Source organism: Arvicanthis niloticus, chromosome 5, assembly GCF_011762505.2.
Source record: "Arvicanthis niloticus isolate mArvNil1 chromosome 5, mArvNil1.pat.X, whole genome shotgun sequence".
Lineage (NCBI taxonomy): Eukaryota > Metazoa > Chordata > Mammalia > Rodentia > Muridae > Arvicanthis > Arvicanthis niloticus.
Window position 1 is genome coordinate 21,438,831 of NC_047662.1, and position 67,406 is coordinate 21,506,236.

The 67,406-nt window shown below is 46.6% G+C and overlaps 1 protein-coding gene across 3 annotated transcripts; it reads left to right on the top strand.

Moving 5' to 3' along the window:
- The first annotated feature begins 7,426 nt into the window (after positions 1-7,426).
- Positions 7,427-54,329, top strand: Wdtc1 (WD and tetratricopeptide repeats 1). Of its 3 annotated transcripts, none has more exons than XM_076934032.1 (16): positions 7,427-7,822; positions 25,584-25,730; positions 27,014-27,097; positions 35,204-35,250; positions 35,630-35,741; positions 38,976-39,163; positions 41,381-41,563; positions 42,967-43,061; positions 43,531-43,646; positions 45,193-45,265; positions 45,798-45,906; positions 46,195-46,368; positions 49,432-49,667; positions 50,231-50,405; positions 51,358-51,550; positions 52,451-54,329. In XM_076934032.1, the coding sequence occupies exons 2-16, from the start codon at positions 25,683-25,685 to the stop codon at positions 52,646-52,648; spliced, it is 2,031 nt and encodes a 676-aa protein (XP_076790147.1). In that variant the 5' UTR covers positions 7,427-7,822; positions 25,584-25,682; the 3' UTR covers positions 52,649-54,329. The 3 variants fall into 3 exon arrangements, with proteins under 3 accessions (XP_076790147.1, XP_034358172.1, XP_076790148.1); XM_034502281.2 differs by lacking the exon at positions 7,427-7,822 and adding an exon at positions 7,983-8,310; XM_076934033.1 differs by lacking the exon at positions 7,427-7,822 and adding an exon at positions 8,166-8,310 and having other exon boundaries at positions 45,801-45,906; positions 52,451-52,865.
- Positions 54,330-67,406: the final 13,077 nt, after the last annotated feature.

Consider the following 67,406-nt stretch of genomic DNA (forward strand, 5'->3'; position numbering starts at 1 on the left):
TTGGTTCTGGTGTTTGTTAGGCAATAGAAATCCTAACCAAGACACCTTAGATTCTAGATTGTTACCAAGCAAATAACTAGGTGATAAATGTGATTAGAGCCAAAGTCATTTATTATTTATTGATCTTTGGTTTTTTCTTTAAAATTTTTATTATCATTTTTATTAGTTTACATTTTATTTTTAAATTTATTTTATTTATATGGCACACCAGAAGAGGGCATTGGATTCCATTACAGATGGTTGTGAGCCACCATGTGGTTTCTGGGAATTGAACTCAGGACCTCTGGAAGAGCAGCCAGTGCTCTTAACAGCTGAGCCATCTCTCCAGCCCCTAGTTTACATTTCAAATGATATCCGCCTTCCTGGTTACCCATCTACCAACTTCTCTATCCCATCCTCCCCTTATTGATATTTATTATGCACTAAGTATTTTTTACATATATTATTTCTAATTAACTTGACTAAGATGCGTATTTCCTCCTCCCCTTTTATGACAGGGATTCTCTGTGTAGCTCTAACTGTCCTGGGATTCACTCTGTAGACCAGGCTGGCCTCAAACTCAGAGATCTGCCTGCCTCTGCCTCCCAAGTGCTAGGCATGAGTCGTAATGCCCAGCCTAGAGATGGATATGGGTATTTTTATCTTCATTGTGCAACCTGAGGTTTATAAAATTAGCGTTCTCTGAACTGTTTTGGACCCTGGAAGCAGGAACTTTGGAGATCTACCTGCTGACACTTTCAGTAGAAAACCAAATCAAACTAGGAGCCTAATAAAGGAGGAATCCATCAAGGCACAGGCCAGATTTAAGAACAAGAGACTTTTGGAGACTCTTGAAATGAAAGTTAATGGTTCCACTCAGCGCTGCCACAAAGCCCTGATTTTATGGATGCAAAAGATGAGAGATGATTGGTCAGGAAACACCCTAGAACATTTTCTAGAAGAGTCACCACTAAAGTATTGCCCACATCTTTTTGGTTTTTCAAGACAGGGTTTCTCTGTGTAGCCCTGGCTATCCTGGAACTCACTCTGTAGACCAGGCTGGCCTCGAACTCAGAAATCCGCCTGCCTCTGCCTCCCAAGTGCTGGGATTAAAGGCGTGCGCCACCATCGCCCGGCTATTGCCCACATCTTGTGTGGGGAAAGTGTATGTGTGTTCGAGGGCTGGGGTAGGGACGAATCTAATCGCTTTGGTACCTCCTTGTCCGAGAGGAGATGCAGTGTTCATAATCAACCACTAGGTGGCACTGTGAAAGGCGGACACACTGATTACCCTATTAGAACCTACCAATTAGAAGGGATTTCGGATCAAGAAGTGTAACTGTGTTTTTTGTGTTTTGCTTGCTTTTGGAGAGGGGTTTTGTTTGTTTGTTTGTTTGTTTGTTGAGATACGGTCCTGCTCGGAAAATTCATAGCAATTTTCCTGCCTCAGTCCCCTAAGTGATAAGATTGCCAACATGTGCCTTCATACCTGTGTTAAAAACTCTTTGTTTTATAGAAGAGACATTAAGTCCAGAGAAGTTATCCACACCACCCATTTGAGATGTCAAGAAGGTCATGTAAGCCACAAGGGGGCCATCCTAATGTAAATTAATTAAAGTTCTTTGTAATTTAAAATTCTGTTCTCAGCCACATTTCCGTAGCTCAGCAGATAACTGTGGGCAGTAACTACTATACTACCCAGCAAAGGCAGGACATTTCCTGCATTGAGGGGTTGTATCCGCTTTGAAGGTGCATCCAGTATTATCCTGTGTGTTCCTGGGTGCCATGAGATGGGGGGTTTGGGGGGAATATTAAATACATGAGGATGTCTCTCTCTCAACCTGAGTTCCTTTCTGAGATAGGGTCTCCTGTATCTTAGGCTGACCTTGAATCTGATCTGTAGGCAATCGTGACTCTAAGCTTCTGTCTTTGTTCCTTTCCCTCCCAAGTGCTGGGATTACAGATGTGCACCAGCCTCTGTTTAAACTCTTATTCCACCAGCTTCCTCTAACAGCACCCTTTCTATCTCTGTATTATATTAAGAGTCTTTATCTGTGATTGTCTGGGTTAATCCTGATGAGTCCTCACCCCAAGTCCCCAGCTGGACTCGGGCTTCTTCAGTACCCTAGCACTGAGCCACACCTTCCCACATCTCCTTTCCTGGTTTGTGCAGATATTAGAGTTGGAGGTCTACAGGTTTGGGGTGCAGCACAGTCTTTCCTTTACTCTCATGAAGCATAGCCCATGTTGTACAGATGGCGGCTCCCAGTGCTGTAGCTTCCTTCAGTTAGTGTCAATCATCAGGACTTAAGGCAGCATTGGGTGAGTGGCAGGTGACCATCAGTTTATCGAGCCAGTGCCAATACTTATTGTTTTGAGAACAGAAGTAGAAAACGTGTCTCACTGTGACAGATGAGAACAGTGTACTGACCTGAGAAATGGGTTCAGTTACAGCTTGCATGTATATTCTAATACCAACCACGTTTTAGCGTGGGGTTCCTCCTGGGTCGGATACCTGTCAGGGAGTAACCTGAGTGGAAGCCCCAGAACCATGTTGAGGCAGAAGGATAGAACTGACTTTAAAAGCTGTCTTCTGATCCACAAAGGTGCACCATGCCATTGCCATGAACCCTCATCACACACACACACACACACACAAATAATAACTAATAATAATGATTTCTTTTTTTAAAAGCCAACCATGGGGTCTGGAGAGATGGCTCATCGGTTAAGAACACTAACTGTTCTTCTAGAGGTACTGAGTTCAATTCCCAGCAACCACATGGTAGCTCACAACCATCTATAATGGGATCTGATGCCCTCTTTTGGTGTGTCTGAAGACAGATACATACAATAAACAAATAAATTAAAAAAATAAAACCCCACCATGGTGAGGTCTGGGAGCCATATAAATATACATATTAAATACTTACTATGTACACCTGATGGCCTCAGTTGGACCCCTAGAACCCACACAAAAAGCCAGATGTGGGAGTGGTACACACATCTGTCCCACTCCTATTGTGGGATGGAAGCCAGAGACTGGAGTTAGTCGGGAGCTTGGAGGTCAGCTTGCCTGACCAACCTTAGAATAAGGGAGAAGAAAAGAACTGGCTCCCAAAAAGTTATTATCTGACCTCTACATGTCCCCCCATGAAATAATACAGAATTAATTTTAATACAGACAGTTTTCTCCTGGGTCAAATTAGGGGACTAGCAGAGAGGGTCTCAAACCTGGATTTACTCTTCAGAGGCCTTGTAACCAGAAGTCTTTTTTTTTTTTTTTTTTTTTTTTTTTTAAAGATAGGGTTTCCCTGTATAGCCGTGGCTGTCCTGTAACTTATTATATAAACCAGGCTGGACTTGAACTCAGAATTTGGAGATCCACCTGCCTTTGCCTCCTGAGTTCTGGGATTAATGGTGTGTACCACCACCCTGGCAATAACCTGAAGTCTTAAAAGAGAGAGTATCTAATTTATTATTATCTGAAAACTAATTTTTTTCTTTTTTTTTCTCCTCACAACAAGGTTTCTCTGTGTAGCCCTGGCTGTCCCAGAACAAACAAACATACATACATACATACATACATACATACATACATATACATACACATACACATATATATATTTGCTACTGGTTTTTTGGTGGTACTGAGGATTGAACCCAGGACCTGGTATGTGCCAGAACACTGAGCAATACATCTCAGCCCCAGGCTATAGAACTTCAGCTGCAGGTGGATCTAGTGTCTAGGTCAAGATGGATGGATTTTCTTTTCTCTCATTTAATAAAAAAACATTTGATAGGTGAGTCAGGTGGCTCAGAGTAGAGGTGCTTGTCACCAACCCTGCCACCCGAGCTTGATTCCCCAGGACCATTGTGGTCCCCCCACATGTGTGCTGTGCTCATGCATACCTAAACATAAACACACACAACTGTGGCAAAATATTTAGAAAAATGTGAATGTTTAATTAGAAACTATTTGAAAAACTATTTGAAACATTCAGTAAAATCCAGATAATAATAAAGTTGAGAGCAGGGTGTGGTGGCACAGGCCTTCAGTTTTAGCATTTGGGAGCCAAAGGCAGGAGCATGGCACAAGTTCCAGGCTAGCCTGGGCTTACATGATGAATTCCAGGGCACACAGACCTTTTCTCAAACAACAATAAAACACAGTCTAAAAAGAAATGCTGGCCCAGCAGTGGTGGCGCATGCCTTTAATCCCCAGCACTTGGGAGGCAGAGGCAGGCGGATTTCTGAGTTCAAGGCCAGCCTGGTCTACAGCGTTTGTTCCAGGACAGCCAGGACTACACAGAGAAACCCTGTCTCAGAAAAACAAAACATACAAACAAAAATAAAAAGCTGAGGAAACCGCTCCGTGGTGGAGGACTTACCCAATCTGTACTCTAGGTCTCCAGGATTGGAAGAAGTACGGATAACGATGTAACCACAAGACAAAAGTAATATTTATAATCTTCCTCTGTTTAATTCCATGGCACTCTCTCTGGTTTGTTAGTTTTTTTTCTTTCTCTTCTCCTCCTCCTCTTCCTTTTGTTTTTTTTTGTTTTTGTTTGTTTTTTTTTTTTGACATAGGTTTTTTGTTTGTTTCTTTGTTTGTCTTACACAGCCCTAGCTACAGAATAGTTAGGTTCTTAGGACATCTTTTGTTATTACAGTGGAGGTGGGAGGAGCATCCTTGTCTGTCTCTGTCTCCTTCTGCCCACAAATAATAGTTCTGTGGTGTTAGAATTGCCAGGTTGTTGCTGGACACACATTTAATCTCAGTGGTCAGGAGGCAGAAGCAGACAGATTCCTGAGAGTTCAGGACCAACTTAGTCTACATATTGGGTTCCAGGCTAATGGCTGATAAGGGCTACACAGTCTCAAAGAATTGCCAGGTTGTTGCTGGACACACATTTAATCTCAGTGGTCAGGAGGCAGAAGCAGACAGATTCCTGAGAGTTCAGGACCAACTTAGTCTACATATTGGGTTCCAGGCCAATGGCTGATAAGGGCTACACAGTCTCAACTCTGGGACCTGTTGAGATTAGAGGAAGTATTCAAGTCCAGGAAGTACAGTTATGTTTCTAAGACACTCTAGACCCAATTAAGGGAGATCAATTCCAATAATCTCTGATTTTTTTTTTTTGGAACGAAAAAATTTTTTCAAATTTATGGTAATGAATATAGCTGTTTTTTTCTTCCCCAAGAACATCAAAGGATGTCCCAATTGATGGCTACCTTTGCAGAGATAGTTACTGTATTGCTTTCATCTTACTAGACTCCTGAACAGACGAAACAAAAGTTAACCTGTCAATCTGTCAACCTGAAACTGAAGATCTCATATTAATCTCAATTCCTCTTTCCTTCATTCTTTCTTTTCTTGCTTGCTTGTTTTTCTTCCTGTCTCTCTCTCTCCCTCCCCCCCCTCTCTCTCTAAGGCCCACAATATGGTGGGCCATCCTGGGCCCTATCAAATCAATTATTAATCAAAAAATGTCTCAGGCTGGAGAGATGGTTCAGTGGCTAACTGCTCTTCCAGAGATCCTGAGTTCAATTCCCACCAACCACATGGTGGCTCACAACCATATGTAATGGGATCCAATGCCCTCTTCTGGTGTGTCTGATGACAGCTATAGTGTACTCATACATAAAATAAATAAATAAGTAAATAAATAAATAAACAATTATTTTTTAAAAAATGTCACACAGGCCAAGCTGGTAGGAGGATTGCCCCTCCACAATGACTCTGGCTTGTATGAACTTGGCAAAATACTGGTCAGCACAGAATAAGAATAAAATATGTGTCCTTTCTAAAGTAAGTCTGATAAATTAGTGTTTGTCAAAGTATATGTGTATACATACATACAAATACACATGTATGAGCTATATAGAGAGAGACATGTGACCAAGCTTGAGGGCTCCAGTGAATACCAGCCAGAAAATAAGCAAGTGACTGTGGTTATTATTACTTCTGGTTATCCTTTGCCAGCAAACATTCATTCTGACCGTAGATATACACTGTCACAGAAACACAATCCACTCCTCTTTCTTGTCATTTCTGCAGCTTTGTCACCTAGAATAATTCCCTGTTAAAATAATGGGGGAGGGCTGGAGAGATGGTTCAGAAGTTAAGAGCACTGGTTACTCTTCCAGACATCCTGACTTCAATTTCCAGCAACCACATGGTGGCTCACAATCATCTATAATGGAATCTGATACCCTTTTCTAACATGCAGGTGTAAAGGAAGACAGAATACTCATATACATAAATAAATGTTTTAAGAAAATAATAATTATTATTAATGGATTAGAAATATCTAGGTTTTGATGCTAAATCCTACCATTTGTTAGCTGTCTGATAGTGGGAATATTGTTTAATCCATTGGAAACACTTATCTCTTGAGAAAGATGTAGGATAAATATTAGCTACATTGTAGCTTTATTGACCCAGTCTCCCTAAAGAGGACTGCAGGCTTAAAGCTAGGACCTCTGGATACATGATGTCAAGGCCTTCTTCAAGTCTTAATGTCTGTAGGTTTTTGTTTGTTTGAAACAGGGTTTCACGTTGTAGCCCCAGCAGGGCTGGAACTCACTAGCCTCAAGTAATGCAGGTCCACTTATCTCTGCTTCCCACATACTGGTTTAAAAGTTTGTGCCACTACACACTACACCCAGCTGAGTCTCTCTCTCTCTCTCTCTCTCTCTCTCTCTCTCTCTCTCTCTCTCTCTCTCTCTCTCTGTCTCTCTCTCTCTCTCTCTCTCTCCCTCCCTCTCTCTCTCCTTAAAGCTAAGTAGGAAAGGTCAGGAGGCATGCCCCACAACCTTTCTAAGGGATGAAGACCTGAATTCACAAGGGTAGGACGTTCTCCAAAGAGAAAGAAATCAGTTTGGACTAATTCACACAAGTGATTTTCAAACAGAACTGAGCAAAGACACTTACGGGAAGATAAACTTGGGACCAGCACTCTTAAGTGCTAAATATTTGTACTTAGTCCTTGAGCACTGCCTGGTTTCAATCCTTGTTTTCTGACCAGCCGTGTGACCCTGGGCTAACAGCTATTTTATGCTTGTTTGCTCTTTTGTAAAACCTAGAAACAATTGTACCTATCAAAGAGAGCATGTCCAATACAGTGAAAATAACAGTGTTATCACTTGGACATTGGCATACTGTGTACCTAGCACTCTAAGTTGCGTTATCTTCTCAGAAGGTGATGGCAATGTTTTTGAGTTAAAGCTCCTGGTCTTTCTACCTTAAGTTATTCTTAGTGCCGCCTTTGTCACCTTGGAACTTCCTTAGAGAGGAGGGTGTCTCCGTTCTGACCTGGAGCTCGAAAGTCAGATCAGCAGTTACTCGACTAGTATCAGATAGACATTGTTTGCCATCAATCTGGGCTCCTAGAGCTCCCAGTCCACCCAACATTTCCTCCAAGCGCCTGAAGATTCGAGTATGGAACGTGTTACTTCAGCAGCCCCCTAGAGCAAGAAGGAGTAGGCTGAGGCTCTGGGAGGACTCGGTTTTAGCCTTAGGTGTTCCCTAATTTACAGGATCAGAGGCAGTTTTGACGAGCTCTTAGTCCTTAGAGGGGCTGTACTAGACCCTGGGAGAATATGTGGAATTGGGACCCAGAAAAGGCATAGTGGGATGGGAGGTGCGTCCAGGTAACTAATGGTAACCGGGCGGGGCAAGCCCACGCCGCAGGACCTCCGCGATGGCGAAAAACTACGACTCCCATGATACTCGAGCTGAGTCCGGCTTTCGCGACCGCCCACTGGCTGCCGTTCCCGCGAGCGGTGAAGCCGATTGGCCCCGGCGGAGCGGGGGGGGGGGCTCTCCCGCTAGCAGGTTAGTGGGCGCCACCGGCAGCAGACGTTGACCGGGCGCGCGATGGAGGGGTAGGGAGGACTAGGGCCCGCGCCCACTATTCAGGAAACTGCCGGGCGCCATCGCCGTAGCGTAGCCGGGGACCGCGAGGCGCGGGGCAGGCGCGGAGACAGCGTGGCGCAGGCGCAGTGCGGAATTTCTCCTGGGTCCCCAGACAGCTGGAGGAGATAAACAGAGGAGGAGGGAGGGGAGTGCGTGTGTGAGAGCGCGCGAGGGAGTGTGAGTGTGTGTGAGCGCGGGTGTGAGGCGGTGCGCAGGGGCGGGCGGAGGCGCTGTCCGGCCCCGGCCAGGCGCCGGGCGGGGAGCATGGGAAGAGGCTAGAGCTGCCCGGGTCCCCAGCCCCCTTCCCGGGATCCGCACCCCTGCTCCCGGGAGAGGGGCCGGGCCCCCCGGACCGACATGGGCTCCTGAAGTTGCTCCGCTGCTGGTCCTGGGAAGAGACCTGACAGGTACGGGACGCCGCCGCCCCATCCCTGCCGCAGACGCCGAGTCGGGGACGGGCTCCGACAGCCCCAGATCTCGGGCCGCCCGCTCTGGGCCGGCTCCCTGCTGGGGGCCTGAGCCCGACCGCCTCGGGACTCCGGGGTGTCCCGAGAAGGGATCAGGCCTCGGCGGCGAGGAAGGGCAGAAAGGGCCAGGGAGGGGAGACTAGCAGAGAGGACTGGCTGGGAGGTAGCGGGGAAGGCTATAGGAGTCCCGGAGGTTCCACCGGGGCAGAGGTAGAAGTCATCCGATCACGGGACTTTTATTTATTTATTTATTTTTGCGAAGTTTTTGACATCTGATCTGGCGCTGATCGCACTCAGGAGGAAAGGGGCAGGTGGAAGTTTCAAGAGGTCAATGACCTGATCTGCTCTTTCCGCCTCTCCCTCTCTCGCTCTCTGTTTGTCTTCCCCATACTCCTTCCCCTTTTCTTTCTCTCCTTCTTCTCCTCCTCCTCCTCCTCCTTTCTTCTTCTTCCTTCTTCTTCTTCTTCCTTCTTCTTCTTCTTCTTGTTCTTCTTCTTCTTCCTTCTTCTTCTTCTTCTTCTTCTTCTTCTTCTTCTTCTTCTTCCTACTTCATCTTCTTCTTCTTCATCTACTTCTTCTTCTTACTTCTTCTTCTTCTTCTTCTTCTTCTTATATTCTTCTTATTCTTATTCTTCTTATTCTTCTTCTTCTTCCTCTCTCTCTCTCTCTCTCTCTCTCTCTCTCTCTCTCTCTCTCTCTCTCTCTGTGTGTGTGTGTGTGTGTGTGTGTGTTTAGGCTTCTGGCAGCCGCAGATGCCTTCAGTGGCTCATCCTGGCACCAAACTGAACTTTGCCAAGGTGTTTGCATCATCCACTGTAGTGTTAAGTACAAAGGGTCTCTGTTTGAGAGTGGGCTATTAGTACCCACTTCAAAGGGTAAATAAGAACCATAGAGAGATGAACTGCAAAGCGGCAGGATTTCTTTCTGTAAAGCTTTAGTGGCGTGTCCCATCCCCGCCCCCTACTCCCCCCCCCACCCCAGCCCGGTGGTTGGAGTTTCTTGGCTGCGACTTGCTCTCCACTGCAGGTGCATTACCAGGACTAATAGAAAAACAGGTATGAAGGGTTAGTAATACGGACGATTTATCTTAGCAGCTGAATGTGACTCATTTCTTGTGAAAGTCTCTGGTTTCCTTAAATCTTTTGAGGTAATGTTTTGGTGGAACAACTTGAAAGTTTTGCTCAAGTTTGAGTTTAGAAGCTGAGTGCCATGACTGTAGCTCTTTCCCACTCCTTCCAAGGCTGGTGTGGATGATTGGGATAAAGTGTCAAGATAAGCATTCTTTTCATGTGTAGGTTTTAAAATACAGCCTCATGTAGCCCAGGCAGGCCTTGAAATCATCATGTAGTTCATGCTAGCTCTCAACTCTATATTTTTCTGCCTCCAGGACCTAAGTACAGGGATTAAATGGTATAATGTCATTACCCTTGGCCCACTGTTCCTTTTTGTTTTGCTTTTTGGAGGAATGGTTTCTCTGTGTAGTGTTGGCTGTCCTTCCATTCACTCTGTAGACCAGGCTGGCCTCAAACTCTAGAGATCTGCCTGCCTCTGTCTCCCGAGTGCTGGGATTAAAGGCATGTGACACCACTCCTCCTGGCTCCAGGTGTTTCTTTTTATGTCTTTTGTGTGTGTGTGTGTGTGTGTGTGTGTGTGTGTGTGTGTGTCTTGTTTTGTTTGTTTTGTTTTTCGAGACAGGGTTTCTCTGTGTAGCTCTGGCTGTCCTAGAACTCATTCTGTAGACCAGGCTGTCCTGGAACTCAGAAATCCACCTGCCTCTGCCTCCCAAGTGCTGGGATTAAAGGTGTGTGCCACCACTGCCTGGCAGGTGTTTCTTTTTACACAAAACTTGCCAGATCTCTCGTGAGTCTGAGGCTAGCCTAGTCTACCTAGTGAGACCCAGTCTCAAAACCCAAGTATAAATAAATAAGTAAAGCCTGAAACTGTTTTGAAAAGAAAATCATTCTAGGGTATCTTCTGAGGCAATGGTGTTACAGTATCTACCTAGGGCACAGGTATGCTCACTTAAGTTGTGAGTGGTCAGGCTCTGCTCAATGAGTGAACACCCTTGGACTATTTCTGGTTCGAACTCTGTATTTTTTTTTTTCTTGTAAGCCTTGTATCTTTAAGAATTGGATTTTTGCTGCTGAGTATAATACCCAAGTATTTTTTTTAAAAAAGGCCTGTTTTTATTTTGCATGTATGTGTCTTTTGCCTGTGTGTATATATGTATGTATGCATGTATATACACATACCACATGTGTGCGGTGCCCACGGAATCCAAAATAAGGTAACAGGTTCCCTGGAACTGAAGCTACAGATGGTTGTGAGCTGCCATGTGGGTACTGGGAATTGACCCCAGTTTTCTGCAAGAGCAGCCAATGCTTTTCATCACTGAACCATATCTCCAGCAACCCCAAATCTTCTAAAACAGATGAGGGAGTAATTAGCAGGGTTGAATCTGAGGCTAACAGTTGATTTCTTCATTGTTAAGTTGTATTTCATTTTTCTCTTCTTTTGAGACAGGGTCTTTGTAGTGCAACTGAAGCTTGCCTGGAACTCAAGGCAGATCCTCCTGCCTCCGTCTCCTGAGTGCTGGGGTTACAGGTGTGAGTCTGTCTGGCATAGGTAGTTGGAGTTCTTTTCTTTTAGTCTATTAAATAATTATTTAAATTATCTTTACCTTATATGCGTTGGTGTTTTGCCTACATGTATGTTGGTGTGAAGGCATCGGGATCTTGGAGTTGCAGACAGTCGTGAGCTGCCATGTGGGTGCTGGGAATTAAACTCAGGTCCTCTGCAAGAGCGGCCACCTCTCCATCCCCTGAAAGAATGCTTTCCATATAGATTTTAAGCATGACCATTAAGAGAAGGAAAGAGGTGCTTGGGAAAAACATGCCTCAGCATGGATGTATGCTTCTCTGAGAAAATTGCCTCTTCTGTTCTTTTATGTCTTGGTTTGGTTTTGGCAGCACTGGGGATTAAACCCAAGGCCTTGAGCTTGCTAGGTAAGCTCTGTGTACCATGGAACTGGATTACCAGTTCTTTTCTTACTTTCTTTCTTCTTTGTACTTCGGCTGTTTTAAATTTAAAAATATATATTTGAGACAACTTTTTTTTTTTTTTTTTTGGTTTTTCGAGACAGGGTTTCTCTGTATAGCCTTGGCTGTCCTGGAACTCACTCTGTAGACCAGGCTGGCCTCGAACTCAGAAATCTGCCTGCCTCTGCCTCCCAAGTGCCGGGATTAAAGGCGAGTGCCACCACTGCCCGGCATTTGAGACAGTTCTATCCTTCATCCCGTGGGCTCTGGGGATTGAGCTCAGCTTCTCAGGCTTGAGCAAGTGCTCACTGAGTCACATGGCTGGCCCTTTATAAGTTTTTGAGATAGGCTTTTCATAAGTTACTCATACTCAACTTAATCTGTGCAGGCCCTGAACTTGTCTCGTGGTCTCCTAGCCTCAGGTTCCTGAGCAACACTGAAGTTAGAGGCTTGCTTCTTTGGCTCAGCAAGTCGCTGTAGTTCATTGGTGCACTGGAGATAGCCTTTTCTGTCATAGTTTGGATTAAACTGCTGATAAATGTGGGTTCTTTTGTCTTCCCATCTCTTTTGGAGCCCTTGCTTTCAAGTCATGTCTTATACAGGGAGTTCTACCTTGGGCATCATTTGGCAGAAGAGTTGACCAACAGCCTTTATTTCTGACTGGGACTCCTTCCCTGGGAGTTGCTGAAGGAAAGAGACTAGATGGTACAATGCTCACACTGACAAGTTAACAGTTAGTTGGCCAACTTTTGGAATTGTCACAAGTTGGCTTTTTTTTTTTTTTTTTTTCTTTTAAAAAAGAAAGCTTTATTTTGGCTGTCGGATTCAGGGTGTCAGTCCATGGCTGCTTGGCTCCCTGGTGGCAAGAGGAAGTGACAAAGAGGCAAAGAGGAAACAGAAAAAGGAGGGTACTGAGACCAGGCATAACCTTCAAAGGCATGTGTGCTTCCAGTGAGCTCTCTGGTTGTGCCCTACCCACTAAAGTTTTTCAGCCTCCCAAAATAGTGCCAGCAGCCAGGGAGGAAGCATTTGATATATGAGCCTGAGGGGCCTGGCCTTAAACTCTCCAGGATCCGCCTGCCTCTGCTGTGCACCGCCCCCCCAAGTGCTCGGATTAAAGGCCTATGCCACTAGTGCCTGGCTTGGGGTGGGGTGGGGTGGCTAGGCCATTTCTTACAGGATTTTACCTACACAGGCTTATGGCCATTTTGAAATGCAAAGTACGTTTGATCCATCTTGAAGTATTCTCCAAACTCTCAACATGGATCAAAATTCCAAATTTGGACCAGTGAGATGGTTGGCTGGTAAAGGTGGTCACCATACAAGCCTGACAGCCTGACCTCAGTCCTCAGATCTCAGAGTAGAAGTTGCCCTCTGACCTCTACACACAACACAGTAACAAAAATAAAACTTAGTTTTGTTTTTTTTTTTTTTTTTCTTTTTTCTGAAGTTCCAAGGCTTTTCTGAGACTCAAGGTAGACTTTTAAGTGTGAGCCCTTACAGATGGAAGAGTAGAGCAACTGGTGATTGCTGAATTGGAAAGAATTCCATATGGACACATTGAGCATCCTGTGTGGAGTTTTCAGGACATAGGAGGACACAACTGAAGAGGCATTTTTCAAGACAGTCACACTGGAGCCCATGCTGTGCTGGGACTCGAGGTGTAGCTCATGTGCCGAAGATTCATCGCCGTCTTCCTGTCTTCGTCTCTTCAGTGCCAGAATTACAGGCATACACTGCCACTCCCAGCAGGGACTGCTCATTAGATGCTTTATTTTTCTCTCTTTAAACTTGAACACATGTGCTACGTATACAGTTGTGAATCTGAGACAGCCCTGGACAAGTGTAATCTAGTGATACTTGGCTCTTCTTTGGGACAGTGGTTTAATGCTTTATCCTGTGTCTTCTTTCATTCCTACCTTTGCAGAGTCTCCATTACATCTTTGGGCTGCTGGTGTAGATGGCTAGACCCACAGAACTGGTGAACTGTGCTTTCTTCTTAGCTGTCATGTCTTAAGAAAATCACCACCAGAAACCTGTACCTAATTGTTACATGTAATTCTGATTAACCTGTTTTGACAGATACTTTAACCTTTGGGGCTGTCTTGTAAGATGACAATTATTTTCTCTTACTATGTACATTAAGTCACAATTTGTGCAATATAAGAAACTTACTGAAGCAGGACAGTGGTGGCGCATGCCTTAATCTCAGCACTCAGGAGGCAAAGGCAGGCAGATCTCTGTGGGTTCAAGGCCAGACTTGTCTACAGAGTGAATTCTAGAACAGCCAGGGCTACACAGAGAAACCCTGTATTAAAAGAAGAAAAGAAAAGAAAGGAAATAAGAAAAAAAAAAAAAAAAAAAAGAAAGAAACTTGCTTAAGTAAACCCAGCTAGTGCTCTGGGATGCTGTGCTCTGGGATGCTGTGCTCTGGGATGCTGTGCTTCCTCTGTAACTGTGGTCTAGGAGCAGAAGCTGTGAAAAAGATGGGGAACATGATGCTTGTCCTCACCTGAGGATTGTTATGAGGAGAGGGGACTGGACTTCGCAGGATTCTAGAAGACAATATGAGGATTAAAGAACAGAAATCTCATGAGTTAGCTTTGGTTTGATAGGAGAAATTTTGGCTCTGTTGGGGCAGGGGGCAAAGTCTCATGTAACCCTGGCAGGCCGCGATCCTCCTATCTAATCTCAGTACTCAGAGATTCACTTGCCTCTGGTTCTGGGATTAAAGGCAAGAGCTGTCCCTCAAGCATGTGACAAAGGGTTAAAACTTTAAGTAATTGAACTAAACAATCTTTTGGTGTCTTAAACTGTTATCCTGTGAAAATATCCAACTGCTTTCTCTTTGATCCGTAAAAAGGTGACATGTATTGATTTTCTGCTTTATCCTGGGCACTTGCCAGGCAGTTTGTCTAAAATACCTCACTTAATCTTATCAGAACTCCTTCCCCCACAAGGCAGACAGGATTATTATTCCCTCCTGAAGAAACAGACTCCACAAAGTCAAGAAATATGTAGAGGTTGCACAGCTTGGAGTGGCAGGGCTGCCATCTGAAGTAGTTATGAGCATAGATCACAGGTCCTGTCTGAGCTACAGACGCATCTTTTAACCCCTAGAGCGAGCTTGTGAGGGTACCAATGGGATGATGAGGACCAAAACAGTATGTGTTTTTCCCTGGAGCTCCTTGGTTTCCTGGGAGCCAGGCTTGGACTTAGAGCAGTTTATTGGCTTCCTTAGGGTGAGTTCAGGCCTAAATAGGGGAACCCTGAAAGCCCTGGGCTAATTCTTTGTACTATTAGTAATAGCTTCAGACTCAGAGCTTCATGGCATTACTGAGTAACACCTAAAACCTTGAAACCTGAGTAAGGGAAGGAGGTAGCCAGCAGGTCAGAGCAGAAGAGGGTCTGGTCTCAAGGAAACTTGTCTGCCAGGCAGGCCTGGTAGTACAGGCCTTCTGTTCCAGCTGCTTGGGAGGCTGATCTGGGAGGATTGGAAATTTAAGGCCTGCTTAGGCTCCAGAGTGAGTTCAAAGCCAGCCATTTCAAAATTGGGTGGGGATGGAGGTCAGCGGTAGAACATCTGAAGTAGGTCCTGGCCAGGCCTCGGTAAAGGAGGGGAAGAATAGAAATGTCCAGACATTCTTAAGTGCGGGTCAGGGGTCACTGTTTACATGTTTATATTAAGTACTTTCATTTAGGATAAACAAGCTCACAATGGTTAGAGCAGTGCCAGCGCTGGGTGCCAAGAATAATGACCCTTAATCCTCCTGTGGCCATCAAGGGAGGGATTAACCCCATTTTCTTAGAGTGGGGGTAGGACTACAGAGTAGGACCTTGCCCAGGGTGTTACCCAGTGACTCTCAGGTAGTGTTAGGATCAGAATCTAGTAAACTTTTATTTACAACCCCAGGTTCTATTTTCAAGCAGAATAAAACTGCTTATTCTTGAATGGTAACCAGGCTGTTGAGGCTGCTCCTTCAGTCAGAGCACACGTGTCTGGGTGCTGGCGGCTCTTCAGTCACATCTGTATGTTGTGTAGCTACTGTAAAGGACTTCTTTTTTTTTTTTTTTAAAGATTTATTTATTTATTTTATGTATATGAGTACACCATTGCTCTCTTCAGACACCAGAAGATGTCATCAGATCCCATTGCAGATGGCTATGAGCCACCATGTGGCTGCTGGGGATTGAACTCAGGACCTCTGGAAGAGCAGTCAGTGCTCTTAACCGCTGAGCCATCTCTCCAGCCCCCTACTGTAAAGGACTTCTAACCTTCCTTTCTCTTGGCCTTTCAGGAGACCTGAGTTAGAAGGTGGAGCTTCAGGGGCTTCCCTGCAGCAGGTAGGAAACTGGCAGGATTTGGTAAGGCACACATTAAAGATCAAATCCAAGACAGAGTTTGCTCATAAACCTTGAGCAAGGATGGCATTATCAGAATATACTTTGTTTTGCCTGTTTGCTCTCTTCTGTTGTTTTATGCTACATATGCTTCGGGCCCAATAGAAGGCAGTCTGGCTACCTACAGAGAGCAGTGCTCTGAAAACTCAGGAAAAATGTTCACACAGCCCAAACGTCATTAGAAATCTCATTCAGGCAGAGCGGATGTCAGGGTGAGTTTTTGCTCAATGCTTCCCACAAAGTGAAGCATTTCTTTGGATAGACCTCCACAGAAAAAAACTTGTGTCAGACTCCCATGGGATCCTGGGATTCAGGAGACTCAGCAGTGTTTCCAGAGATGCTCTGGGCTGAGAGGACTAGTCTACAACCCCTCTTCTCTCTAAAACTGTCCTTGTAGTAAGTTAGTCCACGACTGTGAAGTTTTGTGCATTCTGACCCTCTCCCCTTTTATTTGAGACAGGAGGTTTCTATAGAAGCCAATGTCTCCTCAAATGCTGTCTTTCTGCCTCCATGACCTAAATGTTGGGGCTACAAGCCTACCCCGCTATGGGCCTGCATTGCTGTGCCAGATTTTTGTTTGCTTTGGAGGCAGCATTTCACTAGGTAGCTTCTGCTGCCTTCAAGCTTATGATCCTCCTGCCTCAGCCTTTCTGAGTGCTGGAGGAACAAGCATGGGCTGATACTTCAGTCTGAAGCAGCACTCTTGAATTTTATTATTTGTTTGGTTTTGGAAACAAGGCTTCTCTGTGTAGCTCTGGCTATCCTGGAGCTTGCTCTGTAGACCAGGCTGCCCTTGAACTCAGAGATTCCCCTGCCTCAGCCTTGAGTGCCAGGATTAAAGGCATGTGCCACCGCTACCTGTATAAATTTGTGTTTAAGGCTAGCAAAGCCAATTTTTTTTCCTATGAGTGTTGGTACTGGGGTTGAACCAGTGCGCCACACATTGTTAAACAGATTCTTCACTGGTAAGCCACACCCCCAGCCATGGTAATTCTGCCTCCTTGCTTAGCTCTGAAGAATGGTAAGAGATTGAATTTGTCTTAGGCAACTGTTTGGACATGGTTTGATTAAAGGTCAGAAATCGTTTTTTGTGGCCAGTAGCCTCTGGGGTCTGGTGTGAGGCTAGGTTGACTCCCCACTTAATAACTTTATGGCTGTGATAAATTAACTTTTCCTGTGTCTCAGATCCTGCATCTGGGATAAGAATAACATGGTCTCATGGGATTGCTCTAGGGGTCTGCAGTAACTCGTGTAAACTGCTTAGAATACTGAGCAGATCTCATTCAGCAGCTCAGTCCCAAGCCTTTGCTCCTGTGCTTTCCCGTCATTGTACCTGCACAGGAGCATAGGACCCGGTTAGGAGACCGGGGCTTAGAAAGCTGTGCAGAGAGTGGACAGTAGAGAGAGCTGGGTCTGTTGTAGAGAGATTTGGGTCTGTTGGATTCCACATTGGCTTTCCTTCATACAGTGTTCCCTTTCCCTCTGTAGATTGCTCTAGCAGAGATACCATTGCAAGCAGAAGAAAAGGAGACTAACATACATCTTTGCACAATGCAGAATGTTGGAAGGAGTCAGTAGTTAGTTGAGCTGAAGGTACCTTCGCATTGTGGGTAACGGGTATCCAGAGGGCTTGGGAGGACATGTGCTTGAGGTTCCAGCTAAATAGCAGTGTCTCCTTAGAATCCAGTTGGTGGAAGTGGTTTTGTAGCTCATCTCCAAGTCTGCCTCTTATTTGTGTGTGTGTATACACGTACATGTGTGGAAGTTAGTCCTATCCTTTGAACTTGTGGGTACCAGATATAAAACCCTTACCCATTGAGCCATCTTGCTAACCATTCTTTGAGATGGTTTGAATGAGAATGGACCCCAGAAGGCTCATATATGTGAATGCTTGGTCCCCAGTTGGTAGAATTGTTTGGGAAGGATAAGGAAACATGGCCCTATTGGAGGAGCTGGGTCACTGGGGGTGGACTTTAGCTCATGCCATTTCCAGTTGGCTCTCCCACCTGTGGATCAAGATATAAACTCTCAGCCGGGCAGTGGTGGTGCATGCCTTTAATCCCAGCACTTGGGAGATGGAGGCAGGTGGATTTCTGAGTTTGAGGCCAGCCTGGTCTACAGAGTGAGTTCCAGGACAGCCAGGGCTACACAGAGAAACCCTGTCTCAAAACAAAAACAAAAACAAAAACAAAACAAAAAAGATATAAACTCTCAGCTACTGCTCCAGCACTATGCCTTCTCGCCAGCCGCCATGCTGATGTATCTCATGTAGCCCAGGCTAGCTTCTAGCTGACTCTTACTGAGGCTAGCCTGATCTCTGCCTTCCTCCCAAATAATGGCATTACCGGTGTGCACCACCACTCCCAATTTGTACCTCTCATTCTATGGATGGAACAAAAGTCCAACAGAGTGTAGTGTCTCTTTAAGTTCATGTCAGTTAAGGCAGAGGCTGGTCCGGAGCATAGGATCCCAGCCCAATGGTTTTTGCTCAGCACTACAAAGTATGCTTCAGTCCTCCGTAAGCGGGATGATAATGTATGTAATAGCTGTGTGGCTCCCTCGTGGGATTGTTGGGAAGCACATTGAAAGCCTGAACAGAGGCTCTCTGGTAGACACACCGAGTCATGTGTACACAGGAAGCCACACCGTTAATTCAGCAGCAGCTATTGGCATCTGCTCAGTCACAGTCAGACTTGGAAACATTAGGAGATGAAGCCGGTGAAGGGCTGGCCTGGAGAGAACAGAAGCTGCAAAAGTTCAAGTAGGAGACAGGACAGGTTAAGGACCAGCTTTTCAGTTGAGTTGTGAATTTGAATTAGAAAGGAAGAGAGTTTGAGAATGCCAGAAATGAACTGACATAAAAGTTACAGCTCAGCATTTTTTGGCTTATATTTTTAAATTATTTCAGTTATGTGTATATGTCTGTGGGCATGTAAGAAGCCCAGAGGTATCTGATTCTCCTAGGTCTAGAGCTGTAGGCGGATGCTGGGAGCTGAACTCTCAGGTCCTCTGCAAGAGCAGTGCACACCCTTAACCTGCTGAGCTAGGTTCCCAGTCCCACTCTGGGGTTTATGCCCTCCCTCCCACCTAGTGTCACCATAAATGTCACAGACCTGATTGTTTAACTGTATATCCCACATTTTGAAAATTCTTATATCTAGAAAGTTTATATTCTCATTTTATTTATTTACTTACTTATTTATTTTTGAGGAAGGCGTCTCTACTGTCCTAGACCTATGCTGTCCAGGCTAGCCTGTGGATCTGCCTCCCCCTGCCTTGCAGGTGCTAGACTTGAAGGTGCCCACTATACCCTGCCATATCAGTAAAGCCTTTACTCATTCTTTTCATGTTGGAGATCAGACCCAGGGCTTTAAGCATGGTGAAAGTGTGCTCTGCCCCAGAACGACACTGATATCTTAAAGACTATCACTTAGTTATTTTTGAGGCAAGGTCTCTTGTAGTCCCATCTACCCTTGAGTTTATTATGCAATAATCCTGAGGAAGGAGGTTTGGTTTGGTTGATTTTTAGGTTTGAAACGGTGTGGTGGAGCCCTGATTGGTCTGGGACTTGCTGTGTTGCTGAGCATGGCCTCAGTCACCCTGCCTGTGCCTACAGAGCTTGATTTCAGGGATTACAGGGTGCACCACATTCCTACACAACACTTTTTAAATTTTTATGTACATATGTATGTATGTATGTATGTATGCATACATGTATGTATGCATGCATGCATTTATTTAGAGAAAAGGTTTCAGTATGTAAAACCAGTTGGCCTCCAACTCAGAGATCTCACTGCTTTTGCCCATTAAATGTGGGATTAAATGTGTGTCACCACACCAGACCCTGGAGAGAGAAAGTTAAAGTTCTTATGAAGAACGCCAGTCCTTGTACATGCTAGGAAAATGTTCTACCCTGAGCTACATCCTCAGCCAGGGGCTTTCTTACAGATGCCCCTGTTCACAGCTCTGTTGACACCAGCGAGTGGAAAAACACAGTGTACATCAGTGGCTTGGAATACGAAGTAGTGGTAGCACAGAATGGAAGGATCTCAAATAAAATTGTGATAATTGGGAAAAGTCAGCTACAGAGACCGTATGTTGTTAGTGAATCATCTGGAGTAGGTAGATGCGTTGAGACAGAGTGGAGGCTGGTGCTTGCCAGGTGCTGGGAACAGGGGAAATAGGAACTGTATATTTGCTGGGTGTGGGGTAATGGAATGTTCTAGAATAAGCTAGAGGTGGTGGCTGCACAACACTGAGTGTCCTGGACACTGCTGAATTGTTCTGCAAAACCCATCTCCTTTAGCCAATTCTGCCGTCTCTTCCAACCTAAGCAACTGTTAACCTGTTCTCCGTTTCCAAGTTCTAAATACTTTATATTAAAAGGATTCTATCATATAACATCATCTGTCATTTAGATGGTTTCAGAGTTTATTCTTTCATTCATGAGTTGGCGTGTGCACATGTGTGTTTTGGGTATGTGTGAGCGTGTTTTTGAGTTATGTATGAAGGCAAGAGGTCAACCTCAGGTGTGCATGTGTATGTGTGGCCACTATTTGTGTGTGTGTGTGTATATATATGTGTGTGGTTACAATCATGCCAGGATGTGTGTGTCAGAGGACAACTCATGAGAGTTCTCTCCTTTTACTTGGGTTTCTGGGTTAAACTCAGGTCGTCAGGCTTGCATGCCAAGCACTTTTACCTGCTAAGTTATCTCTCCCCACCCCCAACACACACACACTTTTTGAGATACAGTCTAGGCCAGCTGGCTAGGAAGCCCCTGGAATCCCCCTGCTTCCCACCTCCCAGTGCTGGGATTACAAGCATAATGCTGCCAGACCTTGTTTTATGTGAGCTCTGGGAGTTGAACTTATTAGCAAGTTATCACCCGAGCCCCACCCCCTTTTCTGAGTCTTTGTAGCCCAGGTAACCTTGAGCTTACGGTGCTCCTGCTGCGACCTCTCAAGCTTCCAGGCATATACCACCAAGCCCGACCTTTTCATTGCTTTTTCTGGTCAAATGACAATCTGTACATTATGTTTATCTGCTAAGGCATTGAGTTGTTTGTCTTTTTGTCTAACTCTTCCATAAACACCTCTGCATAAGGTTTTATGTGGAGTGTCCTTTTAGAAATAAAGTTTGTTTAAGTTGAACTCCCAACATAAAGCTAGCAGTAAGGACATGTTGCTGTGTGTCACCTTCCAGTCCTGTGATGGACCTCCAATGTCAGCTTCATTCTTGATAGAGAAATGTGGGAGACATGTAACCTGTGCTGCTGGACATGCCTAACAGGACTGAGCAAGTTTTAGAGTTCACACCGCCTGGCTTGCTGACCCTCTGCTGGGTTCCGGGCAGGGTAAGGGATGTTCATATTGGTTTTATTATCTGTTCCTCACAGCTGCCCCGAGGGAGGTCTACCAGCCCCGCTTCCCTTTTACAGATGTGCAAACTGAAATTCAATACGAAGTGTCCTGCCTTCCTGGCATATGGAGGGCTAGAACTCATGCCCAGTATGTGTATGTTTGTACACATGGGTGTGCACATACCATGGTGTGTAGGAAGGTCAGAGGACACATTGGTTTTCTCCTTCCACGTTACACATGGGTTCTGGGAGTCAAATTTAATTAAGTTCATTAGTTTCTTATCCTTGTAGAAGAAAGTTTCCTAGTAGTCCAAACTAAAAACTTGTGGTCAGGATAGGGTTAAAAATGCCAAGCTAGCCATTTTAGGCCCGAGGGAGAATACCTTCAGAGAGGTATAACATCTGCACAGAAGCTCAGCTCATATTTCTGTTAGAACATTATGTCATGTGTTTTCCTCTGTGCCACTGGTATTACAGGATTCACTTTCTCCTCCTCTCATGGGCGGCTGTCAGGGCTGGCCTTTGTAGCATCCTAATTACAGTTCTTACCCTGCCAACCTTTGTCCTCTAGCTAAAGAAAGTCTTTATTGAGCTTTCATTTTCTATGAACAAATGAACAAATTAGCTCTCAATGTTCTTCCAGTGCTGAGTGTAAGTCAGGGTGTGGCATTCACCATCCTGCCTCCAAGTGAAGAGTCCATGTTCTCCTCTCTAGTGACTGCATGCTGGCACGTCCTTCCCTGTGGTTAATGTCCTGCTGTCTTCTGTGATTTCTTCTAAAATGTATGAATAAATTAGTATAACTAAGATTCAATTAGTCCCTTCCAAGTCCAGCTCATTAAAATTTTTTATAAAATTCTTGAAATTATTAATTCCAGCCATTATGTAATTTGCATATTGCACCTAACATATAATTCCCATTAGTGGTGTCTTCTCCAGTGTTTGATGCTGTGTGTCACTGCAGCGTGCCAACTTCAGGTCCCTCATTCCTAAGCTTCTGTGTATGACTTGTTGACTATTTCAAGAATGCTCACTGAAGTAACACAGAAGTTACAGAGAAGTAACACTCTAAAAGTTGGCCACGACTTCATCTTCTCACTATAAAATAGGTTTTATTGATCCAATTCTTTATGTTTGAGAAATGTTTGTTTTGTTTTTGTTCTTTGAGACAGCAAAGTTTCTCAGTGTAACCAGCCCTGACTATCCTGGACTCCATTTGTAGGCCAGGCTGGCCTCAAGTTCATTGAGATCCACCTGACTTTGTCTCCCAACTGCTGGGATTAAAGGTGTGCGCCACCATGCCGATCATGTTTGACAGGCTTTTGGATGGGACTAAGCAGTCTGATTTAAATCTATTTGTATTTTACCTCTTGACTGACTTGGTTCCTGTGTGCCTGATGTCCTCCTTTGTTTCTTTCTGTATTTCCAAGCCACACATCAATCTTAGCTAACACCACTTATCCTTAACCCTGAGCCTTCTTGGTGTAGGTACTGTGTCTTTTATTCTGTATTCTCCATTCTAACAGTGCTTCGTACTTGATAAACACTTGCAGCCGCTCCAAGAAAACTCATGAATAAGTGCTTCTGATTTTGTTGGCTCTTTGGATCCTCACTGTGGCATTACCCTGTAAAAGAACAGAACATAGATTAATAACATGGGCTTTGGAGTCACATAGGCTTGGGTTCCGGGTCTCTTGACTGCTCCTGTTTATTGTTCATATGACACTGTGAAATTGTTACACATCCGTGAGTCTGTTTGTTTCTGTTTAAAATGGTAACAGAAGTAGCATGTCTGAAGCAGCTGTTTTCCATGCTGAAAGCTGGGACCAGAGCCTTGGGCATGCTCTACCCGACCCACAGTGCCAGCCTGGCAGCCCCTACCCCCCCCCCCCCCCCCCCATTTTTTGAACCAGTATCACTAAATTACTTAGGCTGGGTTTGAACTTACTCTGTAGCCTTGGGCAGGCACTGACTTCAGTCTTACAGCAGCCTCCAAGGTAGCTGTAATAACAGACCTGTATCATCAACCTGGATCCAGTCCAGCTGTTGGAAGCTTTCTGGCTTTGTTGCCTGGGTAATCTCTCCTCAGAAGCCTCTTCCTCCAGTGTTTTGGCTCTTGTCCTTCTCCTTCAGTTTTTGAGTTATCCTCTGGCAGAATTTATAGTTAAAAGCGACAGAAACCAACTCTGGCAGATGCATGAGATGGTATTAAAGCTGGTGTGGTAGTGGAAGACTTTAAAGGCAGAGGCAGGCAGATCTCTGAGAAATTGAGGCCAACCTGGTCTACATAGTGAGTTCCAGGACAGCCAGAGCTACAGAGAAACCCTGACTTGGAAAAAAAATTTATACTATAACCACCAAAGTTGCCATATTTCATTTTTAACACTTAGCCAAGTGTAGTATTTGTTTGAGGACCACACATAGCTTAAGTGTTTTTCCTTCATGGCTGTCAATTATTTTTAACAAACTTAACTGCAGTCATTTTTATGTGTGGAGTGTGGATGTGTGTGTGCCATAGGTGCTGGCTGGAATAATTTCTCTATCATGTGGTTGCCAGGGAAACCTTTACACTCTGAGCCATCTGATAACTTGGGATTATCATTTCTCAGCTCTCTGTGATGTCATATGTCGATACATTCCTAATATTGAGAACTTGTGTGGTTTCCCTCTACAAAATCTGTGATGAATATACTTAAACTTTCTGCTTGCACTTTGTGTTTCCTTTTGCTATATGCTAAAGAGTTGGACTACTTGCTCTTTTAAACAGAATTAGATGATAGAGGGATAGCTTTAAGGGCGATGGAACAGACCCAAGTTATCCAGATACTAAAGAAGACTTTCTTTATTGAGCTGAATCTTGTCCATGGTCATTATATATTTGCTTAACATTTGCTAGGGGCTGGGGAATGGCTCAACAGTTAAGAGCAGCAAGTCCCTGGTTTGGCTTCTAGCACCACAGTAATGACAACTTTAACTCCAGCTCCTAGGGGATCTGACTCCCTTGGTCTCTACTGGCACCTACACTCATTGCACATGCTTGCACAGAAACACACACATAATTTAAAATAAAAATTAAACCTTAGGGCTGGAGAGATGGCTCAAAGGTAAGGAGCACTGGCTGGTCTTCCAAAGGTCCTGAGTTCAATTCCCAGTACCCACACAGTGGTTCATAACTGTCTACAATGAGATCTGGTGCCCTCTTCTGGTGTACAGGCATACATGCAGGCAGAACTTTGTATACCTAATAAAATAAATACATCTTTAAAAAAATTTTTTTTTTATTTTATGTAGCTGTCTTCAGACACACCAGAAGAAGGCACCAGATCCCATTAGAGATGGGTGTGAGCCACCATGTGGTTGCTGGGAATTGAACTCAGGACCTCTGGAAGAGCAGTCAGTGCTCTTAACTGCTGAGCCATCTCTCCAGCCCTTAAATAAATCTTTTTAAAAAATTAAATCTTAAAAAAAATTACTGGTTAAGTTTGGAGAGATTGCTCAGTGGTTAAGAGCTCTCCAGAGGCCCCATACTTGGTTCTATGCTCTTACATTGTAGCTCACAACCCGCTGTAGCTCCAGTTCCTGGGGATCTGATACTCTCCTGGTCACTTCTGGTCTGCAGATAATGCACAGACACACATGCAGGCAAAGTACTCCTCTATGTAGAATTTTAAAAATAGTTTTAAATTAAAAAAATTATTGGAGCTAGTGAGATAGCTCAGTAGGTAGAGCAAGCCTGGTCACCTATGTTGGATTCCTGAAACCCATATAAAAGTAGAAGGAAAAAAGGGGTAACCAATTCCACAAAGAAGTGTCTGTCTCGCCGGGCAGTGGTGCCTTTAATCCGGGCACTTGGGAGGCAGAGGCAAGTGGATTTCTGAGTTCGAGGCCAGCCTGGTCTACAGAGTGAGTTCCAGGACAGCCAGGGCTACACACAGAAACCCTGTCTCGAAAAACAAAAAAAAGAAGTGTCTGTCTCCGCAGAGACAGTAGTGGTATTGACAGTACTTTAAAACTATGTACTGGTTTATTATAAAGGACTTTACAGAGGACACAGACAGCAGCGTGGAGCTTCCTCGTGTCAGCTCTCTGGAAAGCTCCCTTGTTGAGTCTTTGCCTGTACTGCTGGTGTGGTTGTGGCAGACCTCCAGCTGAGGTCTCAGAGCTAAAATGAGTGACAGTTCAGATGGTTTGCCCCAGGTCTTCGGAGGAATCACGACTCCCCAGTGCTCCCTATGGTTATGAGAGGTGTTCTCCATCTTTCCCCATTTAGGGGTTCTTCAGCATGGAGAAGGGCCAGCCCGCCATGTTAGAAATCACTGAGTGGACTACTGGGCTGCTTTAGCAGTGAAAACAGGCTTTGAAGGCACCTATTCATTTCCTGTGGCTTTAGGGAGTTTTTGTTTTCCTCCTAGGTAATTAAATGCTTGTCTTGTGGACCTGGGCTTGGCTGGAATGTGCAAGGGTCTTGAAGATCCTTCTGTAGCTTCCTTCTGTTGAACTATTAAGAGAAGATGGCAAAAGTCAACATAACTAGAGACGTCATTCGTAGGCAAATCAAGGTAAGCAGAGCCCTTTCACCCAGTGTAGCAGGCCCTTTCTCCCCTACCACAGTGGTTCTCAGCCTTCCTAATGCTGTGGCCCTTTAATACAGACCCCCAACCATACAATTATTTTGTTGTTACTTCATTACTGTAATTTTGCTACTGTTATGAATCATAATGTAAATCTATTGTGTTTTCCAATGGTCTTGGGTGACCCCTGTGAAATGGTTGTTCCACCTCCAGAGGGGTTGTGACCCATAGGTTGAGAACTGCAACCCTACAGATTCCTTTAAAGATGGGAAAGAAAAAAAAAAAAAAAAAGGCTGAAAAAAACGGGACAGACAGCTCTAGCGTTAGTGACTGACCTAAAGTCATATAGCTTGCTAGTAGCATACTGAGGATGAATTCAAGGTCGTCTGCCTCCTCCAATTTTTTCAAGTCATGGAATTCACGGAGGCTCCCGTCTCTGTGCTTGTGCCTCCATGGCTGAGATTAATGTAGGCTGGTAAACTATCATGTAGAGAAGGCATCCATGTGGTGTGCACACAGGAGTACAGACATAGGCTCTTGATGGTCTCAGCTGGAGATGCCAGCATGGGAGCCACAGAGGCTTAGAATAGTTTAAAGTAAGGCATTTGTACCTTTGGTAAGAGCCCGAGCTGGCCTCCTCAGCTTTGTCACACCGCTGCCCTGAGTGGTGTAACCACTGCTCATTTTGCCTGCCTCTGCTCTAACTTTTCTGTTGTTAAGTGATAGTATCTTTTATAAGTTAAGTACTACAACATTTTTAAGCTAAAAAGAAAAGTTACTTAGTAGTCAGGGGTGTGGTGATGAATACCTTTAATCTCAGCCTTTAGGCAGGTAGATCTCTGAGTTCAAGACTACCCTCATCCACACAGAGAGTTCCAATTAGGGCTGCACACTGAGACCCTGTCTGTCTGTCTTCCTTCCTTCCTTCCTTCCTTCCTTTTTTTTTTTTTTTTTTTAGACAGGGTTTCTGTGTGTAGCCCTGGCTGTCCTGGAACTCACTCTGTAGACAAGGCTGGCCTCGAACTCAGAAATCGGCCTGCCTCTGCCTCCCAGATTAAAGGTGTGTGCCACCACTGCCCGGCTATAATTCTATTTTTAAGGGATCTGACACCCTCTTCTGACCTCTGTAGACATTAGGCATACACGTGGTGCACAGATAGATATACATGAAGACAAAACATTAATGCACATATACTAAATTTTTTTAAAAAATCGATACTAAATAATATTGAATTGAATCAAAAGAAATACAAGTTTGTTTTTGTTCCCAGGAGCGAGGTGCCCTGAGCTTTGAACGGAGATATCATGTCACTGACCCCTTTATCCGGCGGCTGGGCCTGGAAGCAGAGCTTCAGGTAAGAGATCCAGTTTGCATCCTAGATACACATCCTGCTTTCCATTCTTTGCACACAGACATCCATCTGCTGCTCAGCGCTGGAGTTAAAAGTGTATGCCACCATGCTTAGCTTCTGTGTATATGGGTGAGTGGGTATGTTTTGTGTGTGTGCAGACACTCTTGGATGCCAGAGGCATCAGATCCTTCTAGAGCTGACATTACAGGCAGTTGTGAGCCACCTGATATGTGTTCAGGAACGGAACTCAGATCCTTTGTAGACAGTTTGTACTTCGGCTCATCTCTCCAGCCCCTGGCTTTTTTCTTTTCTTTTCTTTTTTTTTTTTTTTTTTTTTGACATGGGTTTCTTTGTGTAGCCCTGGCTGCTCTAGAACTTGATCTGTAAACCAAGCTGGCCTCGAACTCAGAGATCCCCTTGCCTCTGCCCCAGAAGCTCTAGAATTAAAGGTTTGTGCCACCAGGCCTAGCAGGATTTTCTTAGTATCATACCTATTTAAGCTGCATATATTATGCAGTCATCTCTTGATATGCCTGAGGAATTTCTGTAGAACTTTCCACAAGTACAAGTATCTTCAAGAGCTCCCTTTATTTTTTTAATAAAATGATATGTTGATTTACATATAACCTACAAACATTTCTGAACACACCATCTCTAGAATGTTTGTAATGCCTAATACAATGTAAATGCTGTGTACATAGTTGATATACTGTATCGTTTCAAAGATGATGGGAAAAAAATGTCTATATACAGATGCAGCTGCCATAATCCTGACTCTTGTCTGTTCTGCCTCTGTGCTTGGTTGAGTCTACCCATATGGAACCTGCCCACACTGGAGCTAGTTCCATGTCTAACCTGCTCTCTCCATTTGCCTTTATTGTCCTTCTGTTGTTACTGTTTTGATACAGTATCTATTTGTAGCCTAGATTAGCCTTGCATTTACTTATATGTATCTAAGACTATTCTTGAACTCCTGACCTTTCTGCTTCCAAGCCCAAACTGTCAGAATTACAGGTATGGGCTACCATGCCTGGTTTTGATTGCCTTTTATTTCCATTTTGTTTCTTGTATAAATTGAGCATAAATTAAAATTAGATTGAGTCGCCAGGTGGTGGTGGCGCACGCCTTTAATCCCAGCACTTGGGAGGCAGAGGCAGGCGGATTTCTGAGTTCAAGGCCAGCCTGGTCTACAAAGTGAGTTCCAGGACAGCCAGGACTACACAGAAAAACCCTGTCTTGGGGGGTGGGGGGAATTAGATTGAATCAATTTGGTATGTCACAGAAGTGCCATGGGCTTTATGTAAGCTATAGAATGGTAGTGGCAAAGTGGGCCTTAAAATTTTCTCTCTCTCTCTCTCTCTTTCTCTCTTTTTCTCTTTCTCTCTCTCTCTCTCTCTCTCTCTCTCTCTCTCTCTCTCTCTCTCTGTGTGTGTGTGTGTGTGTGTGTGTGTGTGTGTGTATGCTGCTGTGAGCATTCATGCACACGTTTTTGTGTAGAGACATACTTTTAGATCTCTTTAGGATATACCCTAGAATAGAGTTACTTACTGACATGGTAATTCAGTATTATTTGATATATTCTTGAAACAGAATTTCATGGTATACCCACAGCTGCCCTTGAACTTTGGAGCTCTTTGATCTGTATATATATCACAATTCAATAAGAATATCCAGTGAGTTGTGGGGAAGGCAGCAAAATTAAGGTCTCTAAGAGGGTTTGTACTTCATTCTTAGGGTTTGGTTGTGAGGCCAACCTTTAATACTGAGGCTTCTCTCCACCCTCACACTTCAGTCGTTGGTCATTCATGGTGGTGTCCAGGATCAAGCAAGTGCCATACCACTGAGCTGCATCCCAAACTTAATTATTTTGCACATCCAGTTGCCCAGTTGTCCCAGTACCATCTGTTGCAAAGACTGTTACAGTGTCTTGGCCCTCTCAACAGCAACCAAGTATCCACAAATGTAATTGGTTATTGTTAACTGTCAGCCCATGCCATTGGTCAGAATCTCTGTTCTCTTGCCAATGCCACTCTAGCAACTTGGGAAATTAGAGCGTGTAATCTTCCAGTTTTGTTCTTTTGCAAGGTTGTTTAGCTATTCTGAGTCCTTTGCATTTCCATATGAGTCTCAAGTGCACTGCCACCTGTTCTTATAAATAAAGTTTTATTGGAGCATAGCCACACTCATTCATTTATGTATTGTCTGTCTGTTTTAGTGATTCAACAGCAGAATTGAATGATTCATACAGAGACCATATGCTATGTAAAACCTAAAATATCTATTGTTTGGCCCCTTACAGAAAAAAGTGCTTTAGATTCTGAGGTAAATTCGTGTTTTAGTCACCCGAGAACAACAGTGTGAAAGCACCTCTAATTCCCTCACATGGTCAGGCAGGCAGGCGTGCGGTGTGCTGTTTATCTAGACCATGGGAGAAGGATGTAGCAGTGAAGACATAAGTATAGTTCCTGCCTTTCAGAGGAGAGGCCTTCTCTGACCACTACAGTACATTTGCAGTATGTCCCACCCCCGTGTTTTATAGACTTCCTAACACCTAGTCACTCCCTGAGTAATGTGAGTTATATGGGGGTTTCCTTTCTGCCTCTAGAGTTCAATAGCATTTACAAGTAGAGGAATTCTATGCTAGGTGCTCAGTGGAAGTACAAAGACTTGAGGGATGTATACTAGATACAGGCTTAGTATAAGGAAGAAGTCTGTCGTAAGTTATAACTGTTGCCTTGCCTACGATGCTGCCTGGTACATCAAAAATTGATGTATGTATGTAGCTATAGATAGATCATACTGGTAGTGGTGATTGATTGATTTTTGTTAGTTTTGGTTTGCTTTGGTTTGTTGAAACAGGGTTTCAGCTATGTAGCTCTGGCTATTCTGGAACTCAGCCTGTAGACCAGGCTGTCCTCTGACTCAGAGATCTGTAACTTAATTTTTTCAAATCCTACTTTCAATGATGGTTCTTAACATTTTAATCTCCCTTTTAACCCACCACCCACCAGAAGTAGTAGAAAAGAAAGGGTAAAAGGTTCTTTGGAGCAACTCCTGTCTGTTTGGAAATCAGCAGCTCAGTTCACAGGTTACCAGCGGAAGCTAGATCCACTCGCAAACACTTCACAGATATACCAGCAGTCCAGTTTGGTAGAGTCAGGATAGCAAACACAAATTAACAGCAGTGACAAGACGTAACAGAGAAACCCAGGCCTCAACCTTGGCACAAATCAGCAAGATTAACCAGGAGCAACAACAGGAGAAGTTTTTGACTGTGCCTCTCTCAGAGGGGTGAAGATCAAAGAAATTGAAAGATCTACAAGCCTTGCACAGCTAGCTGTACCAGCAAGCCAAGCTCAGCCCCATCACTGTCTGAGTCCCTTTTATACTCTCTCCAAGCATCACCTGTTCAGCTCGTGTCTGTCTCAGCGCTCTGCCCATTAGCCCAGGTCTGCAAAGGCAGCAAGAAACTTCAGCACACCACCAATTTTTTTTTTTTCGAGACAGGGTTTCTCTGTTAGCCTTGGCTGTCCTGGAACTCACTCTGTAGACCAGGCTGGCCTCGAACTCAGAAATCCACCTGCCTCTGCCTCCCAAGTGCTGGGATTAGTGCACCACCACTGCCGGCGATACCAAAATTTTTCTGGTGTATTTCTCTCTGTGGAGTTCTGACATATGGTACTCAACTACACAGTGTAAGGCAGACCAATATATGTGTGTCATTAGCAACATCACAAGTCCTTTCACGTGCTTGCTTTAGCAGAACATCCTTTCCTCTGTGTCTGCTTCAGTGAAATATTCCTTCACAAGTCTGCTTTAGTCTTTCACCTGTGTCCACTTCAGGAAAGCACTTTTTCATGTGTTTGCTCCAGCAAAACACCATCTGACACAACTGACTCTCCAAAGAACCCTTAAGTTTCCACTTCAGAGATCCATCTGCCTGAATGCTGGGACTAAGGGCATGCACCACACTGTAAGGTCCAGGAGTCGTGACCGAACCCAGGATGCTGCATGTGTTAGACAAGCATTCTACCACACATGGATGGATGGATGGATGGATGGATGAATGGATGGTTGAGGGGATAGATGGATAGATAGATTTTTCTCTTCTCCATGCCTCTCTCCTTTGTAGTGATGCTTCTTAGGTCATGACAACACAAGAGTTATTTAATGTCTCTGAAGCTTAGTCTTAACCTGTAGGAAGGAATAATGAGATCACGACTAAATGTCTGTGGTTCTACCTAGCATTATCATACTCAGGTGCTAGAACTGTTCTCAGGCCTCTGGAAGAGCAGTCAGTGCTCCTAACTGCTGAGCCATCTCTCTAACCCTCTACATTATTTTTGTTTGTTTTTTGATACAGTGTCTCTATTAAGTTCTAACTGTTCTAGAACTCACTATGTAGGTCAAACTGGCCTCAAACTCACAGAAATTCTCCAGTCTCTGCCTACCAAGTGCTGAGGATTAAAGGTGTGTGCCACCACACCTGGCCCTCCACATTATTTTTTGAAACATGGTGTTTTAGAACCTGGAGTCCCTGATGAAGGCTAGACTGGCTGGTCATGGAGATCCAGGGGTCTGCTTGTCTTTGCCCTTCCCTCTACCTGAGTCTATAGATAGGTGCTGCCATTCCCAGCTCTTATATGGATACTGCCTGTTCTACCAAGCCTGACCACATCAATCAACTTGGTATGAGAAGAAAATCAACTTCCATGAGGTGTTATCCTCTGACCTCCACACCTGTGCCATGGCACACATGTACAAACACAGACACTAAATAAATAGATAGGTCTGGAGAGATGTCTCAATGCGTAAAGGCCCTTGCTACCAAGCCCAGGGAACGAGTATCCATGGTAGAAGGAAAGAACTGGCTTGAGAAAGATGTCCTTTGACCTTTCTTTATATATGTACTTTGGTCCAAAAGTTCCTCCCTAAAGGTAAATACATAAACATAGTTTTTAAAAAAAATGTTGGTAATTCTAGTATTAGGATAGGCAGGATTGTGAGTTCAAGGCCATACGGAGCTAAATATCAAAGCCTGTCTCCAAGCAGGGTTGAGCTGGCTAAGAATTAAGACATGCTGTACACACATAATAAAAAAGAAAAACTCACAGTGAGTGCTTTAAAAACAAAAATTTGTTATAGTTTTTAAATACTGTATTTTATTTTTATGTGTATACACATTTTACCTGCTAGTGTGTGCTAGAAGAGAGTGTTGGATCTCATAGAACTGGAGTTCCAGACAGATGCTAGTAAACATGTGGGTGTGGGTGTGGGTGCTGAGAATCAAACTCTGGGATCTGGGAGCCCTGAGTATCTCTTCAGCTCCTGTCTCTTTTTTGTTTTGTTTTAGTTTTTTGGGTATTTTGTTGTTGTTGTTGTTGTTGTTGCTCTGTGTGTGCACGTGTGTGTGTGTGTGTGTGTGTGTTTTGAAGTAGTGTCTTGCTGTGTAGCTCTGGCTGGCCTAACACTCTCTGTCTAGCTCAGATTGACCTCGAATTCTCTGAGACCAGCCTGTCTCAGCCTCTTAAGTGCTAAGATAGAGCTGTTCTGCCACTGCTGGCTCACGTTACAGGTCTGTAAATCAGAACTGTCTAACACAACTCTCACCAGGCTAAAGAAGATGTTGGCAGCTCTGTCCCTCCAGGAGGCTGTAGGGTAGAGTAGAATTTCTTTTCTTGCTATTTCCAGTTTCTTAAAGCTGCTGCAAGTCTTGGCTCCTGGCCCTTCCCTCTGCCACATAGCCAGCAGCGACTGGTACGGTCCTTTCACACGTCTGTGTCTACTTCTCTGTAGCCAGCACACACGGTCTATGAATCTAAGATTCATGTGATTGCACTGAGCCTACCTGGACAGGCCACGATGATCTTGCCATCTCATAGTCCTAACTGTAATCATATCTGCAAAGCTCTTTTTGTCACTGCAGATAACGTTTGCAGGTTTCAGAATTATGGCAGGCCGTCAATAAGGGGCCATTATTCTGCCTACACAAGTCCTCAGCTTTGCCTGCACTAAGTAGTAGTCACTCAAGCCATGGGTGCTCTGAGAGATTCCAAGATGAAGCTGTGGCTTCAGGCACAGGATAGAGATGATTTTGATTCAGATAAAGGTGTGGGGTTGTAACCAAGTGTTTGAGAAGGCAAGAGGTCACCCAGGCAGTGGTTGCGCACGCCTTTAATCCCAGCACTTGGGAGGCAGAGACAGGCGGATTTCTGAGTTCGAGGCTAGCCTGGTCTTTACAGAGTGAGTTCCAGGACAGCCAGGGCTACACAGAGAAACCCTTTCTCGAAAAAACAAAAAACCAAAAAGAAGGGGGTGGGGGGGAGGAGGAGGGAGGGAGGGCAAGAGGTCTTAGATCTGCAGGGGACCTGGCAACCTTGAACAGAGGATGTCTCAGTTGTACATTCATTTTGGTGCAGAGCCTGAAAGGAATGAGGAAGAAGGACCTGAGCCTAGGAAGAGTTTCCTCTTCTGCTGGACAGCTGGGAATAGAACATAGATGTGTCTATACGTAGTGGTTCTCCTCACCAGGATGCATCTAGTCAGTGAAGCAGCAGATAGCTGCTAGGCACTGCAGCTGGCCTCAGAGATGCAGTGTAATCCACAAAGCCTGCTCTCTCAGGCCTCAGTCTGGTGGAGGAAAAAATCACAGAGCTGCAGAGACATACTGCAGGATGGCATAGGAGCCAGCAAGAAAGAAGCCTTCCTCCTATGTTCACAGATAAGCAGAACATCTTGAAGGAAGGTCCTGCTCCCTGAAGAATGGGTTGGAATTTACTGGCTCCGATGCTTTATATGACAGATAACAGCCCCGTTTGAAGTGTCCTAAACAAAAATGGACTGAGGGGCAGGAAAAGGTCAGCATCAGGGGCTACTACTATGGTCAGTCTGGCTCCATCTTCTACAACTATGGGATAAACCTGCCTCTGGGTGCTGATTCCACCCCCAGGCTGCTTGCCCTGGAGGTGGCAGAGTGTACAACAGCTTGAACAGTCAGTCCATCCACATGCCTGGCCTTCATGGAGCACCTCTATGTATTCCGAGCTCCTGAGAATGGGACACGCTTGCTCCTATTGCCTGTTTCCAGGTCAAGATTCACCTCTCAGCTGATTACTATGGCCAGATAAGCTGTACTCTTTCCTATATACTATTTAGTTTAGGCCTAATTCCTGAATCTCACAGTGGCAAGAAAAATGGATTTGTGCCTCCCAGGACACTTGGTTTAATTTTAGGCAGGAAGCTGGTAGTTCAGTCAGTGATAATCATGGTGCCCTTAGGAGGGGGGACAGAGTGAAGGGACAGAGAGAAGCCTGTCTGGTCTAAGTCATTTCTTCTCCTTTGCTGTAAAGCCCTGAGGTCTGCTCCTCATACCTTCCAATTATTTGTAAATTCAAGTTCATTATGTAGTGTTGACTGCCTCACTTTCTCTGTTTCTTTCTTAGGATTTGTTTATTTTATGTATGCCAATGAATGTCTTGCCCTCGTGTGCCTAGTACCCACAGAGATCCAAAGAGGGCAACAGATGCCCTGGAACTGGAGTTACAGGCGTTTGTGAGCCTCTATTTTGGTGCTGGGAATTGAACCTGAGTCCTCTGCTTTTGGCCACTAATCCGTCTTTTCAGTCCCACTTCCTCTGGTTCTTAACTAAAACCCCCACAATCAACACTCTGCCTCAGATTAACTTTTTGAATTCATCTCTAGGATCTGCCTTTTGTAGGGAGTGAGGTTGGAGGAATGCAGGAATGGAGCAGGGGGCCACAAAGATGCTGCAAGCACTCTGACCCTAAACTTGTCCCTCGAAGGAACTGTGCCTGTGCCTACAGGGATAGGGACAGTTTTCAGCTTTCGTACTTCCTCCTAATGTATGAATTTCCTGCAAAGTGGGATGGAAGAGACCTGCCTTTATGACTCAGGTGTCCAGTGTCTGCTGGCACTGCGTGTGAAAGCACTTTATATGCTGTAAGGGAGGTTGTTAGTTGTGGCCCCCACATGTCCCTGGAAGATGCTGATGGAGAGGTAGTTTGCTTGCCTAACCCCATTTCTGGGCACTGAGCTTCCCAGGGAACTGTCTATTCAGCTCTTTTCCTAACCCTCTGTTTGCTCCTGCAGGGTCACTCAGGATGTGTCAACTGTCTGGAGTGGAATGAGAAAGGAGAGTAAGTATGAGCTGCAGGGCAGGGAAGGGGTCCAAGCGGTTTGGAGAAGCGGGTTCCTCAGCTTGGTACACCTCAGGAGATGGACTGTGCTCTCTAACATCCTAAGGTTATCCGTGACTGTCAACTCAATTTAACTAGTAACTCAAGTACTGACAGAAGTTAGATAACACCCAAACCCTATTTGACTGTAGGCCAGTGTATTGGAAGAATATTAGAAATTCTCAACAAAGTAAAATATAAATTAGAAATATTTATAAGCTAACCTTAAACTGCAACATCTACTGTCCTTTGAGTTATCTTTGCCCACCTCCTATCCTCTGGGAATGGGCAAGAGGCAGCCGGAGCCTCGAGAAGTCAGAACTTGTAATTCTGCCCTCAGCTTGCTGGCTTCTGGTTCCGATGACCAGCACGCCATCGTGTGGGACCCACTGCACCACAAGAAGCTGCTCTCCATGCACACAGGACACACAGCAAATATCTTCTCTGTCAAGGTGAGCAAAACAAGCCACATGGCAGGACTGGGCTGTGGGCATGGTTGTATTGGTATAGCATGTCCCATGTGCTATTCCTGCGGTGTGAGCTTTGGATAGTGGTACTTGAACCCTGTCTCTTTTCTATGTTCTTCTCAAAACCACTGGCCAACTCAAGACCCATTTATATTTATTAAATTTGTATATATTTGTTACTGTGGGGATACACATGTGCCATGGTGTACATGTATGTTGTCATACATGTGGAGGTCATAAGAACACTGGCATGAGTCAGTTCTTGCCTTTCACCCTGTTCCCAGCACCCCAATGGAGGCTAACTCCAGTTCATCAGATTGGACTCCCATTTCTGACCTCCAAGGGTAGACATGCAGAACACTCATAGATCTTAGGGGAAAACAAAACCCAAAACACCTAGCATAGATCTTAGAGGTCTTCCACCTTGTCATAGGAAATGAATCTTTTCCTTTGATAAAAGGGAATTTAGCTGAGAGGAGGTGGGGAAGACCTTACAGACCTTGAAGCCCTGTTCTGTGAGACTGTCCCGTTGAGACAAGTCTCCTATAATTCCAGGCCTAAGCCTCAGCTATGTGGCTGAGAATGACTTCCAACTTCTGATCCTACACTATGTCTCCTTTGAGTACTTTACCATAAGTTTATATGGTGCTGGGGATAGAACCCAGGGCTTCCTGGATGCTAGTCAAGTCCGCAGTCTTTTCATCTCTTGACCCTAGAGAACAAACCCAGAAGTGGCTGTTAGGACTTAGAATCACATGTGGGGCTGGAGAAGGAAGAGCTCCTGATTCTTGGGGCTCCTTGAAGAAAGTTGTTTATTATTTGCTTTTTGAGGCAGGGTTTCACTCTGTAGATCAGGCTGCCCTGGAACTCATAGAGATCCACCTGCCTTTGCCTCCTGAGTGCTAGCAGTAAAGGTATGTGCCATCATGTCTGGCTTGCACAGCCGCTGAGATGTGTCCGAGTGAGGGTTCTCTGCAGGTGTCAGGCAGGGAGGGGAACCACACAGAGATGAGAGTGGGAACTTGGTTCAGATTGACCATCAACCTGGATGGAGGTTTTGGGGAGTCTGATTCCAGGTGCTTTATCTCACAAATTTAACCATAGTTTAATCTAGAAAATAAGGTTTCCTGGCATAATACAATCCCTGGTGCAGACTGAATTGTAGTCACATTCATTGAAACTCAACCTGGGGTGCATGCCATTTCTTCCAAGAGAATGGGTTCTATGCTTCCTACAATAGCTTAAGGGCCTAAGCAGTGGTCTGGCCTGGTCTTAGTCATACAAACAGCGTAGAAGTCTTTAGCTGTTACCCACCTCTGGGTTTTATTGCCGTCCTTTGATTTGATTTTCGGTTTTAGTGGTTTTAAAACACATTTTCTTTTTTTCTTTTCTTTTTTTGTTGTTGGTAGTAGGTTTTTTGTTTGTTTTTAAGACAGGGTTTAACTCGATTTGTAGACCAGACTGGCCTTGAACTCACAGAGAGCTGCCTGCCTCTGCCTCCTGAGTGCTAGGATTAAAGGTGCGCACACCACCCAGCTAAAAATAGCATTTTCAGCAATGTATTATTACTGTTTATAAGGTATGTGCTATGGGAGTGGAGCTGCATGGAGAGCCCAGAGGACGGCTTTGTGGGATCGACTCCCTCCTTCCTTTCTATGAGACCCCAGGCTTGATTTCAAGTCACCAGGCTTGTATGGCAAGTGCCTTCACCCACTGCAGTCTTTCCAGTTTTTTTTTTTTTTTAAAGAAAAGCCTTCTTTTCAATGGACATAGTTAAAACCACTGCCCCTGGGCACTTACCATATTCCATCCATGCTCTCCCCCTGGTGGCGACTGTGTCACATTGCAAATCTGGCAGCACTGAGGACTCACTTCATTTATTTTTGCTGTGCCTGGAATCAGTGTTGCCTCCAGACAGGAGTAAAGATTGCTTCATGCCCCTAAAAATAAGTTTATATATTCCTATTTCTAAGTGGCAAAGCATAAAAGTGGTTTTTTTGTCTCTTTTCCAAATAAAAACTCAAAAGAAGAGCTGGGATATAGCTCTGTAGTAGAGCAGTTGCCTGCCATTCTCCATTGGTATCTGATCTGTCCCCAGTATAGGGAAGGGAGGAGGGAGATGGACGGACAGACAGACAGACAGACACGGGGTGGAGGGAAGGGAAGGAGAGAGAGAAGGTTTTATTCATGTCGTCTGGAATGCTGTGTTCTCTCTCCACTTGCCGAGGGTTATGGTAGTAGTCCCACGGTGGTCAGCCCTTCTCCACTGGTCAGCATCTGGACTCCACTGTGGCTGTATAAGGAGTGTTACTGAGCGGTTTTGCCCAGATCTCCTTTTCTCTTTTGGATCTTTCTTAGAAATGGGAGTTTAGGTCAAAAGATGGGAATTGCTTTTTAATCCAAACTTGGATGGCTGGATGTGTGTATGAATGTGTGTGTGTATGTATGTACCTGCAAGTGGATGGAACATGAATGGTGGATGGATGGACAGAAGGACTGATGTATATGTGAAGCTGACAGTCTGGGTTTGAACAGTCTTGCTGTGTTATAAATCTCAGTGGTTGGTTGCTGTTCATTTGCTGGTTTTACTTTATTTTGATGCTAGAATTGAACCCAGGACGTCAAGCATGTTACACATGTGGTCTGCAAGTAAGATACACCCTTAGCCATGACCCTTAAAGGTTTTTTTCTTCACCTATGCTCAGGATTAAATTTTAGTTTTTACACATACTGAGTGAGTGCTCACCACTGAGAGATATACCCAGCCTCTATTCTATTTATAATGAGATTGTTTTCAGTATCAAGCAAGATAAAGTCACTGTGCTGTTGACTGGTATTTGGAAATTCTTAGTGAGTGATAGCAAGGATTATCATTCACTCAGTTCCTGCTTGGAGAGCAATCAGAAAAAGGGCGACTCCTTAGGCCACACAGCTCAGCATGAGTGGTGACCACTCCGGCTGCAACAAGCACAGATCCGTAGGCCACACAGCTCAGCATGAGTGGTGACCACTCCGGCTGCATCAAGCACAGATCTTGACTGGGCTTTTGTGTTGATAGGGCTGCTGCTCGGCAGCCAGACTTATTTTGGTGAGCGCTTATAGACAGACTTACTTTCCTAAGTGATATGAGAGGGGAAGGTTTGCTGACATCCAGGCCAGTCTCCTTCAGTGGCCAGCTCTACCCTGTCTCCTGCCAATCATTCAATCTCTTGTGAGCAGTTCCTGCCTCATGCTGGAGACCGCATCTTGATCACGGGGGCAGCTGACTCCAAGGTGCATGTCCACGACCTTACAGTAAAGGAGACGATCCACATGTTTGGAGACCATACAAACCGGGTGAAGCGCATTGCCACGGCACCCATGTGGCCTAACACGTTCTGGAGTGCTGCTGAGGATGGGCTTATCCGGTAAGGGTCTCTGCATGAAATGACTTGTATGTCCTCCACTTCAGTGGCTCTGCTGCAACGCCACCTTCACAGACCTGGCCCATCCCTCCAGCAGACAGGAAGTGGGTCCCCCCTGTTCCAGTGTCCTGTGTGATTGTGTATTTGCCCTGCTCCCTTCAGACAAAGATGATATTATTGCTCTTCTTTCTTTTTCCCTTTCGGGTACTGGGAGTCAAACCCATGGCTGCTTACATACCAGATAATTTTCTACCACTGAGCTAAGTTACAGACACCCCTGTTTCAGGGGAGGGTTGGATGCTGAGATGGGGCTTGTTCTGCAGCCGGGTTGTACTTGGGCTTAGGTCTTAGTTCCTCAACCACTCAAGTACTAGCAGCACAAGCATGTTCATCCTCAGTCTGCCCCCACTCTGCTGTTAGGAGAGAGGATGGCTTCAAACACGGGCTCTGTAGAACCCACACTCTGCTTCCTAAGCAGCCAGATCTATGAGCATGCGCCATTCAGTAAGTAATGTATAAACTCATTACAGTGTAGTTACAAGCAGGTCTCTGATGCAAGGCAAAACAGGTCCAGTCCTAGTTCCCTCTCAGTGTTAAGTGTGAAAAGGCCAGTGCACCCCAAAACTTAAGTCTCTATTTATATAATAGGAACAATCATGATATCTCCTTTGTTAATCTGAGTATGATAGCTGAAAACATTCATGCAAAACATACATAGTACTTAAAAGACTGCCTTGGTCAGTGGCGTGCTTGGGAAGCACTTGCTGTCAGGGCCAGCTGGTAGAATCCTGAGGATCTGGGCAGAGCCATAGGCCGCAGAAATATCCTAGCAGTGTATGAATACTACCTGGACTTCAAGAGCAGACAGTTGGTGGGCAAGAAGAAGCAGAGTGGATTCCCCGCCTGGGTAGGTGTAGAAGACAGGGTAAAGTGACATACAAGATAAAGAATGCCGTGGGTACAGGATGGGGATATAGCTCAGCAGCAGAGAGCTCACCTACGCCATCTGCGGCCCTAGAGCCAATCCCGAGTTCAGAGAGAGGAAGAGAAAGGCTGTACTTATAATTGGCCCATATAGAAAGCTGAGGAAGGCAAGGTAGGTGAAATTGGGTCTTAAAAGTCAGACTGTGGGTTAGATAAACTTAACACTCGGGCTGCAGGTATCAAGTGGCAGGAGAACGATGTCAGACTATTTTAGGAAGAGCATTCCAGTTAAGATGGCCTAGAAGGACCAGTTTAACTCTGTGAGGCTTGTAGAGCCGGCCCCTTTCTGGAGGATCCTGTGTAGTGCAGCAAAACTGCCCCTCTGTCCCTCTGTCCCTCTGTCCTAGCAGGGCTGTGCTGCTGCTGTCTTTGCCTTTCCTTTGCCATGCGATTGGGGCTGAGGGCTGAGGGCCTGGCCTGGCTTTCATGGTCTTAGGCAGCTCTCGGGTAAGCTCAGTTCTCTTTTCTCTTACCTCCATGGAGCCTTTGTTTCCTGAAAGTAGATTAGGATGGAGCATCACAAAGTAGATTTTTGGGGTTTGGAGGTTTTTGTTTGGTTCATTGATTAGTTTTTAAGAAAAGGTCTAACTGCATCCCAGGCTGCCCTCATCTTCACTATGTAGCTCAGGACTTTGAACTCATGATCTTCCTGCCTCAGCCTTCTGAATGCTGGGATTACAAGCATATACCATGACACCCAGCTAGCATGGTACTTTACATGCCATAGCCTTAGCAGGTGTCCTGCTCTGTACTTCAGAGATGTGATATCCCAGATAGTTTATTAAATTTCTTTGACCATTAGTGTTGTAGTGGTACAGGGCTGGTGGTGTTTTATACGAAACACTCAGGACCTCGTCAGATGAACAGCACATTTTTGTTCAGTATTAGCAGTCAGTGGTGGAGTAACAGTATCCACCAATAAGTATCAGCAGGAATGCTGATGTTTATAAAATCTCAACTAGAGGGTCTGCCCTAAGGGTTAATTTAGGATAAGCAGAGTATGTTAGCCAGGCACACATCTTTAATCCCAATACATTGGGAGGCAGAGGCAGGTAGATCTTGAGTTGGAGGCCAGCCTGGTTCCAGGACAGTCAGAGCTACATAGTGAGACCATGAGGGGCTACTCTATGCATCTGACTTGCAGTGGAGACATTCCCCTCTTGCATCACAAGAGCTTGGTTTCTCCCCTGCTTTCTACATAAGAACCCTGGTCACTAATTTTGTCCTCTCTTGCAGCCAGTATGACCTTCGGGAGAACAGCAAACACTCAGAGGTGCTGATTGACCTAACAGAGTACTGTGGCCCGATGGTGGAGGCCAAGTGCCTCACCGTCAATCCCCAGGATAACAACTGCCTGGCAGTGGGGGCCAGCGGGCCCTTTGTGAGGCTCTATGACATTCGAATGATCCATAACCACAGGTACGACCAGCAGCCTTGTGGGCAAGGCACTGGGACACTCTGCGTCCCCCTTGCATAATTTGCCTGTAATCCCACCCCACAATCACTGTGGATTTCATGCTAGTTACCTCACAGCTGTTTGTATCTCTACAGAATGATAGTCTAACAATCAGTTATTTGTGTGAGTGGGAGCAAAGATACGTTTATGTGTTGTGGTGCTTATGTCGAGATCAGAGGACCTTTTGGGTGTCTGATTCTACTGATTCTACCTTGTGGGTCCTGGGGAATCGAACTCTGGTCATCAGATTTGGCAAGTGGAGCCAGTTTAGCAGCCCCAGAGTCAGTCTTGATTTTTGTTTTTACCTCCTCTTGCTCCCTTTTCTTGAGTTTTGAGACAAGATCTTATTAGGTATTATGTAGCGCTACACACACACACACACACACACACACACAATGAGACAGGGTTTCTCTGTGTAGACCAGGCTGTCGCTGAAATCACGTAGATCAACCTGCCTCTGCCTCTGCCTCCTAAATGCTGGGATTAAAGGCAAGGCATGTGTCAGCACTGCTGGGTTTTGTTATGTAAATCAGGCTGACTTTGAACTCACAAGAGATCTACTCTGCCTCCCAAGTGCAGAGATGATGCCACTGTCCCTGACCCCAGAGTTAGAGTCTTACACATGTAATATTTTGTTTATAATAGTTTTGCGTATTTATTATGATACTGGGGTAGAACATGCAGCCTTGTACTTGCTAGGCAAGTGCTCTACCACTGAACTACATACCTGTCCCTATTTTATTATTTTAAAAAAATTGAAAGGTTGGCTGTGGAGATGTCTCAGCGGTTTGGTTCTGTTAGGTTCCCACGCCCTCACGGCGGCTCACTGCTCCAGTCACGGGGAGCTGGCTTCTGCCACCTGCACTCACATGTTCAGACCCCCACACAGACACAGTCACTTCATTTTTAAAATAAAATATACATTTAAAACAGAAAATAAAAGGTAAAATCAAGAGTGGTGGCACACTACTGCAATCTCAGCACTTGAGACATAGGGAGTGAGGATCAGAGGCTCAAGGCTATCCTTCTCTACAGAGCTGCACTTTATGTCAACCTCAGCCAGTGTGACCCTGTCTCAGAAAAAGAAAGAAGGGAGAGGGGGCAGTCTTTTGGGAGAACCCAGGAATTCTCCACAGTCTTGGCTATCCCTGATCCTAGGACGGGTTTAGCCTACTCTACTTGCACCGGTTAATATGTCCACAGCTATCTAAAGAGCAAACCATGGAGTTGCTTGTGGCAGGAAGAAAGATAACTTCTGTTCTTCTGTACCTCTAGAGACATGACCCTGGGCTTTCTCTGTGGAGTATGATCCAGCTAGCCAGGGACAGCCAGCCAGTTTTAACCTGTCCAGTTTTCCTTCCATCAGGAAGAGCATGAAGCAGAGCCCTTCGGCAGGTGTGCACACCTTCTGTGACCGGCAGAAGCCCCTTCCGGATGGTGCAGCTCAGTATTATGTCGCAGGTAGGGCCCAGCCCGGCTCTTACCTGGACCTTGGCTCTTTCTGGGGCTGGCCAGAGGGGTAGGGTGTTAGACTCAGACAGGTCTGGACTTCACTCCTCATTTTGACCAGTTGTGTAACTGTCAAAAATCACTTAACTCTGAGGAGTTCTTCTCTTTAAAATGGGGTTGTAATCCCAGAACTCGAGAGGTCAAGTAAGGCAGGAGGCTCAAAATCACAACACTGATCTGAAAGAACTAGTAATAAAACCAGTCTGGACCACACAGCAAGACCCTGTGTCACACGCACAAAATGACTGAGGGCAAGCCCGAGGCTGCTGGCTCATTGGTTATGTCGAGGGCTCAATGCCTTGTAGCTGCCTCCATGAAGTGGGCTGCCAGTATTTCCAATTTGGCTGTCTTTACACTGTCCCCTGACTCTTTAAGTAGGGGCTGAAGTCTCATTCTAGGGTCATTGTGCTCTTCTTGGCAGGTCACCTGCCAGTGAAGCTGCCTGACTATAACAGCCGTCTGAGAGTACTGGTTGCCACTTATGTGACCTTCAGCCCCAATGGCACAGAGCTGCTAGTCAACATGGGAGGAGAGCAGGTAGGTTCACTGCCTGGTGAGAGTCTCACCCGCATTCCCTATCTTGGCGGATAAAAAGTATCGGCTTCCTTGTAAATAACATATGACATGTGAGGGACCATAGTTATCCTAACCTATCCTTTTTTATTTCCCTTTTCTTTTTAGAGAACTAGACAGACATATGGTATTTTGGTTAAGAATGCTTTAAAGGGTCTGGCAAGTGGCTCCTCAGGTAAAAGTGCTTACTGGCCAAGCCTGACAGCCTGAGCTTAGTCCTAGACCCCAAGGTAGAAGGTATCCCTCTAGAACCAGCCTGGTTTACACAGTGAAGGGAATCCTTTTTTTGTTTGTTTGTTTTGTTTTGTTTTGTTTTTCAAAACAGGGTTTCTCTGTGTAGCTCTGGCTGTCCTGGAACTCAGAAATCCACCTGCCTCTGCCTCCCAAGTGCTGGGATTAAAGGCGTGCGCCACCACTGACCGGCGTGAAGGGAATCCTTGAGGCTGAGAACTCAGCCAAGCTGTGATCGAGGGCCAGCTTTGAGAAGTGTCACTTGATAATGCCAAGGTGCCAACCCCGGTTTATGTGCTCTCAGCTCGGGATGTGTACTGAGCCTTGTAGAAATGTATCTCCAGTCATCCCTTGCTGTGGCACTAGCATTATCATAAACATGATAGGGACAGATGCAAATACAGACGGCCCTGAAGCTGGCAGCAAACACGGGGAGGGAAACAGTGACCCATCGTCACAAGCAAGGTGTAAATACAAAAGAGACAGGCTGGAGAGTGGTTGAGCACCTGGCTTGAGGGTGATGGGGCTGAATGCAAGGCCTGGCAGAGTACTCAGAGGCAGGCAGGGCTGGTTAGAGGCCTGACTATGCAGTCCCCTGCTCTTAGGACCCTGGTAAGGTATAGAATTCAGAGTCTGCATTTCTTCATCTGCAGAAAGGATGACGCTGATACTAATAAGCTCTTCGTGTTGTACCCACTGGGATGAATCCATATAGAACATTTAGCAGAACCTGGAACAAAATAAGCATTGAATAGCACTCAGTAAATAACAGATAACATTTGCTTACTGACAGGAGTAATTGGCAGTGTCTCTTTTAGTAGCTTCTCTTCTCTAAAGCCTCAGTTTCCTCGTCTGTAAAACAAGATATTTGCGCCTTTGAGGACCTTTCAGATTTAAATATGTGCTCTCAGGTAATGACCATATGTCAGCAAGGGTTTAAGTCGCATAGCCTACCCCTAGACTCCTGAGCTTGGAAGCACTGGGCTCTCTCAGGCTCCATACTCCATGCTCACTGGGAGCTGAGGATCCTGATCTTGAAAGCTGCCCAGAGCCGGGCGGTGGTGGCCTTTAATCCCAGCACTTGGGAGGCAGAGGCAGGTGGATTTCTGAGTTCGAAGCCAGCCTGGTCTACAGAGTGAATTCCAGGACAGCCAGGGCTACACAGAGAAACCCTGTCTCGAAAAAAAAAAGAAAAGAAAGAAAGAAAGAAAGCTGCCCAGATCTTGCTGGTGCTTGAGCCGCACCCTTGCCTCATGGCCTCATCTCTCCTCAATCCCAGGTGTATTTGTTTGACTTGACTTACAAGCAACGGCCGTATACTTTCCTCTTGCCTAGAAAATGTCACTCAGTGGGTAAGTTCTGCCTTAGGGAGCCCTGCTGTGGTGGGTGGAGGCTTGTGTACTTTCCTCTGTGGAGAAGCCCACTCTTTACTCTGACCTGTGTCTATACACTCCAAAAGAGATTTCTACACTGGCCTTATCAGAAGGGTAGTCATACGGTCAGAGATCTGTCCAAGGCTTTGCATCCTGCTCTTACGGGCCTTCTGGTCCCTGGCTCTAAGAACTTAAGTAGCTGCCTTTTCCCTTCTCATCCTGGTTCATGGATTTCTTCCTGTGGCTTACAGCTGGTGCACCCACGTCTTCACCCCTCATTCCCCTCATGTCAGACAGAAAGGAACTATATCCTCTGTAGCCAGCAGAGGGCGCACAGGCTTTTCTTTATACGGCTGCCTGCCTGTCCTGACTTGTTTTCTGGGACTGGGTCAGACCTAGGAAAATAGTCTCACAGTGGAGCCATCAGATCCTGTGATGGAAGCCAAAGGGATGCAGAGAAGTGAAGCCCTCCTCCTGAGTTGTCACTGTTACTTTCTTCTCATTCTGCCAGAAGTCCAGAATGGCAAGATGTCCACTAATGGTGTGTCCAACGGTGTGTCGAATGGCCTACACCTTCACAGCAATGGCTTCCGGCTGCCAGAAAGCAAGGGGTGTATCAGGTAAGGCCAGCTGACCTCAATGGCCTTTCAGTCTTAGCTACAGCTTATGGATGGGAGACAGAAACATGGCCTGTAACCCTCTCGTCTTGGGGTTGGAGAGACTACTCAGCAGTCAAGAGCACTGGCTGCTCTTTCAGAATACCCAATTTCCATTCCCAGAACCTATATAGCTCAGGGTGACAGTGGCCCCTCTTCTGGATGGCAGTGAGATGCCAGGGTCCACAAAACCACACATGGCCCCTTGGGTAGGACCTTAACTGGTCTGTCTTGGTTCTCCTTCCCTCACAGCCCCCAGGTGGAGCTACCCCCATACCTGGAGCGTGTGAAGCAGCAAGCCAATGAAGCCTTTGCCTGCCAGCAGTGGACCCAGGCCATCCAGCTTTATAGCAAGGCTGTGCAGAAGGCTCCTCACAATGCTATGCTCTATGGAAACCGAGCTGCTGCCTACATGAAGCGCAAGTGGTGAGTGGGCTCCATAGAGGTTTCTGGGTCAGAATGAGGGCTGAACCACCTGGACGGTGAGACCAGGTTGCTAGGGCATCCACAGAAGGTGGCACTGGCAGCCCACTGCCTCTAGGGGTCTCTTGAACGTAGGCCCCCTCCTTTCTTCCTAAGGCTGAGGTAACACAAGACATTTAGCGTGCAAGACATTTAGCGTGCACATTGCTTTGTTTAAGGTGTAAGTGAAGGATAAAGAGGGGTGTTCATACTAATTATTAGAGAAGTGAGGCTTGGATTGGACTTGGAAGGAACAGTGGAATCTTGATAGATACAACTGAGGAGATGACGAACTCAGTTGTTATCTTCATAAAATGATTCTGGCCAGGCGGTGGTGGCGCACACCTTTAATCCCAGCACTTGGGAGGCAGAGGCAGGAGGATTTCTGAGTTCAAGGCCAGCCTGATCTACAGAGTGAGTTCCAGGACAGCCAGGGCTACACAGAGAAACCCTGTCTCAAAAAAAAAAAAAAAAAAAAAAAAGAAAAGAAAAGAAAAAAAAAGATTCTGCAGTTGAATAGCCCTGCTTTCTGGGCTCTTAGACCCACTCACTGACCAAGTACAAACTAGACCTCATAGACACCCTGACTGGTAGTAAAGGCATAAACAGGTCAATGTCCTAAGACACCCCATGTCTTCAGAGATCATCAGGGCCCCAGTCCTGCCTGCAGCACCATCAGACAAGCAGGCAGGCAGACCCCCATCCCCCAGCCAGGGCCAAGACTAGAGATGGATAGAGCTGGGCCCACAGCCATTTCTGCTCCGTCTGGCATCCGTCGGCTCTGCCCAGACAGACAGGCCAGCTGGTGTGCCATCGTCTGGCTGAAACTAGGCAGGCCTGGGGAAGCTTAAGAAACCCACCCAAGTCAGCAGGATGGGATTGGGGGAGATGCCACACACAGAGAAGTTAGATGAAGCATCAGGAGTTTCCCCAGGGATCAAAAGAGGACTACATGGGGCACCTTGCAGGCCACCTGAGGTGTATCACCTCTGTCACACTGATTAGGAGGACTTGCCTGAGAGCTCAGCTTCGTGTCTGTATCTTTGCTGAAAGAAGTTGATTTCCTAATTCACAGCTTGTTTTCTGAGTTCCTACTATGTGCTAGGTACTGGTGAAAACAGTTCTATCACTCTGAGTCCCTTTGCTCCAAAGTTCCCAGCCTCTGGACAAGAATAAAATCTCTGACATAGTTCAGCATGAACCATAGAAAAGATGCAGGAAGCAGTAAGTCTTGTAAATGGTCAGGTAAAGTGCTGTGGCACCAAGAAGAGTTGAGTCACCTCTCTGCTCAGGATCAGGGAAGCCTCAGAAAGATGTGGTGTCTGAATGGGCTCGAAGTGTGGGCAGCTTAGACAAGGAGATGAGGGGGAGGAGAGGATTGTGGGGAAGGACACTGCAGGGAGAGGAAATGGTGTGAACAAAGGCGTGGGGGCGGGGGACTAACTGAAGAGCCTGCTTCAGAACAGCAAATCCATTTGGCTGGAGCAGAGGGTTCTGGAAAGGACTGGCAGGGGATGAGTCTGCGAGGTAGCCTGGGGCTTGCCTGGAAAGGGCTTGGAATGCAGAGGGTGGCATTTGGCCTTGATTCAGTGTGTGATGGGCAGCTACTGGAGAGATTTGAGCAGGGATGTGCAGAGGGCTGTCTTTTCAGGGAGATTGATCTGGCAGTACATCCAGGATGGGTGAGCCCTGGGGCCAGCCTGCTCTTTTTTCCCCCCATCCCCACATGCCTGCCAGTGACCCCTAGAATGTCACATTCTGTCCCAGGCCAGTCTCCCCAGGGCTACCATCTGCTCCTGGAAACAGACCACCCTCTGGCTCCTGGCTGGTCTCTGGTCTGGCTCTTGCTAGGAGCTCAGAAAGGGGCACCTTGCAGGCAGTAACTGGGCTTCCAAACAGCGCCTGCTCCTTCGTCACAGCCACTCGTTCTGACGCAGGGCACACCATCAAAGCAGCTCTGTTTCCTGCCTGCCCCACATTGCTTAGCTGTCGCTTTCTTGTCTAAGGAGGGCTGGGTGCTCCTTCTGACTACATGGCAAGAGAGGGTCGGGAGGCATCTTCTGTGACCTGTGCCCTTGGTGAAGGGACCCCTGGCTTTAGTGAGTGCTGCTTACTGTCCAACAGGCCCACCCCCGCCCAGTAGGAAGGAGGGAGGCTTCAATCCCCAGCACTGAAAATATGAACATTTACATGTTTCTAAAAGGGCAAAGTGGCCCTCGTTGCTGCTTGGTTGTACAGATGAGAGGCAAAATGGGTTTCTGGCAGCAGGGAGCTGCGCCCCCTGTCCTGGCTCAGCATAGGAAAAGGAAGGCTTCTCCCTTTACCCCTTCCAATAGAAAGCTTCTACTTCCCTTTATCCGTACTTCTCCATTGGAGAAAGGAGTAGAGAGGATTTGGAGCTCCTGGTGTGCACAGCCCCCTCACCATCAGCTTCCAGAGAGCTGACTTTGCCAGACAGTCAGGCCCCATCCTCCAGCCCCAGGAGGTGGAGGCCACAGCTGCTGCAGATCAGTCAGCCAGGACAGAGGGGGGTCTGGCTGAGGGCACGCTGCCTGCTGCTCGGACCCTGAGCCCTGGCCTAGCACTTCTGGCTTCTCCAGACCACAGAACTGTCCTTGAGGGCCCCCTGCCTTGGACATAGCTTTGAAGGCCAGCAGGGGGATTTGAGGAGGTGGATGAAGGAAAGAGAAGGAGGGCTTGGGGAGTCTGAGGTGGGCAGGATGCCAGGCCTTCTGCTGCAGAGCTGCGGGTGCCTGAGGTGAGCAGTGCACAGTTGCAGTCTGTGCCCAGCAGAGGGCAGCCCAACACTGCTTTTTACTATCTCAAACCTCAGGGTTCCTGGCTTGCTCCTCAGTTTACTCCATCTCCCAGGGAGGGAGTACTGGGCTAAGCCAAGGCTTCATTTCCATATCTCCTCACCCTGAGGTTTGTCAGAGATGACCTAGAAGTAGCCACAGAAAGTGGTGAGTACCTTGTATCTGCCACGGGCCTCTCTCACCTCTAAGCTATGTTCCTGTACCTTCCCAGGGATGGTGACCACTACGATGCCCTCCGGGACTGCCTCAAGGCCATCTCCCTAAACCCTTGCCACCTGAAGGCACACTTCCGTCTGGCCCGGTGCCTCTTTGAACTGAAGTATGTGGCCGAGGCTCTGGAGTGCCTGGATGACTTCAAAGGGAAGTTCCCAGAGCAGGCCCACAGCAGCGCTTGTGACGCGCTGGGCCGGGACATCACAGCTGCCCTTGTCTCCAAAAGTGATGGGGGTGAGTGTGTGCCCAGGGGACACAGCCGTCCGCTCCCTACCCAGAAAGGCCATGAGGCTTTGATCTAGAAGCCCTGGCTTTGGGTGCTGATTCAGGAGCTCCCTGGCCTTAAGACAGTCTGCTGACCCCTGAAACTCACTTCATACCTGAAGAAGGGGCAGTCAGCAGCTCCCATTGAAACTCTGTTGAAGATTAATGTAGCAGCCAGTCTGTGTGGGCTCCAGCCGGGCCTTCCCACCCGTTCCCAGGCAGGGCCTTAGCAGGGAACGCCCTGGGCTGAGAGATGGAGTGCTGTTGTTGCCTCTGTTTCAATCTGGACATGTGCAGCAGGCATGGTGTCTAGGACAGTGCCTTAGTTCCCAGCTCAGCTCTACCAGGTCCAACTGTGTGGCCATGGATCCAGCACAGCCTCCAAACCAGTCTCATCTACAGAGGGCACAGCGAGCCGCCGGTGCCTGTGGGGTGAGAGGTCGAGCTGGGCCATGGTGATGTGGGCTACGAACACGAGATGTTCTCACTGGAGGCTGCTCGCCTCTCTCACCTCTCCTTGCTTTCTGTCCCAGAGGAGAAGAAGGCAGCCGGCGGTGGTGGTCCAGTCCGCCTGCGAAGCACAAGCCGTAAGGACTCCATCTCAGAGGATGAGGTGGTGCTGCGCGAGCGGAGCTATGACTACCAGTTCCGCTACTGCGGCCACTGCAACACCACCACCGACATCAAGGAGGCAAATTTCTTTGGCAGGTCTGAGGCCTGAGCAGGAGGAGGATGCATATCACAATTCCAGCAAGGGTTGGAGGGGTGGGGTCATATGGGAGACATAATTTGGGGGTACTCATTGCCTGGCTCTGCCTCTGTACCCTAAACCAGCCATACCACATGGAATCGTGACAGACTGGCCTACGTGGCATCAGTGCTGTGTCTGGAAGTTTCTTCCGCCCCTCCCCACTCTGTCTGGTGTCCTAGAGCTTGCTGGCTTTGTCTGGACACTTGGAACTTTTGTCTGCTGCTGAAAGGGAGGCAAGAACTACGAGGCTGGGCATCTTAGACCACGCCCTGGGTACTCAGACATGCCCATCGCAAGCCCCATCCTTGCTTTGTTTATACCCTTTGGACTTATATCCACAGGGTCTCTTCCCCAAGATCCCCTCCCAGTGTCAACAGTGTGAGAGGGCCTGTATTATATATATGGACTGTAAGATTTGGGGGTCCAAGATGTCTTGGGTTGCTGAGGGAACATTTAGCTAGATGAGGCTGTTCTTACAAGAGATAGAGACAAGAGTTGGTCCTACAGCAGTGAGGTAATGATGTACCTCATGGGTATTGTAGTATCATATTGGAGGGACCCGACAGTCACCAGTGTTGGGGGGGGTTTGTTGTTGTTATTTTTGGTTTTTGAGACAGGGTTTTACTTTGTAGCCCTGGCTGTCCTGAAACTCACTCCGTAGACCAAGCTAGCCTCAAAATCATACAGATCCACATGCTTCTGCCTCACAGGTGCTGGTATTAAAAGCCTGCACCACCACTGTCCCCAACAGTGATGATTGCTCCATGGAGTATGGAAGAAGGAGATCATTTGCATAGGATAGTTCTGAGTCAAGGATAGCCCTTGAGTGTGAGAACTGAGTACTCCCGGCTTCACCCGTTCCCTCCAGCCTTTCCCTGGCCTGACCTCCCTGCCCTTTCCCCCTGCCAGCAATGCTCAGTACATCGTCAGCGGCTCTGATGACGGCTCCTTCTTCATCTGGGAAAAGGAGACCACCAACCTAGTCCGAGTGCTCCAGGGGGATGAGTCCATTGTCAACTGCTTGCAGCCACACCCTAGCTACTGCTTCCTGGCCACCAGTGGCATCGACCCTGTTGTGCGACTGTGGAACCCACGACCAGAGGTGAGGACACAAGCAAGGTGGCCAAAGCCAGACAACAAGGAATAGAAAAACTGTGAGCTTCATTGCCAGGAAAGGGAAGGGAGCCATACAGGCTGGAAGCTGCTGGGAAAGATAAAGCTGGAGGGTGGGAGCTCCTGGGCCCTAGGAAGGTCTAAATGCAGTGGATGTTTCTGGGCCGAGAATGGCTTTTGCATTCTTGGAGCTTACGCTTGAACTAGCCATGAAGGTGAAATGCCCATATATATATATGCCAAGGGCAGGTGTGCCAGGGGGAGGACAGAGCTAGACCAGCCTCTTGCGAGAATGCCTCAGGCTCCCTGGAGGCCCTTCCCTTCATATGCTACTGTGAGGGTCCCGCAGAAGCTGTGAGCGGACTAGCCCAGGGAGGCGGCAGACTTGGAGTTGATTGCTATGCAGCCTTGCACACTGAGCACTTAGGCCGGTGTGGCGGCCTCTGCTCTCAGCGCCCATGGGCAGGTGAGCCTTCCAGTGACAGCTAGCAGGCTGACTGACGTTCATATGGCAGATCTGAATCCAGAACTGGTTTGCTGTGCTTTTATAAAGAGGACCCCACAGGACCTTTCCTCGAGGAAGAAAATGAAAAGGGGTCATTAGAGGTGGGGGCTGTATCTGGTCCCCAAGCCAACACATGTGAGGCATCTCCCCCCCCCCCCACATGTATTCCCGCGTGCACACCTCTCCCCATGCGTTTCATCTTATGTGCCCCTCAGACACCCCAGTGTGATCTGTCTTACTACATATTCTGAAGTGGATGTTTCCTCTTACACATCCCAGTGTGTGTCTCCCTGCTCAGCCTGTGCATCTGCCACAGTCCATGTACCTCCTCACACCCTGCTGTCCCTCCACTCTGAGCTCACTACAATGGCCTTTTCTTGACAGAGTGAAGACCTCACAGGCCGAGTGGTGGAGGACATGGAGGGCGCCTCTCAGGCCAACCAGCGGCGCATGAACGCCAATCCCCTGGAGGCAATGCTACTGGACATGGGCTACCGGATCACGGGCCTGAGCAGCGGGGGCGCCGGGGCCTCTGAGGACGAGGACGGTGCCGAGGGCCAGGTGCAGTGCCGGCCCAGCTAGTCGCTCCCAGCCCCAGCTCCCAGCCCTGTGCCGCAGATGGGGGCTGGGCTCGTTTTGGTTTGTCTTTCCCACCCCCATTTTTTCATTTCCCCTGTTTTGTTTGTTAGTTTGACCTTGTGGGTGGGGATTGCTGCAACTTGCTGACTTTCAGACTCTTGGGCTGATTGTCCCTTGACTGTCCCCAGCCCTGAGCAGAAAAGCAGGAGGGGAATCACCTCCGAATGCCCTTACCTCCTGCTTCCGTGTCTCTGGAAGGCTCTGGCCCTTCTCAAAACCCCTTCTGCCTCCAGTGGGGAGGCCCGAGCTGAAGCTGTCTTCAAGGACTGCCCTGCCCTCGGCTGGCAACAGGAAGGGAGTGGAGCTCCCTGCTGAGAGGCTTGCCTTGGCCTGTTGTTGCCACTAGCTTTCCTGCCTACAGGGCTAGCTCCCCTGTGGGCTTTCTGGAAGGTCCCTTCACAGCCACCAGTGTTAAGGTGGAAGCATAGGAAACATGGGAGCCCCCAGTGGCAAGGTCAGGCCACCTGCCCTGGTGGCAGTGGAGCTTCCTCATCCCCTCCTGGGCCTGTTCTAGGCTGTCTCTGAGGGCTTTGCCTTTCCAATGGTGTGACAGGGGGTGGGGTACCTCGTTCCCACCCACCTGCCCCTGCAAGTACTAATGCGCCATGGCCCTCTCCTGGGGCGCTCCTCGGCCTCACTGTGACCTTTCTGCCAGAGCTCCCAGCCAGGCCTACTCTGCTGAGGTGGCGCTTCCTAAGGACCCTTCTCGCCCTCTGCCCTCCTTCCCACCCATGTGCTGAGCCGCCACAAAGACCAAAGAAGTGATGGCTTTTCTCTGTCCCCTGCTGCTCTGGGGGGAGTGGGTGGGAAAGTCCTTAGCTCAGCCATCCCTCCTCAGTAGCCCCAAGCTTTACACTGGACAAGGCGCCCACTCTGCCACCAAGCCCCCCTCTCCCTCAGGCCCCTTGGCTCCTGCTCGGGAGCTGGGAGTAGGTTCATGCCAGCCTCCCCAGCCCTGTGTGCTTCCTCTGGGCTACAGCCCTCCAGCTGCAGCCTCTGGGGAGAAGCAGCTTCCCTCCCTCCCTCCATCCCTTCCTCCCTCGCCCCTGTCTCTGCCAGGTGCCTCCTCTCAGTCAAGCTTCTGAGCAGCCCTGGAGACAGGAGGCCACGTTAAAAGCTTTTTCACAGTTTTAAGGAGACGAGGGGGTGAGGCTAGTGGTGGGGGGTCTGGCACCATCTCACTGCTTTAATCTCAGCGACACAGGTGGCAGCTTCTCCCCTTCCTGCCCACCCCAGGTCCTCTTCCCACCCTCTCTCCTAGCTTGGTAATGAAGTGTATTTATTGGTGAAGGAGACAGCTGCTGCTGCTGCTTCTCCTGCTGCTGGGACTTACTCCCCTGTCTCTTCCTCGTGACCTTTCTCGAGCCAGGGAGGGGGGGCAGGAGTATTGGGCTAGGCCCTGGGGTACAAGAACTGGCCAGGGTCCCTTTGCTTTCCTATGTTCAAGCCACCTGCCCTTCCCCCTGTCCGTCCTCCTGTCTCCCACCCGCCTGCCTAGCCTGGACCCTGCAGTGTGGAGAGACACATAAGCCTTACTGTCCTCTGGGGCCGGAGCCGAGCCTTTTGTTGCTCTGCTCCCGGGAGAGTGAGGGTGACGCAATTGATTAAAACCATTTTGTTCTAACTGTGACTGGTGGCATTTGTTGGGGGCACAAATGGGTCTGAGTCCCTCCCTGCCATGGCTGTGATGTGGAGCAACCACACCTCTGCTGAGCAGACTTGCCTTGTGTGAGTCAGGTCAGCCCAGCAGGCCTAGTACAAAGCCCACAGCCGGTAGCTGTGATTGGACATCATCAGCTTTTACCTGGGGCTTTCTCCCCTTAGAAATGACTTCAAATCTTGGTAGTTTTTCAGATTCTTTAAACTGAACCCAAGACGGATGCACATGCCATCCTGTGATCCTTGATGCACATGGTTCTGTGTGCGTGCGTGTGTGTGTGTGTGTGTGTGTGTGTGTGTGTGTGTGTGTGTGCGCGTGTGTGTGTGTGCGCGTGTGTGTGTGTGTGTGTGTGTCTGTGTGTCTGTGTGTTATAGGGGGTAAATGTTTTACACTGTTAGTCACATGTGTGTGTTATAAGGGGTAAATGTTTTACACTGTCAGTCACGTGTATGTGTGTGTGTGTGAGTGTTTTATACAGTCGGTCACCCTTCCCCACATGCCATGCATTCTGTGTCCCTTTCTATTGTACTACAGAAGAAATATGATCTTAGCCTACTGAATGGACTTCAGAACCCATGGGGTTTAGTTTTAGTTTTGGTCTTTTTGTTTTTGTTTGTTTTGTTTTGTTTTGTTTTGTTGGTTTTTTTTCGAGACAGGGTTTCTCTGTGTAGCCCTGGCTGTCCTGGAACTCACTCTGTAGACCAGGCTGGCCTCGAACTCAGAAATCCGCCTGCCTCTGCCTTCCAAGTGCTGGGATTAAAGGCGTACGCCACCACTGCCCGGCTGTTTTTGTTTTTCTTTTGTGTCCTAGATTATCTGGTGATTTCTTTTCTTTTCTTTTTTTTTTTTTTTTTTAAATCTGGTGATTTCTTAAACCAGAAGATTCCAGAATTTCTCAGCCCACAACAGTTTCATCACAGTAATTTTTTATGGGGCCTCCTAAGCCAAAAAAAAAAAAAAAAAAAGTTGAGCTCAATTTAGTATTTAAGTATTTAAGTCAAATCACAAATCGCTTAGGAGTTCTTATGGCCTAGCAACCCTAGCAAATTGGTTATATTTTTAAAAGTAATATAATAATACACATAAATTAGGAGAAACTTTTGAGACAGACTAGCCCAGGCTGGCCTTGAATTCAGTAGGTAGTCAATAATGATCTTGGACTTATGAGCCCCCTGCCTCTATCCCCAAGTGCTGAGATCATGGGTGTCACCGCCACACCTAGTCAATGTGATGTAGTTGATTTACACAGTAGGGATGGATCCCAGGGCATCATGTATGCCAGGGGAGCACTTCCCACTGAGCCACACAGCCACCCTAGATTTTCTTTAATAGCCAGTTCCAGATGTGATTTATGTACTTGCTGGATGCTACACAGCTTCTCAATCTTTTATTCAAAACAGATACCACCACCCATAGTTCTAATTCCACATTGATTCATTTTATTACAGTGACTACTCAAGACTCAACTTTGTTTTTGGTTGAGACAGGGCCACTGTTCTATGTAGCCCTGGCTGTCCTGGTAGAACAGGAACCTTGAACTTAAGCAGAGATGTGCCTGCTTTCCTAGTGCTAGGGTTTAAAGTATGTGTTACTAAAGCCAGCTAAAACCCAACTCCCTGAAAGGGTATAGTCAAAAGCAGTGTGATGTGGTCTCATCATTAAACTGCAGACTACCTCAAGCTGGCCATTTCTCAGTGGCCAGTAGATGTTGGTAGTGCTCAGATTTCAAACATTCCTCTTTGCTGTCAACACCCTGCCAAGGCACTGTAAGTAAGGTTTTTTGATACAATTTAGGGGTTGTTAGCATCACAAGAACAGTTCCTCTGTGAAACTTAAGAATCTTCTCTTTGTAGTTGTGGGAAGAACCAAGCTGGGATAGCTGGCTGTGCCTCATCAGGTCAGACAAAGACCCTGTGTTCCCACATTAAGTCTCCAGAAACTTCAAGCTATTTCCAGACTGTGCAAGAGAGGTATAGTGTCCCAAGGCAAGGGAGTGCAATGCAGTGTTGTGTTTGGAGATCCCAGTGATTGGTTTGGGAAGGGTTATAGGTAGTGGGCTGGAGGGGTTAACTAGAGGATCCATGTTCTCAGAGACCTAGGCTTGCTCCGGTGACGAAGAGCCATTAGAGTTTACCAAAAGGATAGGAATGGTTATAAGCGCTTGTTCTTGCCGAGGATCTGAGTTCTGTCCCTAGCATACACATCAACCATCTGTAACTCCCGTTCCAGGGGACCCAACATCCTCTCCTAGCCTCATGGACACTGCATATATGTGGCGCAGAGACCTATGTGCAGACACCTATGCCCGCGACATAAAATAAGTAGTCAAGAAGTGAATGAGAAGCTGTTTTGGAATTCATAATATAGGCCAGAGGCTGGCTTTGAACACACAGATCCACCTGCCTCTGCTTCCCTGGTGCTAGGATTAAGAGCCACCACGCTCGGTGAGGAAGACAGTTGTCAAGAGTTGCCAAGAGCTCCTCTTGTTTGCCATTGGTGCTCCTTTTCCTCTTAGCTAATAGCTTTAACCACTTTTTTCCCTAGAGTAGTTTTAGGGTTACAGAAAGTTGAGGGGTCATAGGATGACTTGATAAGATCCATACCACACAGACATGAGGACCCAGATGCAGCTGTAATCCTAGTGGTGCTGGGGTAGCCGAGACAGGAAGACCCTTTGCTGGATAGAAGTCCAGCTGAATCAGTAAGCTCCAGGTCCCATGAAAAGGCCCTGCCTCAGAGAACAGGAGCAGTAGAGGACACCCAACATGTCCGCACTCATGAGTATGCACATATGGAGACTGTGTGCATGCTTGCACTGTGCACAAAAACAAAAGGCACAGTGAGGTCCGTGCACCCCGCTCCCCGACTAGGTCTCTGTTATTGGTACCTTGAGCTTGTCTATATATCAGTCACTTTTTCAATGCTGTGACAAAAATACCTGAGAAAACCAACCAGGGACAGTTTATTTTGGTTCATGGTTTCATAGGCTTTGGGTAATGGTCAGCTGGGTAAAGGTCCCATTGCCTTTCAGCCTGTGTGTGGCAAGTCAAATACCTGGTAGGACAAGGGACAGAGGGAAGTTGCCCACCTCACAGTAACCAGGGTGCAGAGAGACAAAAGGAAAACACTCAGTGACCTTTGTCCCCCTGTCGAGCTTCCTTTCTTTTTTTCTTTTTTTTTTGGTTTTTCAAGACAGGGTTTCTCTGTGTAGCCCTGGCTGTCCTGGAACTCACTCTGTAGACCAGGCTAGCCTCAGACTCAGATCTGTTTGCCACTGCTGGGATTAAAGGAATGCACCACCACCACCACTTCTTAGCTACCAATTTTTTTTTTTTTAATCTTTAGAAATTGGGGTGGAGATGAGAGATGGCTCATTAGTTAAGAGCCCTTCCTGACCCTCTGGTTCCCAGCATCCTCACTGGGCAGCTTAGAAGCCAAGACTCCAGCTCCAGGGAATCCGATGCCATCTTCTGGGCCTCACATACATCTGCCCAGTTGTCTACCAGAGTGAGACTGGTAGAAAATAACAAGGAAACCCATGTGACCTTGAGTTCTGTACTAAGTTTATAAATGCAACATCAAAAGTAAGATCAGTGGGACATAATTGATAGTAAGACTTCATCCAACTTAGAAACTTGGGCTCAGCAAAGGACACTATGAAAACTCAAACCAAGGATTACAAGGAAATAGTGCCAACATCAGAGAAAGGATTTGGGTCTGAAATCTGCAGGTCCTACATTTTGAGACCAGGTCTCTTGGAGCCTAGGCTGGTTTTGAACTCTGATCTTTTGCTTTACCTCCCAAGTACTAGGATTACAATTATAGGCATATACCACCAAGCCCAGCTTGCTGTTTTTGTTTTATCTCTTGAGATAGCCTCACACTGTAGCCCAGGATGGCTTGGTACCCTCAGCAATTTGAAGTACTGAAATTGCAGGCATGAGCCATCACACTCAGCTCCAAGGATCACATCAGTTCTGAGCCAGGTTTGGTACATTCATGCCTATAATTTCAGCAGTTTGAAGGTAAAAGCAGAGACAGGAGTTCAAGGCCAGCCTGAGCTACAAGACCTTGTCTCAAATGGGTTCTGGGGTGAAGATATATATACACTAGCTAGAGAGGTGGCTCAGTGGTTAAGAGCACTGGCCGCTCTTCCATAGGACCTGGGTTCAATTTCACAGCACCTACATGGTGGCTGTCAACTAATTACTGGGGATCAGACTTCTTTTTCTAGCTATATATATAATGTCAGGCATGGTAGCAGGCAGATCTCTGAGGAGTTTGAGGCCAGCCTAGTCTACAGAGCAAGTACCAGAACAGCCAGGGCTACACAGAGAAACCCTGTCTTGACAATAATAATTTAAAAAAAAAAAAGCCAAGCATGGAGGCAGGTGGAAGTTAGTTAGTTTGAAGATAGCCTGTTCAAGTTCCAGGAAAGCCAGAGTCATAATAGAAAGACCCTGTCTCAAAGCCCATGCCACCCCTAAAACAATACCTTACCACAGATGTCCTATAAGCGTTGTGAGATGATAGTTAATATGATGGGTGTGGTGGTGTATGTCTTTAATCCCAGTGCTAAAAAGTCAGAGGCAGGAGGATCTCTCTCTGAGTTTGAGGCTACCCTGGTCTACATAAAGAGTTCCAGGTTAGCCAGTGCATCATAGACACTGTCTTAAAAAAAACAGTCAACATATCGTTACATCTTCAAAAAGCCAACGTGTCATTATGGAATAGCAAAATAACAGAAAACTCTACACCTCTGTCAGGATAGTTTAAACAAGGGACAATACTAAATGCTAGCAGGCATGTGGAGGCATTGCAACTTGATTCATTGCTGCTAAAAAGGCAGAATTATAATCAGAAACGGCCTTTTTACATAGCCTAAGATGACTTGGAACTTTACATAGCCCAGATTTATGAGCCTTCTATATAAGTCTCCCACATGCTGGGATTAAAAGCAATACCTAAATAATATACTCACTTTTTAGGAGAGAATGCAGTTCTTACAAACCCAAACATAGTCTACTATACCATCCAGATGAACTTGTTGGCATTCACCGAAATGAGGCAAAATCTTCTGTGCAAAAACACATACCTGGATGTTTATAGGGTTGTTTTTTGTTTTTGTTTTTGTTTTTGTTTTTTTTTTATTCATGATTGTCTAAGCTGGAATCAGCCAGCATGTGCTTCAAAAGGTCAGAGGATAAACTAACTATAACCAGCTACAACCATACAATGGAATGTTCTTGGAAAAAAAAAATCCTTTTTCATATGCATGAAAATAAATATTAAGGGGGAAAAAAAGCCAGGCATGGCAATCTTCTAACCCCTGTATTCAAAATGCAGAAGCAGGCAGATCTCTGCAAGCCACAGAAACAAGAAAGGTAACGGATCCAGCTGTGTGCTGTGGCTTGCACCTGTGGTCCCAACTACTGAGAAAACTGAAGTAGGGTACCCGGATTTCAGTGTTCTAGGCCAGTATAAACAGTATCTATCCCATCTCAGGAAAAAAAGAAAGAAAAGAAAAAGTGAGAGGAGCTGGAGACATGGCACATCGGTTAAGAGCACTGGCTCCTCTTCCAGAAGTCTGGCCGGGCTTAGCACCTAACACACACAGGGGAGCCCAAAACCATCAGACCCCAAGAAATCCCAAGGTCTCTTCTGGCCTCAAAGTGTTCCAGGCTCACATGTGGTACATAAACCTATGCAAACAAGACACCCATAACACATATAAAATATTTTAATGTGCATAAAATAAACGCACAGTGAAATCAGTAAAGGTGACATGTTTTACTGTTCCAGCTATGTGGCTCTGGAAAAGGCAAAAGTATAAAGACAGGAAAAAAAGATCAGTGGAGCTCCATCCACGTGTGACTCATCCAAAGCTCACACTGGTCCTGCTGATAAGAGAGCCTGGAGGTTCAGATAAGCCCACATGGTAGAAAGACACAGAAAAGCAGACATTGCAAATAGATGTGTGGGCAGGTATAGCCCCAGAGACCTGCGATGGTCTCAGTACAGATCATACTAAAATGTGGTTGCAGAAACTAAGAGTTTCTTAGTTCAAGGAGTCTCAGGCCTGGCCATGAGCAGAACCGCCTCGGATCTTTTTCTTTCTTTCTTTTTTTTTTTCTTTTTTCCCTTCCCCTTCTCCCTCTTGCTCCAGCCCCACTCCCTCTGGGCCCCACTGGCTCATATAGGGCATCAGATCTCCTTACAGATGGTTGTGAGCCACCATGTGGTTGCTGGGATTGGAACTCATGACCTCCGGAAGAATAGTCAGTGCTCTTAACCACTGAGGCATCTCACCAGCTTCCCCTCCCTCCCCCACCCCCGCCACCCAGGATCTTTTAAATATTTTCGTTGTCCCCTACCCAGAGCTTCTGTGTTGGTTTGTCTGAAGTGGAGCCCAGCACTCTGTGTGTTTCTTTGAACCTATTCAGGTTCTGTGGTGAAGCTCGAGGTGAGAGCACTAATGTGGTGGCCATGTTCAAACTACATGAGCACGGACAATGGATTCCAAAGAAAACGAGGAAAAGGATGCCTGGCCCCCAGCCACAGAGCAAATGAAGCGATGGCCAGGGCTAACCCCTGATCCTAGTTCAGTTCTTTGAGTCATTTTCTTGCAACTGGAGAGATGGCTCAGTAATCGGTGAATTACTCTTTCAGGGAACTCGGATCTCACTCCCAGCCCCCATGTGGTAGCTCAGAACCATCTGTAACTCCAGTTCCAGGGGATCCAACGTGCTCTTCTGGCCTCTAAGAAGACTAAGTGGGCATATGGTGCACAGAATAGACACAAAGGCAAAACACTTAACAACAATTTTAAGTCATGGTTTCATCATGCCCAAGGCCCTGGTTTTTGATCTTCACTAAACACTTCAACATTTTCTTATGTTACTACTCCTGCTGTGTGTTTCAGCTTTCTGTGTGCCTGGCCTTGGGCTGGCCACTGGCTCAGTAAGAATGCACACAATAGACCTGGTTCCTGGCCTTTTCTGCCAGCCCAGAGCTTCCAGACTAGCAAGCTAGGGGATTGTGTTTGGCCCCTGAGCATTGGCCTTTGATGGGAAACAAGATCCTCTTAGGTACTGTTCAACCAGTGTCCCACCGCGTGTCAGGCTGACTTACGGATATCAGTATGGCCATTGGGCAATAGAAGGCTGTCAGTATTCAGGGTTAAGGCAGGAAGATTGAAAAGAGACCCTGCAGGGTGAGTTTAGGCTTCTCCAGCAGCAGGGGGATGCGCCTCTCTCAGACTGACCTGGCAGCTTCCTGGAAGTGCTTTTTATTGTTACACAGAAGGCACTTTTAGCAAGTCAACTTCCGCATACCAGAAATCTCTTATCTGATCTAAGGTCGTCTTGAAGGAACCACCACCTAAGCAATTCTCAGCCATGGGTGGCTTCTGGTTTGCCAGACAGGTCTCCAGACTAAGTTTTGGAAAGGCTCTGAGAATCCTTCAAAGGAACAAGTCCATAAAGTCTTAGATAACAATCCCTGACAAAAGACTGCTTCAAAGCTAGGTGCCATCACTCCAGACTCAGGCCAAATTCGACTGCTACAGAAGGCATCCTGCTCTAAGGTGGGACTGATCTACTTGCCGATGCCATGTTGCTTTAAATGAAAATAGGTCCTAGTTCTACTAAGCCATAGTTTACTGTTTCAGACTGACTCTCTGTTCCTGTCATTCTCCCTTTCCAGCAGAGACAGGCAGAGTAGCTTGGACTCCAATATGTGCTTATACCTCAGGTAAGTCCATCCTGTACACCTCCCACCCACACCCGCCCACCAACCCACACCCGGCCATCCTCTTTGGATGTATTCTTGCAGCAAAATGGTTATCTTCCTTCATTGTAAGGAGGCTGTAAATGACGGTGAGAGAATAGGTGGGTATGTGTTCTCCACCAGTGATGCCCAGTTTTAATCACTGCTGATCAGCACTGAATCCTTTTTTTTTTTTTAAAGAACTATTTATTATATGTTTGTGAATACACTGTAGCTGTCTTCAGACACACCAGAAGAGGGCATCAGATCTCCATTACAGATGGTTGTGAGCCACCATGTGGTTGCTGGGAATTGAACTCAGGACCTCTGGAAGAGCAATCAGTGCTCTTAACCTCTGAGCCATCTCTCCAGCTCCCAGCACTGAATCCTTATGTGGACCAGGCATCACAACCCCAAGATAGCTGGGTGGGGGGGAGGGGGGTGTGGGGGTGGGGGGGTGGGGGGGGTGTTTTACCTTTAATCCCAGTGCTCCAGAGGCAGAGGCAGGTGAGTCTCCTGGAGGTCCAGGCCAACCAGAGAATGATGGCACAAGATGTACACAGCCTCTTGAGAGGTAGAGCTTAAGAAGAATGTATTTGCTGGCCAGAGAGGTCGTCAGCAGTTAAGAGTAATTGTTGCTCTTGCAGAGGACCAGGATTTGCTTCCCAGGAACTCACATGGTGGCTCATAACCGTCTGTAACTCCAGTCCCAAGAAAGCCAACACCCTCTTCTGACCTCCACAGGCACCAGGCATGAATGTGGTGCACAGACAGACATGCAAGCAAAACAGTCATCAATATATCTAAAATTTAAAGGATTCAAGTGTTTTTTAAAATAAGGTTTCTTTTTTTCTTTCTTTTTTTTCTTTTTGTTAGAATCTTCTGGTGCTGAGATCTTCTGGTGCTGAGATTGCAGGCTTGTGTCACTATGTCCAATATTTTTTGTTATTTATTTGTTTTTTGAGACAGGTTTCTCTTTGTAGTCCTGGTTATCTAGAACTCGATATGTAGACCAAGCTGGCTCCAAACTCCAGAGATCCTCCTGCATCTATCTCCAGAGCACTGGGATTAAAGGAATGCACTACTACACCCAGCTCCGTGCCCAGTTTTACAGGGACTGAGTCCATGACTTTGTACATGCTACAGAGGAACTGTATGTAGTGAACAATACCCCAGCCGGTTCCTACTGCAGGTATGAGGGAACTGATGTTCTATTTCAGCTACTTTCAATAGATCCTGACCGCTAGGCTTAAACCCACTGGCCATCTCCCGAGTCCATGTGTTTCACGCCATGCTCTGCTGTCCATCCCAAAGTAGGAGACTTAGATTCTGGCCTCAGCTACACAGTCTGTAACCTCCCTGGGGTAAATTTGCCCATAAAAGGGAGGAGAATAGGAAGCTGTACTCTAATACCTGAAGAGTCAGAGACTTAGTTGTCAAATGGTTTCTACATTAAATGATTGACCCCTTCAGTCCCCTCTCAGTTGTGGAAAGTTTTATAGCCCTAATGGGGATGGCAAGGTGAAAAAGGGAGGGGGAGGGGAAAGGAAAAGGGGGGTGGGGGGAAAGGAAAGGCGGGGGGGGGGGGGGGGGACCGGAAGAACCAGCGGGGAGAGGGGGAAAGAAACACATCTAGTCTCCAGGTTGAAAGGTGTGATGATGAAGCCGACCAGAAAGATTGCAACATCCACAAAATCAAAGACACTGTCTGCTGGAGCACCACACCATGCGTCCAGTCCAGGAGTTCTTCCAACCAGCAACCACAGCAGCCCCTGGCTCTGTCCCATGTCACCTTTGCAGGTTTACTGACTGAGATGCAGCTTCCCCAGAAAGGAGACCATATATGGTCAACAAACAGCTCCTGAACTACTTTTTGAGCACGCCCTCTCTCCCAGCTGACTATAGGGACCAGTGGATCCCACCAGTCCCTTTCTCAAGGAGTTTACAATCTCCAGGGGGAGACAGCCGTGTAAACAGCTAATGCTAATGCAAGCGCACATGAATATTCAATAGGTGGAAACAGCCTTCATGCTCTGGAAGCACAGGAGAAGCATTAGGCTGAAACCTTGAGCACGGTGCAGGGGCAGAGGTAAAGGACACTCCTGACTAAGGGAAGGCATAAGCGAGGACAGGAGATGTAATGAGGTCCGGTGAGACCAGCGCCACCAAAATCACAAGGACACAGAGATGCGTCTGGAAAGGAAATTTGGGATCAGCCCAGGAGAGAACCTTGGATGCCAGAATGAGTGGAATGCCCCGAGAGAGGAAGATTGTGAACCCTGGGGAGTCCTACATGGAGTCCATTGAGGAGACATCCTGACTCCCGCCAAGAGAGGGAGCACCCTAGGCTCGTTCTTCTGACGAGCAGCATCTTACCCTCAAAGGTTTACCAGCTTGACAGTTTCCAGTTTGCCATCCTCCCCTCCCCCAGGCAGCCCCATAAATGGATCCAGATGGTCATTCCTATTTTCGGTAGTGTAAGTGTTGGGGGAGGGGTGGCTCTGAACCCCATCAATCCTCAAACAAACTCTCTGTGTAAGAGGAGCTTCTTCCAGGCCCTGCTGTGATCCTCTGAGCCTGGGAGGCAGAGATAGTCTTTGATGGAGATTATCCATCTGGCTTGTGGGGGAAAGGGGAGACAGGCAGAGGAGGGAAGGACACAGGCCAGGGAGCCCTGGGTGAGAACAGAGGTGTGAGAGAGGAGGGGCCCTGTGAGGGGTTGTAGTGGAAGCCAAGCTTGGGAGACAAGCCCTCACAGGAGTCAGTGATAGAGCTGGCTTCTCTATACAGCTACATGACCTTCCTGTCCTGGCTTCTGTAGCTACCCAAGGCAAAGCATGGACAATGCAAACTATAAAAAGGAAGCTAGTGCTCTCTTGGTACACAGTACTAAAGCACCATGCCCACCAGCCTTTAGGAAACCCTTAAAAGGGCTAGGAGCACAAGGAAGTAGCAAATGACAAGCTAGGTCCCTTTGCTCAGACAATCTGTTACCAAAATATTATGCCAAGCCTTTAAGTATTTGTTACAGATCTGGTTTAGTGAACATTGGTTAAAAACTACTAAGCACTATACTAGCTAGGCACTAGGTTTACAGAAATGGAAGGCAACTATTCCTGAAATGGCTTTCAGTCCATTGAGAAAACAATACATTGCTCTAAATGCACTCTGATGAAAAGGGATGTTCCAGTGGAGATTGATAGGGACTTTCTAATTCAGACCGGAAGCCAAAAATTGGCTGTCTGGGGAAATGACGTCGCATCTAAGTCTGGAAGAATAAGTAGAAGTTAGTTTAAGTGGGTAGAGGGGTATATTAAAGGCAGGGATGGGGTGTGTGCCATACTCCTCAGTATGAAGGGATAATACTTGTGGAAGGAACTGATCAGATGTTAGGGTATCTGTAGTATATGAAGAAGTAAGACACAGACACAGTCTGGAAGCGACAGAGCCTTGTAAGTTAAAGCATGCTGTATATTTGAATCTTACACTAAGTGCAAAGGGGAGCCATTGAAGTTTGTCAAATTAAATGTATTTTGTTAACACTGCCAACTTTGTGGCAGACCCCAGAGACTTACTTTGGTTCTTTGCTCATCCATACATACGATGAACGATTAAACGGCATACAAATTGCCAGTGTTGGTAAAAGAGTATCAAAGATGCACAGAAGAAGTTAGACAACTATGATTGGATCAAACACTAATGTGATTTACTCATCTGACAACTATATAGCAGGCCCTTAATCTATTCTGAATTGTCCTGGAGGCTGGTTGCTGCCCTTCAGGGTTCACACTGCACAGGGTCACTCATGAGAGGGGGACAAACATGCTCAAAGAATTTTGAATAGATTAGAATTAGCTTCAGCTAAGATACTAATGAGATATTTAAAAGATATGTAAATCGAGAAACATTTAATAAACGTCCCATAGATGTGCAGAGTTCTTGGAGTGTCTGCTCTGCCATAGTAGCAACTGTACTACTGAGTGTAGTCAAAGACCTTTGAATTTTCCACAGGACAGATTTTTATTTTATTTATTTATTTATTTATTTATTTATTTATTTATTTTTGAGACAGGGTTTCTCTGTGTAGCCCTGGCTGTCCTGGAACTCACTCTGTAGACCAGGCTGGCCTCGAACTCAGAAATCCGCCTGCCTCTGCCTTCCAAGTGCTGGGATTAAAGGCGTACACCACCACCGCCCGGCCAGATTTTTTTTTTTTTTTTTAATGCATTTAAGTATTAGGACAGCAGGCTTTTGGCAGATTACCGTTAAAGAAGAGTAATTTCATAGAAGCAGATCTTCCCAAAGGCATAGCTTTCCACCTTCCCTAAACACTTGTCCACACCTTCTGTTGGCTAATAGCCTCCAGTCATGAGGGATTGAGTCTGGCTGTACTAGGCAATAGCTTCTAGCCAGAAAGAATGGCTTAGCCCCAGCCTGACAGACCGGTCTGCTTCACCTGCAGAAACAATGTGCCTAAGTATGGAAAACAACCTACTCTGGTCCCAGTCAAACCACAAAAAAAGAGCTGTAACTTCCTGATACACACACACACACACATACACACACACACACACACACACACACTCACACACACCATGTATATCCATATATATCCTCCAGCCCCTCTGTTCCTCCAATAAAGCAATCTCAGCCTGTTGAAACAATCTGTCTGCCTCTCTGCCTCATTTTTCTTACACCTTCCTGTAGCCTGATTCCCTTCTTGTCTTCCAAACCCATCCCACCCACTCCTCACCGCCTAACATTCCATATCCCTCTGAAAATCAAAAGATTCCAAGATTGGAGCCTGGCCGCTCTGTGTTCTTGAGTATGATCTTAGACAAGCGCTAACTGCCAAGTTTTCTATTAAACAAAAAAGGACCTGGCTTAGTATTGCACCCTTTTAATCCCAGCATTTGGGAGGCAGAGTCAGGAATTCAGGGCCAGCCTGATCTACATAGTGACAGAGCTACAGAGTGAGACCCTGTTTCAAAACAAAAACAGACATAGGCCCCAAAACAACAACGATAAAGGGATTTACCTAAGTCTTGGGTGATATTCTGTACTGCACATAGTGACCTCAAGTTTCCTGTCTTGGCACCTCTGCATACTCGCCCTCGCCAGGCCTAGGCAAACATCAGTATTCTCACAGCGCTGCGTGTGTCTCTCACATACACACCAAGATTTTAGTTTGACCTTTCTTTACACCATCACGTAACAGACTATTATGTAACTCATGCCACAGACTAATAAGGACAAAGGAAATCTAAAAAGACT

Coding starts and splice junctions, on each gene's coding strand:
- Wdtc1 (XM_076934032.1), top strand. CDS start 25,683: ATGGCAAAAGTCAACATAACTAGAGACGTCATTCGTAGGCAAATCAAG. Junction 25,731..27,013: donor TCATTCGTAGGCAAATCAAG/GTAAGCAGAGCC, acceptor TTTTGTTCCCAG/GAGCGAGGTGCCCTGAGCTT. Junction 50,406..51,357: donor GAGGCAAATTTCTTTGGCAG/GTCTGAGGCCTG, acceptor TCCCCCTGCCAG/CAATGCTCAGTACATCGTCA.